The 70,125-nt window shown below is 56.3% G+C and overlaps 1 protein-coding gene across 14 annotated transcripts; it reads right to left on the bottom strand.

The window, feature by feature from the left end:
- Nucleotides 1–16,263: 16,263 nt before the first annotated feature.
- Nucleotides 16,264–53,462, bottom strand: CXXC5 (CXXC finger protein 5). 14 transcript variants are annotated; one of them, XM_025388816.1, is made up of 5 exons: nucleotides 40,815–40,901; nucleotides 34,640–34,863; nucleotides 20,565–20,659; nucleotides 19,046–20,135; nucleotides 16,264–17,295 (listed from the first exon to the last, which is right to left on the bottom strand). In XM_025388816.1, exons 4-5 carry the CDS (start codon nucleotides 19,973–19,975, stop codon nucleotides 17,251–17,253), a joined length of 975 nt encoding a protein of 324 aa, XP_025244601.1. In that variant the 5' UTR covers nucleotides 19,976–20,135; nucleotides 20,565–20,659; nucleotides 34,640–34,863; nucleotides 40,815–40,901; the 3' UTR covers nucleotides 16,264–17,250. The 14 variants fall into 14 exon arrangements, with proteins under 14 accessions (XP_025244601.1, XP_025244596.1, XP_025244604.1 ...); XM_025388811.1 differs by lacking the exons at nucleotides 34,640–34,863; nucleotides 40,815–40,901 and adding an exon at nucleotides 51,578–52,135; XM_025388819.1 differs by lacking the exons at nucleotides 20,565–20,659; nucleotides 40,815–40,901 and adding an exon at nucleotides 51,415–51,499.
- Nucleotides 53,463–70,125: the final 16,663 nt, after the last annotated feature.

Raw genomic sequence — 70,125 nt, 5'->3', positions numbered from 1 at the left:
AAGACTACGGCCAGGTGCCAGGAAGGACTGCCACAGGGAGAGCCTTCCACCCTATAGCCAGGAATGGGTATGGCTCTCAGTCTTATGAAGCAGTCAGCAGCCAGGCCAGCCTCCAGGTTAGGGTGAGCACTGCAGCAGCCCATCCTGGAACCAATGACCCTGGAAATAATGAGTTGGGTTCACTTGCCAGAAGCAGGAGACACCAGACTTCTGGCAGCCATGCTCATGTGTTTGGAGCATGAACTTGGAAGTCATACTGATAGAGACTTGAATTCTAGGTCAGCTGAGTGATATTGGACTTGCCTTGGTCTTCTCATCAGGAAAATGAGGATAATGCAAGGAAGGCCTGACCTCAAGGAATGGCAAAGTTCCAAAGAGATATTGCACACCAGGTGTTGGCACCACTCTTGGCACAAGAGATTCTTCCATGAAAGGGCAACTGTTACTACTAGTATTCTTCTAGCTTTGACTGGCCCTTAGCCTGGAGCTCAAGGCAGCCCTTTCTGGACCTCAGTTTCTCCATTTGGACTTCCAGCCCTCTCACTCCCAGAGTGGGTGACTTGCACGATCTCAATGAGGGGAGGACCCCTCCCACATTGGTCAGTCCGTGGGGGCGTGGGGGGGGGGTGGGAAGGCCGTCTTGCCCAACCAACATTTTCACCAGGCTGGGCGGGCAGCGCCAGGCAGGCGGGAGCTGGTCAGGTTTTTAATTGAACACGATGCAAATGAAATGTAAATACCATGCAAATAAGCTCTTGCCAGGAGGCGCAGAGCTGGGAGCAGAGGGAGCAGGGAGGGGACTGCTGAACAGGGCTCCTCCCCGGCCCCCACTTTTCTGTCTCCTGTGACTGCCCACGCCCACCCCCTGGTGCTGCCCACCCAGCTAAGCCATTCCATTTGGGGAATAGCAGGCGCTTCACCTCCCGAGTCTCCTCCCAGACGCCTGTGGCTCCTGGTGATGGTGGGGTGCTTGAGGAGGAGGCAGGGACCCCATAGAAGGGGCCAGGCTGACACAAACACAGTCACACAGAAAGACCACACGTAGATATAGAAGGAATAAACAGATATAGACGCAGAAACGCACATTCCCTGTCAAGCCCCCTGCAACACTGAGACCCACTCAGAGACAGCCAGTCACACATAAATATACACAATTGTACATTCAGTCATAAATACACACAGCGGCACAAATAGACCCAGCCGCAGAGGCACATGTGTGTACACACACACACTCACACACACACATACACTCACTGCCTGCCCTGCCATGAGGACTTTAGACTGAGGTCCTTGTGCTGGCCGGAGGTCAGAGAGAGTGGGACTTTGGGGAGTGGGGGAACAGGCACCCTGTGTGGTCAGAGCCTGGTGGCCTGAGCAAAGCCAGGTAGGCAGTAGGGTGGGGGGAATCTTCATGGTGGCCTGGGCCCTTTGCCCACCCACATCCCAAGACCCATAACCACACCCCAGGGCTCACGGCCACTAGAGACCCCAGGTGTTGGTCCATCCCCTAAGTCTTCAGGGTGCGCTGGGCCTATCCTGGGATTTAGAGTCTCCTGTGGTCCCACAGCACCCACTCCTGAGGCAGCCAGCCATTTAAGTGAGGCTGGTCCAGGGTGACAGAGCCTGGTCAGCAAGGTCAGAACTCATGCCCCACTCTGCCAAGGGTAGGGGATGACACACAGCAGAGTAGGGAAAAGGCTGAGCGTCTGGACCCACATCTGGGGGTGGTCCCAGCCCCCTCAGAGGTGACTCATGTCCTACATTTAACTCTCATTAGCGCCTCTGAGCCCAGCTGGGAAGGACAGCGGCCAACCTCTCCCAGCACAGGGAGCTCTGGGTGGGCCGCCCTCTCAGCAGCCTCAGTTTCCCCCCTCTCCGGGGCCTGGCCTGGGGACAGGGGCTGCGTGGGAGAGCGGCGCTCCTAGTTCCCTTCGCCTTACCAAGGGCTGGCCTCCACCTCACGGAGGGAGGGACTGGGTGTGGCCTCTTCCAGGAACCACCCCACTAGGCCCTCGCCGGATGCAGCGGCAGCGGCACAGTCCCCACCTCCCCGTCCCCCGCCAGCCAGGCCCAGAGGTCGGGAAGGAGGAGAGGGCCAGAAGGCGTAGGATCGGAGGCGGCTGGAGTTGCTGCTGCTCTGCCGCTTGTCCCTATCCGGCCGCGGCCCTCCGACAGCCGCTGCGCGAGGGAAAGCCGGACCCAGGGCGGGGGTGGGTGAATGGGGGCCAGGGAAGCAGAGACGTGGCCAAGGACCCATGGCGGTTCCCGGCCTCCTTCCTTCCCCGCTTCACAAGCGCGGCCCTGCTCTCACGGTGACTGCAGCTGCCCTGTGAGTCGCTCATCGCGTGCCGACACCGTGGGCGCAGGCCCCAGGGAGGCCATGCCAGAGACCCCCACCCCGCCCCAGGAGGGGCCAGTTCCGCCAGCCTCCACCACACTCCCTCCCCCTTCCCTGCTCTGTGGGAAGGAGGCAGCTGGGGCGGGGGTGGCCGCGGGAGCGTCTTGCCCGTGTGATCGTGCCGAGCGGGGAATTCGGGGCCATGTGGGAAAGACATTAGTGCCGGCCGCCCTGCCAGCCAGGAATGCGCCCCCCGCTCTGCAGCCGCCGCCTGCCTGGCCCAGAAACGGTGACTCACCCGCTCCGTGTTCCCACCCCCTCATCATGCACCCTCCCCTGCCCACCACAGGCCTGGCCCCAGGCTTTCCAGCCTCCCTGTTCTGCTCCTGCGGGTCCTGCTACCTGCCTTGCCCATCCTCCATTCTCTGTTTCTTAGAACACTGAACCAGCTCGCACCTCGGCGCAGTCCAACAGTCACAGCTCCCTCCCCCAAGGAGGCCCGTCTATCCTTGACAAGTGGTTAGAACACTCCTTTGGGACTTAGTTCCCCGGGGCTGTCTTCTTCTCTCCAGAATGATCGCCCCCGTCCCGCTACGGGACCAGGCCAGGAGCACAGGGCAGGTGCAGAAAAAAGGAGTCAATGAAACCTCGTCAGCGTGAGAAGCAGAGCACCGTGTGGGAATGCTGTTCCTAGGGCTCTTCCTCTAGGAAACTGAAATACAGCAAGGCCACCTACCTCAACAGCTGTGTGACCCTGGACCCTTATTCCCCTGGCCTGAGTCTTGCTTTCTGTACAATGGGACGACAGTATCTACTCCATGTGCTAATGGGGACAGATATCTCTAAAGCCCTCAGCTCTGGGCCAGCTGCTGGAAGGGACTCAGTCATGATGATGGTGTTGATGATATCCCTGGTAATCAAGGCTATTTAATGAACACCTACTATGTACCAGGCCCTAGGTTGGGTACTTTCTTGTTTTTTGTTGAGACTGAGTCTCACTCTGTTACCCAGGCTAGAGTGCAATGATGCGATCTCGGCTCACTGCAACCTCTGCCTCCCAGGTTCAAGCGATTCTCCTGTCTCAGCCTCCTGAGTAGCTGGGATTACACGCACGTGCTACCACACCTGGCTAATTTTTGTAGAGATGGGGTTTCACCATGTTGGCCAGGCTGGTCTTGAACTCCTGACCTCAGATGATCTACTAGGCTGGGTACTTTCTACATATCATCTCATCTAGTCTCTGCCTCAGTCCTATGAGGTAGGTTCTGTTACTATCCTTCCTGTACAGATAAGGAAATACTGAGGTTTGGCAAGGGGAAGGCACTGACCCAGGCACCCACAAGAGACAACAGGGCTGTGACCCCAGCACACCCAGAGCTCTCCAGAGCCCATACCAGAGTAGCTTCTAGGTCTGTCTGCCTCTTTCAAAGATCACACTGGGCTCCAACAGCCAGCCCCTTGCTGCCCCCACCCTCACTGGAACCCTGCAACCAGCCTCCACCCAGGGCCACCTCTCATAACTTTTAATAAGAGGTAATAGCACCAAGCAGCGGGCATCAGCTTCGTTTTTAATTATCTAATTTACATTTAATTTTCCCCAACAACGTGATGCAGTTTATTAATGTTTTACCTAAGAGCATCCATTCATGGACTGAAAACACATTCACAAAACTAATGGGCATTGCTTCTGTTTTGGAGGCCCCTAGTTCAGAGTGGAGGATCCCAGCTGGGGTTTTAGGCCCTGAGACCCAGCAACCAACACAACTCCCTGCACTGCACTAATTAATAAACAAATGCCCAGTCGTGGTGGCTCATGCTTATAATCCCAGCACTTATGGAGGCAGAAGCGGAAGAATCACTTGAGCCCAGGAATTCAAGACCAACTTGAGCATCATAGCAAGACTCCATATCTACAGAAATTTAAAAATTGGCTGGGCATGGTGGCACGTGCCTGAAGTCCCAGCTACTCAGGAAGCTGAGGTGGGAAGATTGCTTGAGCCTGAGAGGTCTAGGCTGCAGTGAGCATGCTACTTGCACTCCAGCCTGAGCAAGACCCTGCCTCTGAAAAAAAAAAAAAAACCAACCAACCACATGTCCCAGAATTCTTTTGGAGCATGTCCCTTCCCTGCTAGCCTCCAGAAATAATTATTACTCTGCCAGACACTTTATGGGACTATCTCATTTAATCCTTTTCCCAACCTTTACAAACAGGTAAGGTATAAACACCTGTTTTAGAGATGGAAACACTGAGAACCAGGAGAATGAAGTGTCTTGCCCAGGGTCACACATGACAGCTGAAGGGAAGAGCTGGCATTGCAAAACTAGGGTGTGGGACACAAAGTCCACTGTCTGCACTCCAGTATTGGTTGGCCCCCTCAGAAAATCCAGACTCTGGTCCTGCAGATACTGGCTTCAAACTGTGAGGCCTTGGGTCCGTGGGAGAAGTATGCCTTGCTGTTCTCAAGATGTCAGTGTTACTGGGTGACAGGGCTAGTGGGGAGAAGTATAAGAACTCAGTGACTCAGATCAAACAGCAGTGGATCTCTCAGGCATCCCAGAGGCCAGCGTCCAGCTTTCCAGGCTTCTCAGTGCCCAGTGGCTGTGATTTCTATAATGGATTTTCCCTGGTTCCTCCTGGAGGGTCCCAGGAATGGCAAGGGGCTCCCATCTTTCTCCCATTGGCCCCTAGATGAAACTAGGCCTCCTCTAAATCAGAAATAATAAGCAGAGAAGATGATTCTAAATTTCCAGGAAAGAAGAGAGAATATGAAACCCAAAATGAAATCCTGAGCCCAGAACTGGTGGAAAGAAGACTTAGGCCCAGGGCAAATGGACGGTGTGTTTAATCATCTTGACCTTAGCTCCAACAGAGCAGTGTAAACACTCAACCCGGCCCCAGCCAGGCTGGGCAGGCAGGTAGCATGGACACTCACCCCAGTCTTGGTCAAGCCCAGATAGATGAACAATATGGGTCTCACACAGAGCCAGGCCTTGGCCAAATGGACAGTGTGGATACTCCTCTGTATCTCAACCACACCCATCCTGGATGGGCAGTGTGGACCTTCACCCTGGCCTTGGCCAAGCACTTAGCAGACAGGTATTGTCAACACTCACTTCAAGTTTCTTTTTTTTTTTTTTTTTTGAGATGGAGTCTGGCTCTGTCGCCCAGGCTGGAGTGCAGTGGCCGGATCTCAGCTCACTGCAAGCTCCGCCTCCCGGGTTTACGCCATTCTCCCGCCTCAGCCTCCCGAGTAGCTGGGACTACAGGCGCCCGCCACCTCGCCCGGCTAGTTTTTTTGTATGTTTTAGTAGAGACGGGGTTTCACCGTGTTAGCCAGGATGGTCTCGATCTCCTGACCTCGTGATCCGCCCGTCTCGGCCTCCCAAAGTGCTGGGATTACAGGCTTGAGCCACCGTGCCTGGCCTCACTTCAAGTTTCACCCAGACCCTGGGCAGAGGGCAGTATGGCCTCCCCACCCCATTCTCAGTCACGCTCACAGAACCGGGAACTTCTCTGAGATTTGATGCCACTAACGTGCTGCCCCACTGTGGGGCACAGATCTATTTTTCAACAAATGCCTGGAGGTCTCAGTAGCTCAGTTGGCCACCGCAAGGCAGGAGAGGGCCACCTGGAACTCAAAGGCCTGCAGTAGCATCCCTTGAGCCACCGTCTCTGGCCTCAGTGTACTCATCTAGAAAAAGCAGATTCTGACTCAATACATCCTTCAAGGAGTTGTCAGGACTGCTCCAGTAACTAAATGAGATGGGGCAGCTAAGGCCCTGACCCTCTACTCCATTCCTGAGCCTCCCGTCTCCCATGTAGCTCCCTTAGTACACCAAAGGGGAAACCAGGCCCAGAGAATCCAGAGGACTACCCCACAATCACATGGCAAATTGGGGTCAGAGGTGGAAGTCGACCCCACATCTGGGTCTCACATAGGGCCAGGACTTTGGGAACCTCCATGGACCACAGCACATTATGGTTAAGCAGCACCTTGATGTGTGGTCCAGGCTGGGCTTGGTGTGTGTGTGTGTGTGTGTGAGTTGTGTGTGTCTATTACTGGGAGTGGGGCGGCAGTGGACAGTGTGCTGGGGGAGCTGCTGCTGCTGTCTCCCTGGTATTTTTAGCCTTGAGAATGAGCTGAGCTCAGGGCTCTGAGCTCCCATCGACAGTGAGGGAAATGGGAAGGTCCCCACCACCCCTCCCTCCCACCAGCAGCCTGGAGCCGGGTTGGGTGGGGGTGGGCCTGAAAAGGAGCAGGCACCCCAATGACTGGGGGCAGTCAGGCCCTGACCCCCTGCACCCCTGCCCACACCCATCCAGGCCGTCCTTCCAATGCCCCATTCCCTTGGGGGTGTGTCAGCACCCAGCTAAGCTGGCAGGGACAGGTGCCCCCATCTGCCCCCTGCTAACCTCAGCTTCCCTTGCTAGGAGCTCTGGGCCAGCTCTCGCCTGCATCAGGTCAGCGCTGCAAGGTTCCCATGACAACGGATGACAGCAGCAGAGGCTGCTGGCCGCAGGGTCAGGGGTGAGAGGAGTATGGGTGGAAGAGCAGGAGAAGGGAAGGGGCCCAGCATGGGGGTGGGGGAGGGGATAGACTGAAGGACCCCCAAATTGCAGTTCCCTCCTGAGTCTTGAACCCCCAGAAAAGGTCTAGAACCATGCCTGATTGATACTGGAAGGTCCATTGCACTAATTGGGAAAGCTAGGTTCAGGAAGGGCTGGCTATACCTTTGGTCATGTGATCATGAATCCAGTTATGGGTAGGGCTTGGATGGAAATCCTATCCCCATGCCTCCCAGCCCGGGACTCTGCTGCTTCTAGGCTAGGCATGAGGTCAGATGTCCCCTTATCCCCACCTCCAGGAAAGGTGTGGGTCCTGAAGCTCTCTGACTGGCCTGGCCATTCTGTGACTTGGATTCCCCATCCTGTAATGAGTATTCAAGGTCCTCACACTAACAGATTACTTGTGATCAAGCCTAGCCCCTCACTTTATTTTTTGAGACAGAGTCTTGCTCTGTCACCCAGGCTGGAGTGCAGTGGCATGATCTCGGCTCACTGCAACCTCCACCTCTCGGGTTCAAGAGATTCTCTTGCCTCAGCCTCCTGAGTAGCTGTGATTACAGGCGTGCACTAGCACACCTAGCTAAGTTTTGTATTTTCAGTAGATATGGGGTTTCACCATGTTGGCCAGGCTGGTCAAGAACTCCTGACATCAGGTGATCTGCCCACCTTGGCCTCCCAAAGTGCTGGGATACACGCGTGAGCCACGGCGCCTGGCCCAGCCCTGCACTTTTTAACATGGGATATGTTTTCGTTCCTCTGGAAGGAGATATGTGAGAGATCAGCCTCTGGCTTACTTCCTACCTCAGTCTCAGGGACCCAGAGTGGGGTTGGGAAGTTGCCCCACATACCCAGATTGACTAAAGGCTTCACTCCAGATACATGTTAGCCCCTCCAAAGCCTAAAGGCCAAAGGTTCCAGAACCATCATTGGCTCCCACTGTCCCCAAGACAATATATACCCATTTGTCTTGGATCTCGAGATAGGCCCATCGTCCCTTGGGCTCTCTCCAGTGTGGTCTCCTCACTGCCCCAGAAGTACCAGGCTCCAAGCCTCCTAGGTAGACAGCATGGTCCTTTGAGCCTCAGCTTCACTCACCTCCTCCAAGAAGCCTTCTTGGCTCTTCCCATGCATTCAAATCTCTTGCTTACCAAGGGGTACAAGGCTAGAGAGTTCACAGGGACCTCACACAGGATTTCTCATTCCACCTTCATAGGATATCTCAAAGCAATGTTTTTTTTTGTTTTTTTTTTGTTTTTTTTTTTTGAGACGGAGTCTCGCTCTGCCGTCCAGGCTGGAGTGCAGTGGCCAGATCTCAGCTCACTGCAAGCTCCGCCTCCCGGGTTCACGCCATTCTCCTGCCTCAGCCTCCCGAGTAGCTGGGACTACAGGCGCCCGCCACCTCGCCTGGCTAGTTTTTTGTATTTTTTAGTAGAGATGGGGTTTCACCGTGTTAGCCAGGATGGTCTCGATCTCCTGACCTCGTGATCCGCCCGTCTCGGCCTCCCAAAGTGCTGGGATTACAGGCTTGAGCCACCGTGCCCGGCGAAAAGCAATGTTACTTGCTGATGAGTAAACTGAGGCCCAGAAAGGAGACTTTATAGGTCACATAGCCTGTGAATGTCCACTTGGTGCCTGGATCCAGACCCCCTTTTCTCTTGGAACTTCTTGGGGCCCCCTCTTAGCATTTGCCAGCCTGTGGCCCTGCAGCTGGGCTCCCCAAGCTCAGACCTAACAGTTCTTTCCCCAGCCCCTCATATACAACAGGCTGACCCATGTCCTCCTCCAATTCATCCATTGATTCAACATTATTGAGCATTTGGCATTTGCCAGGCAGACAAGCCCCTCCCTCCCGGAGTGCTCCTTCTAGTTCAGAATATCAGCAAGTGAACAGGTGAGTTCATCCAGTGTCATGCCAGCAGGGTTGTGATGGGAGCACTTAGGGCAGTGGGTGCATAGAAGAGGATACTCCAGCTGTGACTTACAGAGTAAAGGCCAACTCTGACCTTAGGAGTCTTCTATGCAAAACAGCTTAACCTCTCTTAGGTCCCACCTGCCTGGGGAACCTTATTCCATGTCTAAGCTCAATTCCACTTGCTGCAACCCCTCAAAGACTTTCTAAGTGAGTGACTAGCTGACAAAGGCCAGTACCCAGGTACTGACCCCAGTGCTTTATCACCCAGTAGCCTCACTCTGTACCTGCCCAGGATCTTCTCTCTCCACCACCTCCACAAGCCCCCCAGGACAGTTCAAGAGGGCTGGCTGGATAGCAGGCCCAGAGCCATCGGATCCCTCACACATCTCTTTGAGTCCCCCAAATAAATACGGCAGGTCCAGGGACCTCTTTCAGTGCCCCCCACCTCTAGCTCTATGTTAGGGAACTGGCAGGCTGGGAGAGCCATGGGAGCAGGGCCAGTAGGGCCAGCAAGAGGTAGGGCTGCTGAGCCAGGCCAGAAACTGGGGGAGGGAACGAGACCACAGGATTGCTGCTCAGTCCTCAGGGTCCCTGAGGGCCACCAAAATGGGAAGAGAAGGAAACTCAGCTCCCAAAATCCTCCCACGAGTTGGACTGAGGGCCATGAGGGCTGCGGGAGGCAGAGCAGGCTCCTGACACGGGACCCAGCACCCCTCCTCGGGGTGGGGGCCCGGAGCTCTGGGCGCCCTCGTGATGAGGCCCGCTGCAGGGCGATTAATCTTGCGAGGTCTGTGCGTCAGACCCCCACCCCCAAGCCTCCCATGGCCAACCCCGCCCGCGCTGCCCTGGGAGTTAATCTCCGCTCTGGGGGACTTCTCAGCCGCTGTCACTGCTGCATTAATTCTAGGCAGAGGGAGGCAGGAAGGAGGGGACGCAGCTGGGGGCTGGTGGGCAGCTTCCTTGGGAGGGTTTTGTGATTAAGTGGCTGGTGAGGAAGGGTCTCAAAGGATGGGGCCTGGGTCTCCTTCAAGGCCCAGCCCTGGATGAGGGGTGGGGGCATCCCTATTTTTCCCCCAGACCATCAGAGCTCTTGTACCCCTGGCCTCTAGCCCTCATCGTTCACCAGCTGAGCCCCAAATGCAGTTTGCAGTTTTGACAGCAGATGTCTCTGCTATTATGATTTATCAAAATGCTTAAGGTAAATAATGCACACATATTTATAGGAAAGGAGGAGGTGGCAGAAGGGGAGGGATTGATCAGGGTAAGGGGGCTTTGGGGCCTGAGAACTCAGAGCACTCCTGCCTCTGTCCTCAGCCCTCCCTACTTAGACCCAGGGTTGACCCCAGCCTGGCCCTGGGGAGATGGCTGGGTGACACCAAGCCAGCCCAGTCAGCAGCCCAGACTTGGCCCCCAAGAGGGCAGGGAGCGAGGCAGCCAGTGGCAGGACCTGTCTCGAAGGACCCTGCCAGGCCTGGGAGGCGGCCACCTGGGGGAAGCTGCTGAGCCAGCCTCACACCTCAGCCATGTTTCCATGGCTTCATTGCGTCCTTGCTCCTGAGGGTTCCGTCGCCTTATCAACGGCAGCGGCCACTGCTCACCCTCACTCCCAGCAGTCGCCTATGGACCCACTGCTGCAGAGCCAAACCTCAGCCACACAGGGTGCCCCTCCCGGGCAGGCCTCAAAGCTGGAAGAGGGACTAGGGACTGGGAGCCTGGTGGGAAGACACCAGGGAGAGCGGCAGGCAGGAGCCTTTGTGGATTCAGGCTGTACCCGCTTCAGGCCCCCGAAATACGCACACCCTGTCATTGCAGGGGAGGAAGCGGTGATCCTAGGTTACCCCCTAATCCCCTATCCTTGCTCCAGACTGTGACCTTTCTGAGCTTGAGAACATTTGGTTAAATAACTTAAATAAATTTATTAATAAATTAGGTATTCCAATTTGAATAGCAAAGGTATAAAAAAAAAAAAAAAAGAAGTGCAGACAAGTTTAAGTAAGTAATATTCGACCCTAATCCCACATCTGGGCACAATCACAGGCAGCGTGTGGGATGACGGAGGAGGTCCTTCCAGCCAAAGCCTGCAGCATGGCCAGGTGCTTAAGGGCTAGCTTCCGAAAGCAGACAGACCTGGCTATGTGACCATGTATGTCTCGCTACCTCTCTGAGCCTTAACTTTCTCATCTGTCAAATGGAGAGAACTGCCTAAAGCCCCCATCATAGGTTGCTGTGAGCCTGTCAGTGCAATGGAATGGCCCAGTCCCTGGCACACAGGCCACAGGCTCTATACCTTGAGGCAGGAGGATCTTGTTTAAGGCCTCTAGCCAAAGGGTACGGAGGCTCCAGGGGCTGGAGAAAGGAGGCTCTTTGTAGTAAGCTTCCCTCACCTGTGGACAGACCCCCAATTAGGCTGGAAATGCGTGACAGAAAAATAATGTCCAGAAAGAGGAGAGAATGTGTTACTCAGCCCACAGATGTTTCCTACCCCTTCCATGCGTCGGGTGCCAGCGCTGCCCTTGCTGAGCTGCAGACCACAGCCCTGAGACCAGGCGATGTCACCAAGAATGACCCGTGTTGTGATGAGCTGGGGGTGGGGGGCAGGGGGCAAGGGACACTTGACCCCGTTTGCAAGGGACAAGAAAGCTCCGAAGGCGGGAGGAAGGCATCATACAGGTGGGAGATGGCAACAGGAAACGAAGCAGCATCTGACGAAGCATTGGGAGGCTGCAGTAGGCAGCCACCTGAACCCCTCAGCTGTGCCCTGAGAGTCCAGCCGCTTTGCACCCAAGCCTGGAGCCCTGGAGGACCCGGCTCACCTCCTCTGGGACTGCCCTATCTTCACACCCTGCTGCTTGGAATCTGAGGCAGCCCTTGTTCTCTGGCAGGAGGGGAATTTAATGCCGCTGAGAGTTGGCACGTCGACAGGCAGAAAGAGATGAAAGTGTCTGCACTGGCAGCCTGGCCGGCAGCCTTGGGGGACCCTCTTGCACCTCCACCACCCTCCCCAGCCATTCTCTACTCCTGTGTGGCAGGAACAGCCCTCAAGGGAGATGTGGGCCTTTGGGGACAGGACTCCCTGCAGGGCTCTGTGACCCTAGGGGACAGCTGGGCCTCTCTGTGCCATGCCTGCAGGGTGTTAGGGCCAAGGTATGGGTTATTACCATGCTGGTGGCTGCCTATCCCTCCCCTAACCCTGGCTGGCTGTCTTCAGCAGTCCCTGGTTAGCCCAGGGCTGTGGGTGGGCAGTGGGGGGCTGGGGCCAGGCTGTGCAGTGACCTCCATCCATCCATCTCTGGCACCTGGGAGCGGGTGGGAGCCTGTGCTGCAATCAGGTCAGACCCAAGTGGCCTTGACTACAGCCGAGCCATGTAGCCATCACTGCCTCCTTTTTTGTGGCAGCACAGAGCTGGGCTGAGCCTGGGGCCCCGAGCCAGAATCTATCCCTGTTGGAGATGGTGTGGGTCTTGGCACTAACTATGAGGTGACCTTGTTGCTCTGCAAAGCACCCTGTCAAGCTCACCACCCCACAACCCCTGGCTATGTTGTCCTTCTTTCTTGGAACACAGAGAGGTAAGGGCACTTGGCCAAGGTCATTCAGCAAGGACACACACATACACACACAAACACAAACATGGCTTTGACACATGGTGACCAAAAAATAAGCAGGAACCCATGTGTCCAGACTCCCAGGCCCCCTCTCCATTCTTTTGGAAGCACCTGGTCTTTCTCCCAAGGTAGCCAGGAACCTGGGTTCTAATCAGGTCCCTGCTACCATCTTGTTCTTGTTCTTGGGGAAGTCATATACCCTCTCTAGGCTTCAGTTTCTTACCAGTAAAATGGGTAATAGTCCTGTCCTGATGACCTCCGGGGACTAAAGAAGTAAACTTACTGGACAAACTGAAACCACCCCTGGGCCTCCAACCAGCCTTGGGCCAAGGGGAAGTACCCATACAGACATCCCAGCTCCTGGCCCACAATCACCCAGTATAGCCGCAGGACCTATCCTGCTTCCTTCTTCCTGCACAGCACAACCACAGCAAGCTCAGAGCAGAGGGTCAAAGGCCCCGTCTGGAGTCCTGAGTCAAGTCCAGGGCATGGGACAGGGGCCTCAGTCTGGGTGGGGGATAAAGGCGGCTAGAGACTAGGTCAGGCTGACTGGCTGCTGTCGGGGGAGGGGGCGCCTGGCAGGCGCTGGGCAGGCTGGGGTAGGGGGAGGCCTTTGGCGGCCTCAGAGAACAAAGAGGCCGGGGTTGCCAGGATATTCTGTGGAGCTGAAGCCGGTGGTGATGGGGCTGGGAGAGGGGCCGCAGCAGCCGTGGGAACTGCGCCTGCTGCCCCCATGCCAGCTCCCCCATCCAGAGTGGGCCTCAGGGCCATGCGAGGGCGCAGGCTGCGGGTGAGAGGGGCTGTCAGATCCCCCACTCTCTCCCCAGAGATGCACGGCTTTCAGGGTGGAGACCCAGGAAATGCTGGAGGCAGACACACAAGGCAATAGTGTCAGCATCACTGAGAGGATCACAGGTCCACACTGACACAAAGCCATGACCACACACCCAGGGTGATGTAGGCAGTATCACAGGGTCACACCATAGTCACACAGAGACATCACACACACACAATCCCTGGTCAGTCCCAGCCCACATCCATGATGGCCACACAGACACAAAGTCACACACTTATTGAATCACCCAGTTTTGCCACAGGGTCACACAATGCCATGTGTATTGTAAACCCAAAGTTATACACTCACATAGAATCACCCAATGTCACACACTCATATAGAATCACCCAAAGTCACACATTCAGTTGTACAAGCCGGTATCACACCAGGTCTGTTACAGAACTGTACAATGTCACAAGATCACACATGCAATGTCACAGAACATTCCAAAGTGTGGCCACTGACATACACCAACCCATAGCCACAGGTCTCACATCTGAGTCTCCAATACACTGTCACAAACCCATCTGCATATCATACCCAATGTCACACATAGCCACATTACTGCACAAAGCCTCACGCAATTGTGAGGCCCTTAAAGCATCTCTCACACACACACACACACACACACACACACACACACACACACACTCTCCATGCAGGGCTACCTGGAGGCTGGACTTGTCTCCAGCCCAGTGTGTGCACGCAGCCTCTCAAACCCCCACCGTTCTATGTCCAGAGCTGGCTCTGAATGCCAGATCACCCAGAGGAAAGGCTCCTGGGTCACCAGGAAGTCAGTTTCCCAACTGTAGCAGAGGAGAGGTGAGGGCACCTGAGGCGAGGGGAATTGGGTACACAACCCTGCCAGGGAGCCTGCCTCTAAGGATGTCTCCATCAGCCAGGGAACAGCAGGGGTGAGCCTACAACAGACAGAGGACAAGATATAGAGATGGAGAGACAGGAGGGGCAGAGACACAGAGAGGCTTAGAGATCAGGAAAGATGGAGACCCAAAGACACAGGAGCGTCAGGGACTGAAAGAGACCTTCAGGACATGCAGAGAGTGAGCCAGAGACAGACAAAGCTGGTGCAGGCTGGGGTCGGCCTGCACCCAGATAGGGGAAGGGCCAGAGGCTTGGCCACTCTATGGAGGTGGGGGTGGCCAGGGCTTCAGGGAGGACACACAGCCGGGCAGAAGGTGAGGGACATCTTGGTGAGATTTAGGTGAATAATAGTTTAAAAATAGCAACACCAGCTGCCATTGACAGAGCTTACTACAAGCCAGGTCCTTCCCAAGTGTGATCGCATTTCATCCTCAGGCAACTTTATGGGGGAAACAATTATTGTCCCGTTTCCCAGATGAGGTAACTGAGTCCTCAGCATGTTTTCAGCCAGCCTCACAGCTGTCCCCACCCCTGGCCTCCAAACACAGAGGGGCTGGCTTACCATTTCCACAAAGCAGCGTGAAACTGGAACAGGTGAGGAGCTCTGAGCTTCGGCTGTGTGCTGGGGAGTGGGCTCAGGAGACGCGTTGGGCTGTGGGTTGGCACACTGAAAGGTACAGGCCGGCTGAGTCACAGCACCCCCTCGGGGCTGGCACCAGAGCCATCCACCCCACACCTGTAGGTGTGCCAACGAGGGCCGGCTGAGGCCATCTGCAGCCTGTGTGCTGCCAGCAGCGGGCGGGGGCAGGAAGGGGCCTCCTGCCCAGTGCCCCCTGCTGGCCAGGCTCCCCCCACTCCCCACGGGAGGACTCTCCCCACCCTCCTCGAGGTTCTGGAGGTGCCGCCGTTTGCCTTGTGCTGGGGGTGAGGGTGCCCCCCAGCTGCAACGCCTCCCCCTACTCCCTGCTGGACACCCCCCTTCGGCAGAGCCGCCTGGAGAGATCACAGGCGGCCACATGAAAGGGAATTTTTCCCAGGCAGAGCTGAAGTTGAAAGCTGCCTCCCACCGCCCCTGCCTGCCCCCGCTGTGCCAGGCCGGGCTGCTGAGGCCCTGGTGCTCGAAGGGAGCTTGTGACACCTGGGAAGGGGTTGGGGGTCAGCGCCACCCCCACCCAACATCGCTGCTTTCTCCTCTCAGGACAATGGCAGAGATAGCCCATCTCCCCCACCTCACTGCTCACTCAGCCTCAGAAATCGCTCCAGCTCTCACCCACCTGAAGCCAGGGCCCAACACTGTCAGGAAGTCCTTCCTCAAGTCTAGCCTCCATCTCAGCCAGGCTCAAAGCAGCTGGATGACAAGAACGCTCCCCCAGAGGATGGCTAAGCCTCCTCCTTCAGGTTGGCCTCTGTGATGTACAGGGAGGGGCATGCCACTGCCACCCCTTCCTGTTCAGGCTGCCCTGGCCCAGACCATGTGGCTGTGTGGTGACTTCCCCAGACATTTGACCTCTGAGGTCCCCGACAACCTTGTACCACAAACTCTCTGAGAGTGGGGACAGTCAAAGCCAAGGACACCCCTATAACTCAGTCTAGCAGCCCTCAGGCCTAAAGAGAAATGGGCGTGTATGCACAGCCAGGTCCCCACGAAGCTGAGCTGAAACTATTCCCTGGAGAATGACATTGGTGGCTTCGGGAACACCAGATCCCTGCCAGGTAAGAAGAAAGAAAGAAGACGCTGAACAGGCGGCTCAGCCTTACCCCCACCCACCTTATGCTGCTGGTTGCTTTACTCATCGGGCCCTGATGAACTTTGGTAAACAGAGGTGGCCCCAGGTGAGTGAAGGTCCCTGGAGGTCCAGGTTCTGGGGCATGGGGTGCAACCAGGCAGATGAGGTACTCTGGTACCAGTGACTTCCAGATTAAGAGCCTTTCCCTCCTGTCTGCTGGGCTGGTTGCTCCTGCTCTTGCCCATTCTGGATCCAGAGGCCTCTATTCCCCAAGAAATTCCCTTTCTAAATGTCCCTGGGCCATCCTTCTTCCTCCTCCAGGTGGTCCCAGACAACCCCTGCTCAAGAACGGCCCCCAAGTCAGCCCCCCAAAACCGGAGAGCAAGAAGCCAGCGGTGCTTCGTGACACAAACATGCATTCGTTTTATTCACAAAACAGCCTGGTTTCCTAAAACAATACAAACAGCATGTTCATCAGCAGGAAGCTGGCCGTGGGCAGGGGGGCCCAGGCCGCAGGGGGCCCCCTGGGCACCCACCCCCACCGGCAGGGGACCACGCAAAGAAGCCCTTTCTTCTGTTGCCATTAGAGAGGCCAGAAAAAAAGGACTTATTTTCTCTAAGAAAAGTAGCCAGGATTGGAAATATCGAGACGGGGCTCCCCAGATCGCAAAGGATAAACGAACAGAACTTTCATTTTTTTTTTTTCCAAAATCATCACTGTTGGGGTAGGGGATCCCAGTCTGGGGACTGTGGGTGCAGCTCAGCCGGCCTGGTGCTCCCTCCCCTTCTGCGAGCTCCCTGCTGGCAGCTCTGCACGCGTGGATGGATACAGAGGGGCTTCTACACGGCGCCATCAACATTCTCTTTATGAACGTGAGTGGATTCTCCAGGCAAACTATGCACTATTTCATGGTCGGAAAGAATCAAAGGAAGTTTAAATGAGGGTGGAGTTAAACTGTGCTAAATTACAGTAGTGCTTATTAGTAACTAGATTTCAAAAGGTTACAGAAAATTTACATTCTCTACACAAAAACTGCATCTCCTGCACAGACAACATCGACATCGACACAGGAAGGAAACTGATTGTCCATTCTTTGCCCAGGAAGTCTCGGTACTTTATAGATTCGTCTTTACCTCTTTTTTGTTGTTGTTCTTCCGAAAAAGCAGTTAAAAATTTTTTTCTTTTCTTTTTCTTTTTATACTAGGGACGTGGAGATGTTAAAACGACAACAAAAAATATATATATAAAAACAGGAATGAAATCTGTGAGAGAATATTTTTGGTTCTAAAGACGGGTGCATCCGTTTGTCTTCGCCCGAATCCCTTGCTGGAGACCACACGAGCAGTGACATTGCACGGAGAGGGCAGCTTTGGGTTCCGCCGCCGTCACTGAAACCACCGGAAGGCGGCTCCTGTCGGAAGCATCACCTTCTGGCGGGGGCAGGAGACAAAAACAAGGAGAGAGTTCAGTCAGGGTCCGGGTAGGCCTGGAGCAAAGACGTTCCCCCGTGGATGGCCTCATGGCGGAGGGACAGGCATGGAGGAAGAGCAGCCACCCCTCGGAGCTCCTGCCACCCCAGCCAGGCCAAAGGAGGAGCTCGACCTGCTGGGCTGCTGGAAGGCCCGGAGGACTCTGAGGCCTCCTGAGCCACTGTGCCCAGGAACCCTCCTTCCAGAGAGGAAGACCCTTCCCCTGGCCCAAAGGCAACAGCACCAGGTGGCTGTGGCATGTTTCCGTAAATGAGCGTGCAAGCACGTGCGGCGGATGTGCATATGGGTGTGTGCCTCGTGCTATGCTGAGCTGTGCGGTATGGAGCTGTGGGAGGTGGGTATTTGGGCTATTTCTCAAGCAGCCGTGTCTACGTGTGTGTGCATGTGTGTCTACACTGGACTAAAGTGGGTGCCTTTGTGTGTACATAGGAGAGCAGAAAGGGAAGGGCTGGGGCTGGGGCTGGGGCTGGGGCTGGGGCTGGGGTTGGGGTTGGCGTTGGGTTGGGGAGGGTAACCAGGAGGCCATGGCTGGGATACACCACTGTTGTTTTCCAACCATTCTGGACATTTGCGTCAAGCCCACTCGTAGAGGGGCGGGGATAGGGGCAGGGACTGCAGGCTGAAAAGATGCTTTTGTACCCAGGCCTGGCACTCCAGCTAGGTTGCTGCATCCAGGGGCACAGGGACGGGCCCTGCCACAGGGATGCAGAGATAGCAGCATGGGAACCCCTTGCCTTCTCCAAGCCAATCCCACAGTGGCTAGGTCCTTGACCACCTGGGCTCATGGTCACCTTCCCTTACCCCGGCCCCAAAAATCTGTCAAGTAGGTGCCCAGACCAAGGGTTCTTCCAGGCCTCAGAGCAGGGCACCCAGCACTGGAGCAGCTCTATCCTTGGGTGGCCTTGGGGGAAAAATGGCCCTGGAGGGGCAAATGAAGGGCTTAAGGGCACAGAGCCTGTGAAACAGAATCCCTTAAACAGGGCAGGGGAGAGACGCAGAGTTCTAAGTCATGGACTGGATGCTTTAGGCCATGTCTGAGCATCAGAAACTTAGGACCTGGCCGGGCGCAGTGGCTCAAGCCTGTAATCCCAGCACTTTGGGAGGCCGAGACGGGCGGATCACGAGGTCAGGAGATCGAGACCATCCTGGCTAACACGGTGAAACCCCGTCTCTACTAAAAAATACAAAAAACTAGCCGGGCGAGGTGGCGGGCGCCTGTAGTCCCAGCTACTCGGGAGGCTGAGGCAGGAGAATGGCGTGAACCCGGAAGGCGGAGCTTGCAGTGAGCTGAGATTCGGCCACTGCACTCCAGCCTGGGCGACACAGCAAGACTCCGTATCAAAAAAAAAAAAAAAGAAATGAAACTTAGGACCTGTATGGAAATATCAATACCTGACCCAGAACCCCAGGAGAGGAATCAGAATTCCAGGGCCTGGCTGAGAATGCTAGGTCCTTACCTGGAATTTCAAGCTTGCCTTGCAAATTATGGCCTGATGGAATTCTCAGAATGTGGTTCTGACTTTTGGGGCAGTAAACTGGTGTCTCGAAGCCAGACCCCCAGACCCCAAGGATGGGGGGGCATCCCCCAGACACTTGCCCAGGTAGGAAAGGTGGGGTCAGGGGATGGGGGTGGGTTTGGACTGCCAGACAGACACAAGAGCCCACACACCTCCCTCTAAGGCGCCGTTACCTCCAGAGCAGCGGAAGGCTTCTTTTTGAGTTCCTCACATTTTCTGAATTTGCAAATCTGATGGCCAGTCTTTCGGTTCCTACAACTGCTGCACTGCTCGCAGTTGATGCGCCGCCGGCAGGGCGCGCACATGCCGCAGCGTTTCCGCTTCTTCTTGCCGGAGCTGATGGCAGAAGCCAGCTCTCCCTGCATGGGGTACTCGGCCAGGCCCGCCATGTGCAGCGCGCTCTCGGCCAGGAACACACCTGCCGGGGTCATAATGAAGAGGCCTGGGTTGATGGGGAAAGCGCCCAGGTAGGGGAAGTCGGACTGGCCATTGAGGGCTTCGGCACCTGCCACAGCCTCCATGTCAGGCAGGCCAGCACCCGCCTCGCTCATCAACGGGAGGTGCTCCTGCACCACGCGCTTCAGCATCTCCGTGGACTGCGCAAACTGCTGCAGCGTCAGCTGTCCCTCGGCTGCCAGCTCCGTGGCCCGCTCTGCCTTGCTCAGCAGGCTGGCCACAGCACCACTTTTGTGCTTTGAGGTAGGGTTGCTTTTGTCCACTGCCATGGCCGCTGCCAGGTCATGCCCATTGGCCAACAGGGAGGCAGCAGCTGCAGCTGCAGTGGCCTTGTCAGCAGACTCCCCGCCCATCATGCTGCCACTGCCACTGCCACTGCCACCACTGCTGCCAAAAGAAGAGTAGTGGGAGAGCGGGCGGGAGCGGCGCAGGCTCTTGTTGAGGGGCTCGCTGATGATACCACTCTTGTTTCGACGCTCGGGGGGTGGTGCATCATCTGCCACGGAGGCTGGTGCAGCGGCAGCCACTGCTGCACTCTTGTCTGCTGCTCCTGCCTTTGGGCCACTGCTGCCACTGCCACCGCTGGCATTGGTGTTGCTGCTGCTACTGCCGCCGGTGTCCTGGGAGCCACCGCCGAGGCTCGACATGGTGGGGCCGAGGCCCAGACCCTGCTGAAGAGGGAGCCTGCCAACTGCCAAGGGTCCACAGACCAGGACCTGGCCCTGCTGCCCACAACAGAGATGCCTGGTGGGCCTCGCTGCTCAGGGCAGGCACATGGTCAGGTGTCCAGGTGGAAATGTCTTCACTCTGTCACAACAAGAGGATATAGGGTCAGGGCAGCAGTGAACACCTCCCTCTTCAACATCGCCACCACCGCCACTATCAACTGTCCTGTCATCCTGACCACCATGAGCTTGACCAGGCATTTATTAAGCATGAGATCCACCCTGGTGAGAAATTTCTTATTTGTACTATCTCAGTTAAGATCCACAAGAACTCTAGAAGCAGTGGCTGGTAATTCTCTACTTTATAGATGATGGAAACAAGATTTAGGAGAACTACCACTCTATGAACACACAGACACCAAGTGGCATGGTGGAGGCCCTAGTCCAGGCCTCCGCAGCCCAAATCTGCCCTGCTAGAGTCTAGGAAAACCTGCCGGACGCAGGCAGTCCTTCTCGTGCTGGGGTGGGAGAGTGTGGGAGATGCTTATTAGCTGGGTGCAGTGGCTCACGCCTGTAATCTCAGCACTTTGGGAGGCAGAGGCAGGCAGATCGCTTGAGCTCAGGAGTTTTGAGGCCACCCTGGACAACATGGTGAAGCTCTTATCTCTGCAAAAAATACAAAAGTTAACCAGGTGTGGTGGTACATGCCTGTAGTCCCAGCTACTCAGGAGACTGAGATGGGATGACTGCTTGAGCCCAGGAGGTTGAGGATGCAATGAGTTATAATCATGCCACTGCATTCCAGCTTGGGGACAGTGAAGCCCTGTCAAAAACAAAAAACAAAAAACAAAAAACAAAAACAAAAACAAAAAAACTACCTCCACATCCTAATCTTCATTCTCTGTCCGAGGGGAAGAGTGCTTAATGGTACAGATCATACAGTCTGGAAGGCGGCCCCTGAATCCTCATCTGGGGATTCCTAATACACATCAGTTATTTCAAGGCTCTGACATGTCCTGCAGGCAAAGGAACCTGGTTGCCTTTGTGTAACCCAGAGCTTGCTAATGAGTGCAGAACACTTATTTCAGGGATCTTCTCCCCTCCTACAGGGCGAGCAGCACAGGGCCAGAGGACAAACCGTCCCCTGCCACAGTGAGAGGACATGCTTGTGCACACCCTGGCACACGCTTCCTCCTCAACCCCCGAACCACAATCATTATCGTCTCAGACCCCATTCTTGTCTCTACTCAGGCCTCACTGTGGTGCTCTGGCCTCGCTCCCAGATTCGGGGGGGCGGAGGCCTCACAAGGCCTGCAGAGTAGGGCCTGGGTGGAGGCCTCAGTGAGAACCCAGAGAGCCGGGGTGGGCTGTTGCCAGGAGGGGCCTCTGGCTGGGGCAGGCTGGCACTGAGGAGTAGGCATGACCCTCAAGGGAGTGGAGCCCAGCAGGAACCTGTCCTCTGGCCACCTCCATGTCTCCGAGGCAGCCCTTCATGGGACAGGGCCTGCTCTACTCAGGTCTCAAGGTTAAGGCGTCTGAGCTGCCTCCTCAGCTGAAGGAACTGGGCCAGATGGAGCAGGGCGGCAGTTTCCTCATCAGTCCTGGCTCTCCAGCCTCCCTTCCGTCTGCCTGCTGTGGCCTAGCATCCCCCAGGAGAGGGGTGGGAGGACAGGGCCCAGCCCCAGAGCAGCTGGCGGCTCAAGGGGGAGGCGCACATCTGGCGGGCCCCATTGCGCCCTGGGCTTGAGGGCAGCACACACTGGATCTTTGTCCCCAGGCAACCCCACCACCCCCCTAGTCACAGGACTCAAGCCTGTCCCAAGAGAGCATCTAGTCCAACCCTCTGCATTTACAGAGGGGGAAACTGAGGCCCCCAAGTAGGGGAGAGGGAGGCTTCCCCAGGACTAAGGAGTGGCCAAAGAGGACTGCGTGTGGGGAAAGGAAAAGCTCTGTCTCTAGGGTAAGAAGAGTAGCTGGCATCAACAGCCAGGTACTCCCTCTCCCTCCCCAGTGGGCACCGAACCACCTAGGGCTCCTTCCTTGCAGGGGGAAATGGGTGGGGAGGAAGAGCTGGGCAAGCTGGCAGATTCCACCAGGACAGAGCCGGGGGGCCCTGGCAGAAAATCCATGCTGGGCTGGGAGGCATCAGAGGTCAGAGCTGAAGCAAGAAGACCATGTGTGTCCAAAGATAGCTGTGTTCCTTCCCACTTAATAAGGGCCAAGACCAGGATGGTCTTTTCAGCCCCTCTCCTCAGAGATTGGTGACCCCTACAGGAATTAGTGACCCTGGCTAGGTGTTGGGGACCAGGGTCAGTGAGATCAGAGACAGAAACCATCAAGTCAGCTCATCCAGCTCCTGCTCAACTAAGCACATCTGCCCTGCCCCGGATGACAACGCCGGCAGCCCAGATACTGGGTGAGGGGAGAAGGCAGAAGGCAGGTGTCTTGTGGGCTGGCGTGATGGGGAGGAGGGCAGGCTGTGCCCCAGACCCTGTGTGCATCCCCCGCCTCTGCGGCCTGCTGGCTGGTGGCAGAAATCGATAGCTGCATTAACGCTGCTCCTGCTCTGCTCGCTCGCCCCCTCCCTCCTCCCAGCTCCAGGATCTGGCTCTGCGTGCGGGGTGGGCAGGTCAATTAGAAGTCAGCTCCCTCCAACACAGCCAGCCTGCGCTCAGGGCTGGCGCTCTGGCTGAGTGTCTCGGCTTTTGTCTCTGTCCTGAGTCTCTCCTGGTGGGGACCAAACCTCATGTTCTGTTCCTCTCTTGGAATTTCTCTGATCTTCCACTATTCTGTCCTTCCTCAGGGCCCACCCACCCCCACCCTCTGAGGTCCTGGGACATGCTAAGCTTGGGACCAGAGGATGTGATATGTCACCAAACAGGTGCTGCAGGCAGAACACTATGGTTTTTCAGTCACAGAAGTAGGAGGGAGGTGGGCACACAGGGGGACTGGCTCACAGGGACAACTCTGTTTTCAAATCCAGAGTGGACAGACATGAACATCTGGTCCTCAAGCTTGTTCCAAATCGACCCTGGTACCTGGCTCATCTTCTCCTTCAGATCTTAGGAAAAACTGATGCCCTGGTCCCAGTGGACCACTGACCAAAAATCCCATTTGCCCTACTCATGGAAGGGGGGGACATAGAGGGGACGTTCTCCCAGGTCCCAGCCTTCTACTCTAGGGTGCACAGCCACCCCCTTCCAGGCCAGGAAGGGCCTGGCAGTGCCCAGGCAGCAGGGGAGGAGTCAGGGCTGTGTTGAAGCAGAGCGGGAATAAGCGGGAGGGAAAGCTGGCGGGCAGGCGGGCGGCGGCGGGCGCATCCATCATCGGCCCTGCCAGGAACGCATCCAGCCCCCAAAAAGAAATACTGCGCCTGAGGAGGGACAACAAAGGGCTCCGTTTCATCAGCAATGCGGAGCCAGCGCCCCGCCGCCCCGCCAGCCGCGGTCAGCCCACAAAGGACCCCTTTGTCCATGCAGGAGCCGGCCAGCCGGGCGCTGGGACCAGGGGCTGACGGGCGGGGACAGAGCACGGGGGGCTGAGGGGGGGACAAGTTACGGAAAGCTGGGGGGCAGAGGGGCATGTGGGGGCAGAACAGAGACAGGTGGTGGGGACAGAATCTTGAGACAGAGAACTAGAGGGGTGGGTCAGAGAAAAGGAGAGCTCGAGAGGAGGGGGCAGAGGGTCAAGGTTAGTGGAGACAGTGTCATGGGAAGCAGTGTCTGGGGCAACAGGGTTCAGAGACCCAGGGACCCAGGACACCTTGTCTAGGCTCAGGGACTTAAGGGTCTAAAAGACAAGTAAACAGCCTTGAGGAGGGAGTCCCAGAAGGCAGCTGGGCATGCCCATAGGAGAGGGACGCAGAGGGAAGGGTAGAGGAGAAGTGCCGAGGACACCAGATCAGACCCACTGTGTAGCCCAAGGCCTGAGAAGAGAAGGTGGGGAGGAGATGGGGAGGAGAGTGGGGAGAAGGACTAGGGGGGAGGTGGGGAGGAGGGCTTGGGGGAAGGTGGGGAGGAGGCTGGGGAGGAGGGCTGAGGAGGAGGTGGGGCAATGGGTTCTTGACCCCAGAGCATGGCTGCAGGGCCCAATGCCTCCTGTAGGCTCCAGCTCACTGGCTGAGCTGGAAAGAGAGGGAGAGTCATACCTGGGGCCACCCTCCTGGCAGTAGAGGCCACCCCGTGCCTCTACCCTAAGGCTCTGGCCAGCCCCAGAAGGCAGGGAGCCTGCCCCCTTCTAGCCAGCCCCCACCACCTGTGTTGCCACTCCGGTTTCCTTAACCAATGGATCCTATCAACTAGCATTTACTGAGTATCCACTGTGTCCCATGCCCTGTGTTTTTATGCTTTACAAGTCTTAGCTCCTGAATGCCTCCCTAGAACCTGGGGAAACAAAAACTAATTGCCAATTTCAGACATGAGGAAATTTAGGCTCAGAGAGGTTCAAGCTGTCAGTCTGAGGTCAAACAGCTGGTGCCTAGCAGGGGTAGAGCTTGAACCCAGAGCCCAAGTGTTAGTCACCCTGCTCTGTGGCCACCTTGGCAACTGACAAAGTGGCCCACGGCAGGTGACCTAGGTACCCCTAAGGCTGCTCTTACTCCCCAGGATTGTTACCGTGCCTGTCACCTCTCCGTGGTTGGGGGCAAGCTGTCACAGACCCCAGGAGAGTGCCCCCACCTGGGGGACTTGGAGATGCCCAGGGCCCGGAATGCTAAGCCAGTGACATCATAATGCCAGCTGGCAGTGAGGTCACTGGAGGTGGTGGCAGTGCCCTTATTCAACCCTCAGCCCTAGAAGAGCCTCACTTCACCCCCTGCAGGGTTCAATCTTGAACTTTTGGGCCAGAAAGCACTGGGAAGGAGGGGACATCCTGGGATGAGATGGTGCCATCTGCATACAGACATGTACACAGGTGGCCCACAGCTGGATGTTCTAGATATTCATTTGCACACATCTTCCCTGCACGTACCCGGAGAGCAGCCCTGTACCTTATGATACCGGAGAGACAGCAGAGCACAGACTCAGACTCCAGCACTGTCTTCCAGGAGCACACAGGAGCTGGGCCCATAGTCACATGAACCAGTGTGAAACAAGAGCCGGAAGGGGACACAGTGAACTATCTGGGGCCTTCCTGGAGGAAGGGACTGCTAGGCTGAGAGTTAAGGAGAAGGAGAAGCAACGAGAGGGGACAAAGGCATGAAAGAGAGCCTAGGCAGGCGGGGAAGTGGGCGTGAGGTATGTCTGTGAGGCTGACAGGGTCCCAACTGTGCAGAGCCTTGAGACCAAGGGCAGGATTTTTATTATTATTATTTTTTAAATTTTTTAGTAGGGATGAGGTCTTCCTATGAGGATCACGCAATCCTCTTACCTGGGCCTCCCAAACTGCTGGGATTATAGGCGTGAGCCACTGCGCCTGGCTGGCAGGATTCTTAAAAAATGGTTTTATCGAGGTATAGTTTACATACTATAAAATTCTACCACATTAAAGTATACATATAATTTAATGACTTTTAGTAAATCTACAGAGTTATGCAACCATCACCACTATCAAGGGCAGGGTTTGACCAAGGTACCATCCCCCCTCTATTCCTTGCTGGCTGACCAGCCTTGCAGCCATCCTGCCTACCCAGGGAGGCTTGTGGAAGAGGCTGTGTTTCAGGACCACCAACACCAGCCCAGCCGAGCTGCACATCCTGGCTCAATGCACCACTTTCCACGCTTCCATGCAGCACTTGACACCCCCGACTTGCCCCCTCCCCACCACCTTGGTGGGCTGGTCTCCTTGGCCTCCAAGTGAGGCAAAATAGGCAGACAGGCTGATGGTGCGCAAAGCAGACCACAGGCTATGGTGGTTGAACCAAGCCGGGCAGCGGGGTGGAAGGGAGGGTGTTCCGTCTCTGATTTCCATGATTCAGCCTGGGGAGTTTCCAGAGGGAAAAAAAGAAGTCCTGCTCAAGCCCAGGGAGACTGGTCTTGGAGGCAGGGAGAAATGCAGCCCCAGGCGGAGAGCACAGGGCACACATCCAGCTATGGATGGACACACACACCCCCACACACTGGCCACTGTGAGCACCCAGTGGGTTGACTGGGGTGAGACATGGCCTCAACCCCACCAGAGTCACCCCAAGACTGACTGCCAAAGACAGAACAAGGGACAGCATTTCTATGTCCCTGACTCCACACCCCTGACCCTCTTACACCGCTCCTCCCGGGGCAGGTACCAACCATGCCTTGGCCCGAGGACTAAAGGGTTTGTGCTGGGACACAAGGGTCTGAGCAAACCTGGAGTACGTACAGCTCTGTTTTCTCCCTCTTTTTTTTTTTTTTTTTTTTTGTTGACGGAGTCTTGCTCTGTCACCCAGGCTGGAGTGCAAAGGCCTGATCTCGGCTCACTATAACCTCCACCTCCCGGGTTCAAGCAATTCTCCTGCCTCAGCCTCCAGAGTGGCTTGGATTACGGGCGCACACCACCACACCTGGCTAATTTTTGTATTTTTAGTAGAGATGGGGTTTCATCATGTTGGCCAGGCTGGTCTTTAACTCCTGACCTCAGGTGATCCACCTACCTCAGCCTCCCAAAGTACTGGGATTACAGGTGTGAGCCACCGCACCCAGCCAGACTCTGTTCTGTTTTACAGGGCTCCCCAACACAGCTGGAGGAGGGGATCAGCCCATTCATGAACAGCAACACTGAGGCCCTGGGCAGGATGTATGTTCTTTTTTTTTTTTTTTTTTTTTGAGACAGAGTCTCGCTCTGTCGCCCAGGCTGGAGTGCAGTGGTGCGATCTCGGCTCACTGCAAGCTCCGCCTCCAGGGTTCACGCCATTCTCCTGCCTCAGCCTCCCAAGTAGCTGGGACTACAGGCGCCCGCCGCCACGCCCGGCTAATTTTTTGCATTTTTAGTAGAGACGGGGTTTCACCGTGTTAGCCAGGATGGTCTCGATCTCTTGACCTTGTGATCCACCCGCCTCAGCCTCCCAAAGTGCTGGGATTACAGGCGTGAGGCACCGCGCCCGGCCAGGATGTATGTTCTGACCTGGGGCTCTAGGGAGTGAGATGCCTGGTATGCCTCTGATAAAGACAGGCCCTTTCCTCAATAGGCACCTCTCTCAGGCCAGGTTCCTTTCCTGGAAGAGTCAAAGTTCAGGAAGACCCTTCCTCATTTTTTGACCGTGGGAAAAAACTGGCCTCCGAGACAGTTTTCCCATTTGTCACATAGGACCAACCACAGCTAACAGGTACGGGGCTCTTCCTACGTGCCACACTGTCCATGCTTTATCTCACGTTATCCTCATACCTCATCTCTAAAGGAAGTCCTATTATTGCCCCATTTAGAGCAGGCAATTTTATTAAGCAGGTGTGATGACGCCCTGCCTATCTGGGATCCCCTGAATCTTGTAGTAAACATTTCCCAATGTGGTGATCTCTGAGCTGACACCAATCAGAAATTAGGGCCCATGTACCCCCTCAGGACCTCCCTCCTGATGGGCCTCACCATGGGACAAGCCAGGGAAGGCTAGCCCAGGGATACATGAGCCAAGAAATCAGAGATGGGGCACTGTTCTTCTGGGGCTCCTATGTGAGGTGTGTTTGCGTGTCTGGGGTTTGGGGAGGCATATGTGCATAGGACTGGCTAGGGAACTGGAGTCCTGAGGTCTAGGTTTGTGGCTCCACCCTGTCGCTCCCTGACTAGTGACTTTTACCAAGCTCTTTCCCCTACTAAGCCTATCTCCCATTTGTAAAATGGAAACAAATGGCTCTTGCTCCTCACCCCAAACTACTGGAGGAGTCACGATCCCAGGGCATACTATGGGGAAGGAGGCAGAGATACAGAGGGAATAAAAAAAGGATTCCAGACAGTGATCCCCTCCACCCTCCAGACCTCAGGAGGAAGGCCCCAGAGGCCCCGATCAGTCACTGATATGATCTGCAGGTAGGAAACTGATTTGAGAGAAAGGTTTTGAGCAGGACGCAGGGCTGAGACTGAACCCTAGAAGAGGTGAGACCCACTGGGGCAAGGAGCATCCAGTCCCTTCTACTCTTAAGTTCCCCAGAGGACATTAAAATAAACAGCAGGTCCTGGCCAGGTGCAGTGGCTCACGCCTGTAATCCCAGCGCTTTGGGAAGCCGAGGCGGGTGGATCATCTGAGGTCGGGAGTTTGAGACCAGCCTGACCAACATAGAGAAACCCCATCTTTACTAATAACACAAAAATTAGTCGGGCACGGTGGCGCATGCCTGTAATCCCAGCTACTCGGGAGGCTGAGGCAGGAGAATTGCTGGAACCTGGGAGGCAGAGGTTGCAGTGAGCCAAGATCACACCACTGCACTCCAGCCTGGGCAGCAAGAGCAAAACTCCACCTTGAATGAATGAATAAACAAACAAATAAATAAATAAATAAATAAAAATAAACAGCAGGTCCTAATAGCGCACACTCACTGTTTGCCAGGCACTGTGCTAAGCATTTCACATGCATTTTCTCACCAGATTCTACTACCATTATTATTATCCTCATTTTACAGATGAGGCAACTGAGGTTCAGGGACATAAAGTCACCTGCCTAAGGTCACAATGTCAGTAAGTGGCAGAGCCAGGATTTAAATCCAGGTCTGTACGACTCCAGGGCCTGGTGCTCCAACCCTGGCTGAGGGCTCCACAGCATATGGAGGGAAGACTTCAGCTAAAGGGTGAGGTTCAGTTCAGCTCTCAGCTTGGGGAAATCCCCTAGGTTTCCCTTGGGTCCTGGAGGGTGGCTCTCAGGGCCCTGTTGCAGAGAAGTCTGCAGCTGTACCCCATGGCCCAGGAAAAGATGGGGAAGGGGCTGCGGGTGGGCCAGACGGGCCAGGCTGGGCCAGAGCTCCGGGCATTCCGGCGGCCTCCGCAGGAAGCAGAACGGGACGGAAACCGGCTCCTGCCTCCTCCCCCAGAATCCTGTGGGCAGCCCAGCCGGCCGCACAGAGGCCCTCTTTGTGCCTGCCCCAACCCGCCACCCGCGCTGGCCCAGGGTTTTGAGTTTCCTGGGGGGTGGGGGCCCAGCCACTGCTAAGCCTCCATCTAGCTCCCCTCCTGGGGGCAGCCACAGCAGTCCACAGCTGGAGGAGGAAGAGAGGGGATGGCCAGGGCCACTCTAGAGACCCTGGGGGCCTGGAGTCTGCCCACACCCCATTCCTCCAACATTTACACACCCAAATCAGGGGCTGAAGGTGGGAAGAGGGACCCAGAGACAGAGTTGAGGTCACCCCCCAGAGTCTGCCTCTGCCAGCAGCCACCAAGCCTGTCACGACACACCTGGAACCCCCCCCATCCCACGCCATCCTGGCGCTCTTGGGCCTAGAGTGGTGCACACAGTGAAGCTGGGTAGTGGGCCAGGCAGTCCATGTCAAACCATTTCCCACTCTCCGAGGCTCCCCGGACACACAAGGCTCAGCAAGCTGAGGCCTCAAGCTCACTTCCCAGTATTTTGGGGGACAAAAGCCCCCGGGTGGCATAACTGCCCAAGGATGCTGGGCACCTGAGAGTGAGCTCAGGGGGCTGGAGTGTGTATGGTGACAAAAGCACTGCATACAGTGTGTTTTCGCGTGTCTACCCGGGAGGTGTGCTGCACAACTGTGTGTGAGTGCGTCCAGTGGACTCTGAATGTGCCCAGTTGAGTGTGTAGTCTCAGATGTCGCCCTCTACAGACCACAGCATTAAAGCATATACGGGGATCATGTACCAGTGCTGGGGGAGATCTTTGACTCTGTGACCTCTGAGGGTAAAGTGGAGGCATGTGTGTGCCACCCACGTCTGTGAATGTATATGGATGTCCAAGTGCACGCGTGTGCAAATAGGGTGGTTTATGTGGTGAGAGTATGTTTGTGGGTTCTTCTGGTCTGTACATGTCAACATTATCTTTGCCGCATGAATGTCAGTGTGTGTGTGTTCACATGCACTGTGAGTTGTGTCAGGAGCTCTGGGCTGTATGAGAGTCTGGGGCCCTAATGGAACGGGGATGGTGTAGACAGGAACTGGTGCCAGCTGCTAGGGCCCCTATGGAAACAGGAAGCTGCCCACAGGTGCACCTGGGCTGTGGTGGGGGCTGGGTTCCATCCAGGTTCAGTTTGTGCCTCTATGAAACCAACCCAGGGTTCCACTAGCCGAGAATCTGTCCCAGCTGTAAGGGGGACACCTGCCTTGTCTGCTGTTCAAGGTCCAACAGCTCTGGCCAGTGTCTACCGCCTGCCTGGCCTGAGCGTGGAAAAAACTGGAAAACAAAAGCCCCCAGACCGCAGGCCCTCCCTGCAGAGGCGTCGGGGAGGCAGGCAAGAGGCGGGAGGCTGAGGAGGAGGGAGGGAGGTGTCGCCGCAGCCCCGGAACACAAAAATAATGAGGCGAGAGGGGCCATGGGGCCAAGCCGGCTAGTTCCGGAGTCGCTATCTGACCTTGACAGATGCCACAGCTGGGCGCCTGGAGAGGAGCTGCGCCACAGTGCTGCAGAACCCCCCCAGCACCTCCCCCAGGCCAGGGTCGATGGAGGCTCAAGCTGGCCCCAGCCAGAGGCAGCCACCCCATGAGGTGGGAGCCAGAAGGACTCGGAGCACCTCCCAGTAGGGGGGATGGGGTAGGGGTGTCTGGAGGCAAGGGAGTGGGAGCAGGGCCACTGCAGGGCACAAAAGGCAGCAGTGGGGTCTTCTGAGGGTGCCCTCAGGTAAGGCTACATGTGTGAGAAGCACGCAGAGCCTGCCATTGTGTGTGTGTAGCTTGGCTGTGGGGCTGTGTGTGTGGAGAAGGGAAGTAAAGCGTGAGTGTTGGTGTGACAAAAATTGTACTTGTGTGCATGTGTCCTCGGGGTCACACAAGGCTGGGAAGACAGGCTCATGTCCCTGAAATGGGTGTGGCCACATCACTCGGTGTTGGCACTGATCACTCCCCAAACTCATTTAGAGTCACAGCTGTCCTGGCGGGTGCGAGCTGTGCTGGGTCTAGGGGTAGGATGGGAGACAAAGAGAGCCACAAGTCCTGTCACTTGCAGATGGGGGAGAGGCGCCCCTCCGGCCCTTCCTGCCCTACCCTCTCTCCCGCTATAGCGGTTGTCCCAGGCACTCAGTGATGGGCACGGGGCTGCGCACCACCACTCTAGGGACATCAGCCAGGGGCTGGGGTGAGTTGCAGGAGGGGATGCTGGGCTGGAGGTGGATTAGCAATTCCGAGCACTGGCTGCATAATTAAAAAATCATTACGGCAGGCGGGCAGAGCTGAGTGTGAGCTCACGCTCAGAGCGGGCGGGGACACTGCCATGGCACTCCCCCTCCCACTGCTTCCCCGAGGAAAAATCCCACCTGCTAATATAATTATGGAAAAACACAAGCACGGAAATTTGGTTTCAGCAAACAACGTGCCTGAGTGCCCAGGGCCTGCCTGGCCCTCAGCACAGCGAGCAGGCTGGCCAGTGGCACCCAGGACTCACGGAAGTAAGGCAGGCCCTCCTGGGTCCAGACATTACCTCCACTCCCTCAGCAGCCCCCCAAGAGAGAAGACTGGCCGGGGGATACAAAGCCCAGCTCCCTAAATCCCAAATTCAGGAGAAAATGGGCTGGTGCTGATGGTTTACAAACGGGGAAACTGAGGCTAAGGAATCTACATAAGGTCACTGTGTTTGTGGCAAAGCCAAGAGGAACTAGATCTGTGCTCAGTGCAACACCTCAGGGCTCAACACCGCCTCGTGACTCCCCCTATCATCAGTCATCCCCCAGCCTTCTCCGCTCCGCCTGGGATAAGCGTATCTCTCCTGGAGACTGAAGAGAGCCTCCAACCCAGGTACCCCGGCATGGCCCAGAGCCTACTCAGACCTGCACGCCACGATGGGGTTCAGGGACAGGGCGTCCTGGGCTCGTCTGGGTTAAGCCAGGCGAGCAGACCTGGCTCCCGCCCCAAGAAACGCGGCCAGCTCTGGGGCACAGGCCCCAGAACGGCAGGAACAGCCGCCATCACCTCGGGCCTGGAGCGGGCAGCGGGCCTGGAGCGGGCAGTGGGCGGCGCGGGAGGGAGCCGGGCCTAATTAGTCGGCCTGGGACCCAGGCGGGCGCCGGGGCGGCAGACGCGGCCGCCAGAGCCGCGCAGGCACGTCCGCGTCCGGCTGGGAGGCGGCAGGGAGCCGAGAGGCGCCCTGAGCCGCGGCGGGACGGGCAGCCTGGGAAGGCCTGGGCCAAGGAGATTCCGCACCGAGAAGGCCGGCCTCCCCTCATTCCTCGGTGCCACCAGGCGCAGCAATTAGAGGCTTTCAAAGTTTGTCCTTAATTGGTTTCATTTTTGCCTCATAAATGATTCATGGCCCCAGAGGTCTGGGAGGCAGAGGGAGTGGCAGGGGAAATTTGGGGAGGCTTTTGCCTGGGGCCAGGCTCCCTACCTGAGGTTGGGGAGGGTGCCGCAGCCCCAGCCCAGGAAGGGATGAGAGGGGCTGGGAAGCCTCGGGCAGGTGGGACCCTGCAGCAAAAATTAAAACCCAGGCCCTCTCCTTGGAGCGCCGACTAATTAGGAACTGCAACTTCTTTTCAGCACACCAGAGCTCTGCATCCAGGCCTGAAGCCACCGCAGCTGCTGGGGCCCTGGGAGCATGAATAATAATGTGATGATAACAAAATAACAGTGTCAGTAGTAATAATAAGGATGGCGAGAACAACATATACGTGATCTCTTTCAGCCACCCCTGCTCCCCCAAACACTAGTGTCTGTTTTACAGATGAAGAAACTGAGGCTCAAAGGCCTGCCCTCTGACCCTCAGTCTGATGCCACAATCCCTTAGCCCCCAACCCCCCAAGCTCTCAAGAGCACGGGACTGACTATTCACCCTCCAGGAATAGTGCCTGCCAGGAGGGTCAGGAGCTGCAGGGCCTAAGGAAGCCTGGGAATGGTCCTGAGGCCTGAAAAAAGACCCCAGTCGGTACCAAGTGGCCCCACACCCACCTGAGCCAGGCTGGCTCTGCCCCTCAACAGGCTGTGCGACCTCGCAGGGCCTTAACTGACCCTTCTGTAAAATAGGAGCACATGAGCCCTATGCCCCCACATTGAGTGCTAACCCAGTGCCAGGCACTCGGATAGACAGGAGATACCATGGACCCCATGGTTTAACAACGTCTGTGCAGAGAACCCTGAGCGCTCAGTCAATGGGTAAAGTGCTGGGGAGCAGTACCCGGAGGGCTTCTTGGAGGAGGTGAGGTGGGAGGAGGAAATGCCTCTCCTCTGACCCCATAACCAGCCCACACAGGATGCTCAGGAGTGGGTGTAGTCCACTTAAACCCAAGACTGGGGTTGGACCTTGAAGAAACCCAGAACTATAGACCACATCGGAGTGACAGGGATGCAAAGTGCCCAGCTCAGCCTGCCCATGATGCTCCCTTTGATCCTGAACAGCTATGGGAGGTGAGGCATACTAAACTGAGCAGGGCCCACCTGGCCCCTGGAAATCCTGAAGGTGAGGGAACACATGAAACAAGTCGGAAGGTAAATGCTGGGTGGCCTGACTCCCTTGGAGCAGGGCTCAGGGTCTCACAAATACCATCTCTTGTATCCTTCAGTTCCTCTGACACATGCACCAGGCTCCCCTCTCAAAACCTGGTCCTCAGGCCCCAGCCACAGCACAGTCCCAGTCAGCTCGCTGCTCTCCCACCCAGCCTGCCTCCAGTGGGCAGTGAAACAGCCCGTGCCAGGGCCAGCACCACTTCAAGTGGTTATGCATCCCTGCACCTCTCCGCAGCTCTCTGAATGGCATCTATGATCATCCCCATTTCCCGGATGAGCAAAATGAGGCTTAGAGAAGCTAAGGGACCTGCCCAACACCACATAGCTCAGGAGGGCCCACGTTCCTCATCTTGCTGGCCTCTTTGTGGCTCAGTATCCTTGACCTGTCCCAGGCCTGGCCATTCTTGCCCCAACCCTGACCCTTCTCCTGTCTAGACAAAGACCACACCAAAGCCCACGCTCCTCCAGAAACTAGGACTTGATCCGGCCGAGGCTTGTGGTCAGAAGACCCACAGGAGGTCCAGGAGGTAGTGGGGGTGTCTGTGTACCCTGAGACCCCTGGGGCATGAGGGTCTTCTGAGGCTTGGATGGGGTAGTAGGGGAAGCTCCCACAGGCACACACAGGGATGGGGGTGATGGGGGTGAGGGGGCTGGCCATATTCTGTGGCTTCCTTCCTGGGAAGAGTCAACTTCAAGGCCCCTATTACCCATACTTGGGAGGAGGCCGCCCATGGGATTCTGAAGCTGGGGCACACATCCTCTGGAAATGAGACCAAGTTCTACCTGCCCCTGCTCCACCGTGCTGGAGGACACTGCTGAGGAGCCGGGCAAGGCTCACCCTCTCCGAGCCTCAGTGGCTTCATCTGCACACTGGCCCGATAATGTCCTTTGAGCGCTTTGAAAAAGTTTTTGAGAATAGGTTTAGAGGTTTTCCTTGAGAAAAGGAGTTTGGAAGAACTGGTCTATTTTCGGCTGGGGGCACTTTGGACACTGGGGTCAGTGTACCATAGCAGCCTGAAAATGGCTTGTTGAACACACAAACAAGTGGCCAAGTTCTTATCCTCAGCAGGTCTGGTCAACAAACCCTTCCCAGGTGCCGACTCTGGGCCAGGACACTGGTCTGCCCTTTGCTCCTCGCTGTCCATCTACCTGTCTCAGGGCTGCCCAGCCAGGTCACTGGGGTCCCTCTCCCCAGCCTGCCCGGAAGCTGTACACCTCCAGTGGGTCAGCACTGACGTCAGCAAGACTGGCCGGGCGTGGAGCCCGCCACCTCCGGAACCGCCAATTAATTAACTTTTTCAAATTAATTTCCCAAGCAAAATTCCATAATTACATCTGTCTCCATCAGTCCAAGCTGGGCAGGCAAGAGGACCCTGCAATGAGATGGAATGTGGTGTAAGGGGGTGGCCATACCAGCCCTGGGGCCAGGTCAGAGAGGCCACTGGGGGTTAGGTTTCACTACAGTCGGGCACTGGCCTGGCATCCTTATGGATCCTATCTGGGAAGGGAGGGGGCTGAGAGATTAGAGCATTCCAGCAAGAAGGTGGGGGCTCAGGGAGACCCATGGTCAGCCCAGCTCATCGGGATGCCCCATCCCCCACCCCATTGCCCCTAAACCACAGCGGGTCTTGGCATGGCCCAGTAGCAGCACAGGCACCGCGAGGCTGAGAAGGCCGCGGCTGCGGCGTTCTAATTTCCCAAAGGGGCTGAGATTAATTAGCTCACACACAGGCGCAGAGAGGGAGAGGAGAGTGGGAGCAGGAGCGGGCAGCGTCAGGCGAGGAGCTGGCTGGCACTCCCCCCTGCCCGCCCGGCAGGCAGTCGGCGGCCTTGACAGCCTGGGTGCTCTGAAGGTCAGTGGCCAAGCTGGCTGAGCCAGCAGATTGGCACTGTCTCCTTCCCAGAATCCTCAAGACCAAGGCTGGGATACAGTGACCAGGAGGATAGTCTGGGGGGGAGGCGCTCCGCTGTCACCACCCTCTGTCGGTTCTGTGCCAGGTGCTCTGTCCACATCATCTTGATTGATGCTCACAGCAACCCACAGAAGTAGGCAACATCATTCTCCCGTTTCGCAGATGAGGGCACTGAGGCTCAGAGCTGAGTGGGGCACTGGTGTGGGTCAAGGTCAAGCAAGTGTGGACAGTGGAGGTGACGCTGAAATGCAGGCTGGCCCAACTCTACAGCCCACCCTTCTTCCCCTGGACCCCTGTGCAGGTGTGAGGGCTACAGGAGCTCTGGGCCTGGGGAACTGGAACACCAGTCACAAAGCTCCTAAGTGTGTCTGTCTGCAGGGAATGGACTTACCCCTGCTTCAGAGAATGTGCAGGGCAGACTTGCACAGTCATTTCACAGATGAAGAAACTGAGACCAGAAAGGGGAAATGACCTGAGGCTGGGACCAGCCTGTAGTAAAGTCAACCCAACGAAGTGAACTTTAGTGAGCCCTGACCCAGGGCCATGCAGCGCCTGGTGCTAAGTGACACACGGACCACGGGATAGGGGGTCATTGTGGCTATGTCCCTGTATACCAAAGAGGAAGTGCCAGCTCAAGGGCACTTGCTCAACTCCTCCCTGAAGGGTGCCCAGGAGAGGGAAATGGAGCCCCTGGGGAGGGGGTGGAGAAGGTAAGCAACCCTGACCAGGCCCTGAGGCAGCTTCCCCGGACCTAACCATGGAGTTTCCCAGAACGTGTCTACAGAAGAACCCAGAAACCCCAAGGGGCATCCATCTGCTCCCCAGGGGGTCCCCCGCCCACCCACCCACCCTCTCCCCTGGAGTTAAGGGGTTAGGTTAGCAGTTCCAAGGCTCTTAGGTTCAAACCGGAAAGTGCCTTGAGATACCAGAGGGTCCTAGGAGAGTTAAGGCGCTGGGCATGGGGGAGGGGGCTGGCTCAACTAGAACACTACGCATCTTGTGTGTAATGGGGCAAGGGGAGCCCCTCATCTCAGAGACACAGGCTCAGGCCATGCCAGGGTCCAAGTAGGCTTTGGAGTAGGGATTCCTGTCCTAGCTCTGCTGTCTCCAGCCTAGGTGACCTTAGACAGGTTGCTGACCCTCGCTGAGCCCAACCCCTAGCCACTGAAATGCAGCTGCTGACAGCCCCCACCTCGTCAGGTCCTGGAGAGAACCTATGTGAAGGGGTCAGTGTAGGGTCCACATGCAGTAGGTGCTCAACTAAGGATAGCTGTGTTGTTGTTTTTACTGTCATCATCTGCCAGCATAAGCGTGAACGTCACGGACAAGTCAGGCCAGGCATGTTGGGTAAGCCAGGTCATGGCCCCGGTTCTCTCACCGTTTGCTTTTGAGCTCTGAGGCAATCCTTCATGCCTCAGTTTCCCCAGCCCCAAATACAGAGCATTCCCCCTCTAGCCTGCAGGACCATGGGGAGATGGACATGTGGTAGAAGCCTGAAGGTTACAATGAGGGTAGCACCCCACTGGTCAGGCTTGCATCTCCTCTTCTGCCCAAAGGAAGAAGGCCTACCTACACTTCTGGACAGCCTTTCCTCCTACCTCCCTGGCCCTCAGCCCTGCCTGCTCATGTTGGCTCTTCTTAATCTCCCACAGCCCTGTCAGCCCTCACAAAGGCACATCCCAAGCCTCTCGCTACCCTGCAAAGGCTCCATTTGCCACCTGGAAGTCCCTGCTCAAGTCTAACTTGTAGACTTGCTGTGTGAGTGTAGGGGGTGGGAGACAGAGAAATCCTTGAAACTAGTCGGCTCTCTGTTCCCTCTGATATTAGGAAGCCTCCAGGATTTTCCACCCAAGGACCATGGGTTCCTCTGCCCTAGGTCCAACCCATTCCCATCCCTCCCCGCAACCCCTGGCCCCCAGCTCAGCCTCTTCACTCGGGTACCTCATCATCCCCATCTGAGAACAGCCCTAGAGAAGGCTAAAGCCAAGACCTAATTAAGGAGCCCTTGTTATGGGATGCCACCCCCAGAAAAATGCCAGCTCTAGTGGAGCAGGTGGAGGGGCACAATCGCTTGGAGATCCACGTGTGACATAATGAGAACTGATGACAACACACCCCACCCTCTACTTCAGGTCCTGCAGCTTTGAGACAGAGATGAGAGTCATTCCGATCTCACAGGTGACAAACATGAGGTCAGAGAGGTGAGCAGACTTGCCCATGATTACACAGCAGGCAGTGACCAATCCAGGTGTGGAGCCCAGGCCTGTCCAACTCCAGAGTCCGCGGCACAGGGGCATCCAGTTTCCTGACTGGCCACTGCTATTTGTGTCCCTCAGGATGCTTGGGTCCCTCTCTCCTCCTCAACCACGGCCCAGTCCTTTATGGAGACCTGTGTGGCCAGGAGGAGGGAGCCCAACTGGGCCTGAGTCCTTATAGTCATATGCCCTTTGACCACTGCTAGGCTGTCTCAGTACTGTAGGCCCAGAATGACCTGTAGTCTGGGTGTTAGGAGACTGTGTCCAAAGCCCTTCATGACTATGAAGCCATTCCCATCAGACTCACTTCTGTCACCTGAAAAGTCGCTTTTTTGGCAGCATATGGAAAATGGGTATACCCTTATTTCTGCCCAGTTCGAGGAAGGTAGGTCCCAACCCCAAAGTGGGGCAGAGGCTTAAAAAGGCTCCCTGAGGGCATATCCTCAGCTCTCAGCACCCCAGGACTCCCTTATACACAAGCCAGCTCTCTACCCATTTTGCAGGGCTGTAGACTTAAGAACCAGGGCCATGGCCAAAATCTAAGTGGGGACACTGGATAATGAGGGCCTTGGCAACTAAGGGAACAGAGAGAAGCAGGTGTGCGGTAAGCAGGGAAGGTGGGCAGAAAGACTCCTGGGTCCATTTGATCAGAGGTATCATTCTTCCCCCATCTCTGGCACACCCCTGCCACCTCCCAAGGACCCCATGCCCTGGGTCTGGGAACCAGCCGGCCACTTAGTGGTCCTGGGGAAATCGACTTTCCCTGGCACTCCCTCTCCAGCCTTTCCTTTTCCCAGCTCCCCTATATCCCTCCCCCACGTACCCAACCCACTCTGCCTGAGGGCAGGTGGGTTTAACACTCTCATGCCTGATACTTGGGCCTCCTCCCCAGAGAGGGCAGAGCCAGGTTTGCTATGGGAAAAAACCATCTCCACCTCCCGACCCACACCTTGTAGAACCCGGTGGACACAACATGGCTGAAGGCCAGGCCTCTTCTGTGTAAGCCTAAACACAGGGCGTCTGGGGGAGCAGAGCCCTGACCACAGCAGGTGTGCCTGTGTGTGCCAGTGCCCTGGCCCACCCAATGGCATCATCTGGGGGTAAGCTATGGCCTGAGAATGATCAGACCCCAGCGTGTGGGGCCAATGGGGTGAGAGTGGCCTCCTCGCAGGGGGCACACCTGTGTGTGCCTGTGTATGTGCATTCGCCTAGGTATGTGCTGGTGTGTGTGTGCGCCAGAGGCTGGGCTGTGGCTGGAACCATGAGTGTGCTTCTGGAGCGCCACATGGGAGCTCTGTGTGCATGGTGCATGTGACCGAGTCTGTACCATGCGTGTCGGCTGGGTGTGCTGAGTCGTGTGGAACTACGTGTGCTGCAAGTGACTGTGTCTGTCCTAAGTGTGTGCCCGGGTGTGCCGCGTGTGGGGTGCGTGAGTGTGCACTCTCCCTGCCAGGCCGCAGGGCCTCTTGGGGCTGCTGGGGATGGGGTGACTCACGTCTCCTGAGCTAATCCTGCCGCCCGCCCGCCCAGCTTACCCACCCTGCTCTGCTGGGCTGATGGCCGCCAGCACAAGAGGTGGGGGGGTGGCGCGGGCAGCCGCGGCGGGGAGGCTGGCTTGATAAATAACCTGCTGCTTCCCCAGGCCTCTGAGAAGGGGAGGCTGCAGCATGGGGAGGAGCATGAGGGCGGAGGTGGGGGAGGCTGTCCTGGCCCCCTAGGCTCCGGCTGCCCTGGCCCCCTCGGCCCAGGCTGCGGCTCCGGGGTTCCTGTTTCATCGAAACCTGAGCTGGGAAAAGCCTATCGGGTCATCTTGCCTGTCCCGCCGGCCACCAGGCCCAGGCAAGCTGCCCCTCAGGGGACAGGCCCGCAGCCTGGCCTCCCAGCCAGTGGGTGGTTGGGTGGGGGGAGGATATTTCTGTCCAGACTAAATGCAGCTCTAGGCCTCTGTCTGTGTACCCCCCCCCACCCCAGCAGCTGCTCCCAGAGGCGCCCTGGCTCTGCAGGGCTGACTAAATATAGGCCCCCCACCCCAGCAAACCCCCCATGTTCACCAATTCCCAGCGGCCCCACCCACATGAGGCTCCACCCACATACCCCCCCCCTACCCCAACCAGAGGGGAAGGCTGAGGAGCCCACTGTGTGAGCTTGGGGCAGCGGATCCCCCTCTCTGGGCTCTCAAGCTACAAAAAAACAAGCATTTCTCAGCTCTGGGCCCTGCCCTACCTAATGGGTGCTTTTGGAGTATAGACCACAAAGGTGACTGGGTTGGGGTCTTCGCATAGGAGATAAGGGCTGAGGTCCCCTCCCCAAAGAACCCCAAGCGCCTTTAGGCTTATAAACACAGCCCCTCCATCCTGCCCATTCTTTGCCCAGGCCGGGCAATACCAGGCTCCTCCAATCTGCCCTGGCCGGATCCTGGCCAGGAAACAAGTTGTGCCAGGCTTGGGGTGGAGGGGCGGGAGCATGACAGCTGCTATTTCCTGGAGGCCACGGTCGGGCACAACCCGGATTCCTGCCTGGCTCCACACTCCACCAGAGCCTCTTCCAGGCTGCAGGCCCTCCACAAGGCACCCCTTCCCCGTGTCAGAGCTATTATCAGACCCCACAGGATCATCCCACTCCCCTCACTGCACTGGCACAGGCAGGAGGAAGGTGCGTGAATGCAGCTCGCCTCTAGGACTGGGGAGAGGTGGTCTCTGCAGGGTTCCACAGACTGAGAGGCAGCCCCAGCTTCCCTCCTCCTGCCTGCCTGCCCACCCGGCTGCTTCCCCCAGCCCCACACGCACCAAATTCCCCACATGCCTGTCTGTCTCTGACAGCTCGCGCAAATACTTGGCTGCGCGGGCACCCGCTGTTCTGAGCCTGCTGCGCCTCCTCCCTGCCTTCCCTGCCTTCCCGGGGGGCTCTGCAGACGCAGCCAGAGATGGGAGGGGGCCAGAGCCAAGAAGCTCAGTGGGCAGTGGGAGAAAGCAAGGGCAGGAGGGACCAGCCTCAATGCAGCAGCACCAACCCCATCCCCCGGGGCCTGAGGGACCTGGGAGGCCACAGAGAGCCAGCCCAGGCGGGGCAGCAGCTGCCGACACCCCCGCTGCCCCCCGACACCCCTGTTGCCCCCCGGAACTTCCCAGGAGGACCTTCCGGAGGCCTCCCACTTGCCTCGGCTGATGAAACAGCATCTGCCACCCCCGCGGCGGCAGCTCAGGACAGGGCGGAGGGCACCACAAGGCCCCTAGGGAAGGCTTTGAAATCTGGACCAGGGCCCAGCCCCTCTTGGCAGTCCCAGCCCCCCTGCATAGGCCCAGCCTCAGAGCATGAGGGGTGCATTCCAGCCCTCCTGCAGTGTGCAGGGCACACCCGCCCAGCTGCCAAGCTTGGGATGTCTCCACTTGGACTGGCTGGGGGCCTTATTTGTCCCCACTGCCCTCCTTCCTGCTAGCCTCGTCTCCCTCCCAGGAAACCAGTGGAGGAAACACTTCCTGACAACAGCTGGGATTCTCTGCTGGACACTACGCCTCACTGGCTGGCTCCTTACCTCCCCCCACCTCAGTCCTTCCCTGGGAGTCACCAAATCACACCCCCACCCCACGTCTACAGCAGAGGAATCCTCCCCTCCCGGCCAATCTGCCACTAGCCCCAGCATGGGCACTGAATGAATGACCTCATGGGTAACAACCTCCATTCTGCAGATGGGCAAACCAAGGTCAGGGGAGAGCCCAGAGAGCCAGGCCTCCCACACTGTGCTCTTCCTGAAAGGGGCTCACTGCAGGTCCCCTCACTATTCCTTTGCCTCCCAACACACTTTCTGCCTCGGGAGCCAATTGAGCCCTCCCAGGCTTCTGGAGGCATTAGGATGACTCCAAACAGAACCTCTCAGTGTTCTGGGTTCAAATGCCCAGTTAGGCTGCTCTAGATGACGATCCCAACTCTCCCACAGCTCAGCAGTGGTCCTGAAAACAATCCCAAGGTATTGTCATGGTGACGTTAGACCTTGAATAAAGCCTCCTCTCCCCATTGCACAGATGGGGCTGCTGAGGACCCCAAGGGAGGGGGAGCTGCAGGCGGCCATGAGTCAGAGGGGGAGCTGGGAAGCCGCCCGGCCCTGCCGGCTGTTGCTGGAAGCAACAGCCTGCATTTCCTCCTCACGCTGGTGCCTCGGGAAGCGTGGGCAGCGGGCGGCGGGCACCGCCGAGAGGACCCCTCCTGTGCCTGTGGGCCAGCCACATCCCCTCACTGCCTGACTGCGCCCACAGCCCACTCTCCACGCCGGCTAGAGTTCCAGAGAGGGGCTGGCTAGGGGCAGAACAGGCATTTCTGTCCCAGGTATGGGCTCATGTCACCTGAGGGCACCAGGCCCTGTGACCTCAGGGCAGCCTGACCCCTAGAGCTTTAATGTCCCCTGGCATCAAACAAGGAGACTGAAACATGACCATTTACACTTCCTTCTAGCAGCAAAATCCATGGTTCTGTGACTCCAGAATCCCAACAAGAATCCTGACTTGAAAAATGCCTCCATTCCAAGCATTCTATAATTCTAGACTCCCATGACTAAGAAGTTCTAGGTCACCAAGATCTGACACCCCCAGGAAGAAAGAGGGCCAGGTCCACTTCTGCCTACTGCTATGAGCCCAGTTAACTAATTTCCCATCTAGCTCTGGGGGAGGTGGGCCAGGCAGGAGAGGGGCTGGGTCTCTCTCATCAGAGTCAGCAGGAACTGGCATGAAGCTGTGTGGGGCCCCTGGCCCGGAGAGAAACTGGTCTAGTCCTAGGGGACAGGCCACCTCCTCCTGGCACACACAGCCACTAATGCCACAGATGTCAGGAAGTCAGCCCGCACCAGAGAGAGTGAGAGAGTGGGTGGCGGGGGGTTTGCATGCCTGCACCCCATCCTGCGGCTAGGAGGGAGGGAGGGCGGGCGTCAGGTCAGGGCTGGTCTCTCTGCTTCTCAGGTTCCAAGCCAAGCTCCACGCTTTATCTTCCTGTCTTCACCACCCACTGCTTCCTCCTTCCCGCCACAGTCCCCTCACCTCCCAGGCCAGTTCCAGCCCAGGCCAGCTGGCAGCCAGCCAGGGCAAAGGCTCCCAAGCCCATCTGACAGATGGAAAAATTGTGGTCCATGAAGAAGATAGGACCTGCCCCACTGGCTTGGCTCAGCAGCCTGTTGCTCTCTGGCCACATCTCTCCGCCTTGCCCCCACCTTGCTTCCCAGAATCCTCCACAGGGCCAGTGGGTCTCCACATGCCAGCCTGTCCACCAGCACACCCCCATCCCAGTGTCCCCTGACAGTACTCATCCTCACCACCAGTCACCCAGTCATTCATTCATCCACTTTTATCCACCCAACTAGCCTATCAGCCCATCTCCCCACCACATCTGGCCCATTGCCAAGGGTTATGGGGGCCTCAAAGAGGAAAGAGCAAGGCCTGTGCCCAGCAAGCATTTAAGGAGTCCCTTCTGTGTGCCAGGTAGTGTGGAAGGTTCAGGAAGCAGCATACAAAGGCCAACAGCCTGTCAAGGGCTCTGCCAGGACTCCATCCCACTAGGCAGTGGCAAGCCACAAACTCCCAAGGCCTCAGTTTCCTCATCTGTATATGGGGATGCTAACAACACACATCTGCCCCAGGTACGGGCTCATGTCACCCGAGGCTACTATGGGTATGAAAAAAGGTGAAAGTCAGAAAGCTGTTAACATGGTGCCTGCCACAGACAGAACTTTTGTTGGGCTACTCATTATCACTGACTTTGTTACAATCTATTCTAACAATAGCAGTTGGCCGGTGCAGTGGCTCACGCCTGTAATCCCAGCACTTCGGGAGGCCGAGGCAGGTAAATCACTTGAGGTCAGGAGTTCGAGACCAGCCTGGCCAACGTGGAGAAACCCCGTGTCTACTAAAAATACAAAAATTAGGCGGGTGTGGTGGCGCGCGCCTGTAATCCCAGCTACTCCGGAGGCTGAGGCAGGAGAACTGCCTGAACCCAGGAAGCAGGGGTTGCAGTGAGCCGAGATGGTGCCATTGTACTCCAGCCTGGGTGACAGAGTGAGACTCCATCTCAAGAAAAAAAAAAAAAAAAACGACAAAAAAAATAGCAGTTAACAGTTGGGGGCCACAACTGATTACAGCAGCAGCTAAAGTTCTTCAAACACTTATTTGGTGCCAGGCACTGGGGGTACAAGAAGAATCACTGCCATATCCCATTGCAAGGCTGGCAAGGAGCAGGCTCAAAAAGCCCCAATAAGCATCTGATGAATGAGGGGATCAATGACAGGAGGCATAGCCGTGCCTCCAAGGAAGGTATAAGCCAGCATGTTTTCATGGGTGAGTGTGTCTTTCTGCACACACGTGTGTGTGTATAAGCAGGTGTGTTACACATATGTATGTATGCCTGTGTGAGAGACCTGGGGATCCAGTGATGCCAGGAGCACAGCCACTCAAGCCCACTCAGGCCCCCACCTGACATCACCCCTGCCAGTGATCACAGCAGAGCTGAAGGGACTGTGGCAAGAGCAGGGGCCAGGTCCATGGACAGAGGCCTGGAAAGATGCTTTGCATAGTTCTGGCCATCGGATTACAGGCCCAGCCTAGGCCCCTACTTGGGGGTATAGGGGCCACTAGGTGTTGCCCCACAGGAACCCAGGCCCCCAGTGCCCAAACATTACGCCCGTACTGGCATGGCACACAAGTGTTCCTGCTGGCAGGCTGGGCACGTCTGAGGAGGTCAGAAAAGGTCACAGGTGAGGGAGGGAGTGCTGGGTCCAAGGGCGATGTGGGGTCTGCCAGACAGGGGAAGGTGGGTACAGGGCTCCCCGGGGGCCACCAGGCAGGCCTGGCTCTGCCCTGCTGGGGCCGGCAGCTGGAGGGGAGTAAATATAGCTGGGGCGTCCCGGCCACATTCCTGGGAGGCCAGTGAGGCCCGCCTGCCCGCTGCTCTAAGCAGAGCGCAGCAGCCAGGGCCCAGAGCCGCCACTGCCCTCTTCCCAAACAAACAGAAAAATAAATAAAACCAGCTCTCACGGCCAGCCGGCACAGCCGGTGGGGGAGGGGGCAGGAAGGGATGGACAGGGGTTGGGGGGGTGGACAGGCAGGCGGACCAGTTGCCGCGGTTTCTGTTCCACTGGGAAGGAGGAGGCCAACAAAAGAGGAAAATGGAGGAAAAGGGCAGGGAGATGGTCAGAGATGTCAGCGAAGGGGAGAGAATCCCGAAGAGATGAAGGGTGTCACAAGGAGAGGTGTGGGGGAGGTAGGTCAGGAGGGACAGGGAAAGTGTCAGGGGCGGGCACAGTGGGGGACAGTTAGGGCAGAGGCAGCCTCTGGGTCAGTAATTCAGCAGCAGGGATGCCCCAGGGGGCGGGTGGCAGGCAGAGACAAAGGGGGCTGTGTGGGCTGGGGCAGGGGGCCGGCTTGAAGGGCCATGAAATATTAAAGAGCTAGGCCAGTGAGTGACAGAGGTCACAGGAAGCAGGAGACTAGCCGAGGAGCGATGGGGGACCCTGAGGCGGAGGGCTGCCCCACCTCTGGCCTGTCTCTCCACCACCTCCATCATAGCCAGTCTCCTGCGATGGAGGGACAGGCTGAGGGTGGGAGGGGCTGTGGGGATTAGTGATGGCAGGGAGACCTCTGCGGTTCCCTCTTCCCTCAGGCTGATCTGGGCACAGCCGGCCTTCCAGAGCTGCCAGCCACCCTATCAAGAAAGCCAGGAGGCCTGTCAACACAGCCGCTGCCATGGCACCTCCTGGGGAAGGAGCGGGAGACATCCAGCTTCTCCTTCCCAGGAAAAATCAGCCAAGCCACCACTTTCCACAGAGACCTGCGGGGAGGGACGACTGGGCCTCACAGCTCAGCTGAGCCAGCAGGTCACCCCCCAGCCCTCCCACCCTTCCCCAGCCTGGCGTCATTACTAGCTTCATGACCTTGGTCAGTCCCCTTGTCCTGAGCCTGTGTCTTCACCAGCTCCACTCCACCCTAGGCTTGGTGTGAGGAAAGAAAGAAGGCAAATAACACCTTGAAAACATACTGAGGCCAAGAATCTGCACGCATCATCCCAGAGAAGGGTACCATGTGCCCCATGGGGTCTGTCCTATTATCAGTCCCATTTTACAGATGGGGAAGAGAAAGTCAGACAAAGTGATGCACCCACGGTCACACACCTGGTAATCAGCAGAATGGAGACAGAAGTGCTAGGTGTGAGCCACATGTTATTTTCTTAGGATTCACGGGGGATGTGCATTCCTTGTCTCTATAAAAGCCGGTGTTTACTGAATACAGATTGTAGGTGAGCACCTCCCCCTGCCAGGCACTATGCAACCATCTGTGTCCATCTGAAAATGACCTTGTGAGGCAGGCATTCTCTTACTGTCCAATTTCAGAGATTAGGAAACTGAGGTTTGTAGAGATAACACAACTGGCCCAAATGTCATACATCCAGCTAGGCCGTGACATGGCCAGGATTTGGAGTCAGATCTGATGGACTCTAGAGCCACTGCTCATACACACTTGTCTGGGTGGGGGTTAGGAGGACCTGGTAGGAGTGGAGCTCAGTGGTTCAATTGGCTCCGACAAGGGATACCCAGAAAAGGTCAAAAACAAGGTCACAACTGCTGTGGGGGTTGGGGAAATGGCAACTGTTTTAAGGATGGGAGAGGCACAGAGCCTGTAGGAGCTCCAGGTGAGGGTACAAGCTAGGGTCCTGGCTAGAGTAATCTGCTTGGTCTACCCAGAGCCCCTGAACCAGGTAACACCGGCCCTGCCCCAGTGTGAGGATACTGAGGCTGACCTAAAAAGGGCCAATGGAGCCCTGTGTTGTTGGTCCCCAGGGTTCTAACCTGTGCTCCGGGGCCAGAGTGCCTGGAACTAATCACCTCTTCAGAGCCCCCAGTGCTGTGGAAGACAGGACAGGATCCCCTCCCTCCCTCCTAGGCCCTGTGAGCCCAGAGGGAGGCCAGCATCAGAGGCAGGAAATGAAGAAGAATTTGCGATCTAATTGAGCTGGCGGGGGATTAGGCGGCAGAATGCAATTACAGGGGCTGGAGCGGGGCCAGGGGCACTGACACCCCAAGATGTGGCCTGGCCCAGGTGACTTGGCCCAGCCAGTCTCTGGCCAGAGACACGAGACTTGGAGTTGGGAGTATGGGTACAGGCAAAGGTTGGGACCAGACTGCTTCTCAACGTATAGAGGACCGCAAGGTTCCAGCTCCACGTGATACCCAGAAGCAAGAAGTTTTCCTGGGAATCCTCCCCCAGGGAACAAGTCTATGGCTTCTCATCTGGGGATCTGGCAGCCAGACTCACATGCTCTCACAGGCTCCATTCATACGTGTGCAAGCATGTGCTTACACTCCCAGGTAAGCCCCATATATCCACATTCACCTGCATAGGGGCAGGTTTCCCAGCCTGGAGACACACAGGCCAGCCCTTTGCTGCCACTGGCTCCACCAAATGGTGGGTTGTGGGGGCACAACCCCTCCCTCAAGAAAACCCACCCATGACCTTAAAATCCTTTTATTCCCGTAATCACATGCTACCATTGCCGTGGATATACGCTGTCACCCCGGCCCTGTCTCCCTCTGTGGCTTCCAAAACTCCCAGCAGGCAGGCAGACGGGGAGGCTGCCCAGTTACTGCTGGGGAGGGAAGGGTTGTAGGGATTGCAGGGGAAAGGACTGGGTGTGAGAGGTTCAATTCTACACACACACATTCAGGGCCTCAAACAACCAGAGGGGGAGATTCAGTAAGACAGAGATACAGAAAGAGAAAGGAAAACATAGCCAGCCACCACCACCACAGACAGAGAGAAACCACTGTCCATACAGCACAGACAGGCCCACTCCCACATTCACAATTCAGACACACTCTAATCAGTCAGATCCCCCAGATTTATAAGCATATACAAAGCACACAGATACACACAAATCACAAATCCAAACTCTCCAAAATTCCAAGCACACACAACTCACAGAATATATTCATTCCCAGATTCACAGGGACATAGCCAATCTTCAGAAATACAATCTCAGATTCACAAACACACATGTACACATACACTACAGATCCACATACTTCTAGATCAGGACAGACAGACATGCCCTGATTCATAAATCCATGTATGTTCAGACTCTGAGAAGTCACCCTGAGAAAGACATTCAACACAGAGATTCACAAATACAGACACACGACTTAGAGACACACATGTCCTGAGTCATAAGCACACATCACCCAGATTCCCACATCCCAGAGCAACAGACTAGTGCCACACAGCCTCATCTCTGTCAGCTGACACTGCCTCTGGCTTTAGGGGGCAGGTGGAGGGTTGGAGATTCCTGGGTCTTTGAGGGGGCAGTCCTTTCTCATTGCTCGAATCTAGGAAGGGTGGGCTCAGTGTTGGGGGGAGGTGAGGGGGAGTAAGAGAAAGCAGGAAAAAACTTTAGTGGGATATTCTTGTTGGGCAGTAGCGCGTGAGTAACGGGGGAGGTTTTTTGTGGTCTGGTGAGTTCCAGCTATGAGTGAGTGTTTAACTATTAATACACTTAATCAAGGACACTTCACACACACATACACAGCCACACACACAGCGCCACACACACACACACACACACACACACACACACACACACACACACGCACGCAGCTAGGATGGGACCAGGTGGTGGGGGTAAGAGAGGGAGAGCCCCAGAAAAAAGAAAAGAGGGAAAGCCCCAATCAGGGCCCCAGAGGGCGGGGAAAGGGGGCGGAGCTTCTATCCTGGGCCTGCCTCCAGAGCTGGAGCAGTGATTCATTTGTGCACCACCAGAAGGGTGGGGTTTGATACACAGTAGGTGCTCAATACAAACATATTGGGCCAACAAATGAATAACATATAAAGAGTGGGCAATAATAACAGTAATAACAATGTGTGAACCCCCACCGTTGTTCAATTAGAGCATGCCCCAGAGCATCATGCTTGTTAATTCGGACTAAATCGTCAAGCCACCAGACAGGGGCTCTAGGAACCCAGGCTTGGGTCTGGCTCACCCGTATTCCCTCATTTCTCCACCCTATCCTGCAACCTGGAAAGTCAGCCCAGCCCACATCCCTCTCTCCCTCCTGGCAAGACCCCCTCCATTCCATCCTCCCATAAACAACAAGGTGCAGTCACTCCTAAAGAAGGCAGGGTATTTAATTGCCCTGGACTTGTTTCTTCACCCAGATACAAGCCTGCCCCCACACTCCTATGGGTCTCAGTTTCACGTGTGCCAAATGGGTAGAAGGCAGGCAGAGCTGGAAAGGGGCAGCAAGAGTTTAGGGTCACAGTGGGAACCCTTGGAACATGGGCCTTTGCTGGCCGGGGCCCTGGATGTAGAATCCTCCCCTCCCCTTCCCCCACCCACCCCAGCCCAGCCCAGCCCAGCCCAGCCCAGCCGGGTGGACATTCCAGGCCTCACGTGATAAAGACGAGGCCACTGGCCCTCGGGTAAGTCAACAGGCTCTGTCGCGGGAGAGATAGGAGGCCCTGGCCAGGGTCACCTGCTGAGCGGCGAAAACAGCCAGGACCAGATACACACATAAATAAGGCACCAACCCGACAGCCAGCCTGCCAAGGGTCTGTCTTCTGCAGAGGCTCACCTTGGAAAGGGAGGTGGCATGGAGAGGGAGGCCAAGGCTGACTAGGGACGTCCCTGGGAGAGACCCAGCTCCTGCGAGGATGAGGGGTAGGGGGGTTCTACCCAAGTTCCGGGGGCTGGCTGGGAACTCAGAGGCCAACCTCCCTCAGCTGTTCCCATCTCTTCCCAGGGCAAAAATCAAACCGTCACCCCCTCTCCCTCCTCCCCAAGGAGAGGACAATTTCCGTTCTGGGAGGGGGGTGACAGCTGCAGAGCGAGCCACTCCCCACCCCCCCAAGCTCCAGCCTGACTCTCATCTAGGGAAACTGCTAAATCAACAATACGCAGTTACGGGTAGGTAGCCTGCCGGCCTGAGTCTCCCCGCACGGCTCTCAGAAAGGGGTTTAGAGGGGGCTTCGGTCTCAGGTCCCGGTTTTCTAGTGACGGTTGGAAACCAAGGCACGGGCGTCTTTCAGGAGGGCGACCAGGTGATGCTTAGGCCAGAGGCCCCCCAAAACGTCCAATTTAAATACTCCCAACTGCAAAGGACAGACGCCCCCCACCCCACGGGCTGGGGCAGCTGAGGTGGCGCCGGGCGTTCAAATCGCGCTCCAAACAAGTCCGCAGCGACTGCGCTCGCAGCCCCCGCCAGGCGGCCCCAGCGGAAAACTTGAAAGGGACTCTGTTTGCCGGCGGCCCTGGGGCGGCTCCGGCGGGGGCGAGGGCCGAGCGATCGCACACTCGCCCCCTCCCCAACACTTCCAAAGAAAATGCGGGGGGCGGGGACAGGGCCCACCACAAATCCAAGGGCTCCAAATAGCGCCCGCCGCGCGGGGAAAGGCGGGGGTCAGGAGTCTGGTCCGCCGGCCACCCCCTTAGCTCCCCTCCCCCCAACCCCGATCCGAAGACGCGACTCTCTCAGACCACCCAAGGTCCAGGGGGCAAAGTAGGGCGCGGTTGCCAAACCTTCAGACCCCTGTCGCGGGAGACTTCAGGGAGCGGGTCTTTCCGAATGAGGCACTACAGAATCCCCCAAATTTACTGGTGCTTCCTTGCAGCCGGAGGCACCAGTCCAACTCCGCACACCCCTTCCGATTCCCGGGGGGGAATAAAGAACAAAAAGAGATCTTGCTCCCACTTTGGGCACTTCAGCTCTTCTGACAGGTCCCGAAGGTGGCCCCTCATTTAAAAACCGGGGTCACTCACTTTCCGTCGATCCTACAAATAAACAAAGCCAGGCGCACCCCGCGCTCCCCGCCGGAAAGCAGCCCATTACGGGCGAGGACAACTTCCCCCAGCCAGAAAATTAACACATTCCTCTCGCGGCGGTTCAGCCCCTCACTCCGCTCCGGGGATGCGAAGGGGAGGGGGGCTCAGGCGGAACTTCATGGGTAAATTTGGGGCCGGAGCAGCGTGGCAGGCGCCTGGGACGTACGCCCCCCCACAGTTCCGCAGCTAGAGGAACACCCCCATTCTCCCTCCTAGGCTCTGCACGCTGCTTGGCCCACGCGGGGCTCGGGAGACAGCCCCAAAGACTCCCCAAGGCAGGGAAGGGAGGGAGGGGCCGCGGGGCACCGTGGTGGTGGGGTACTTTGATGGAAAAAAAAGGTCAAACTTCATCAGCCTGCCGGGCACCCCGCGGGCAGCGGGGGCGAGGAGCCGGAGGAGAAATGCAGAAGTAGCCGCCGCCCCTTCCAACTGGTGGGGGAGGCTCAGTCACGCGTGGTCGAGGGCGCCCAGAGCAGTTAACGTCGCCCCTCAACACAGGGCTGCGAGTGGGGTCTGATGAGGGGAGTGCGCGCCAGAGATCTACAAGCAGCCTCCCCCGCAGGCTGAGCGCCCGCCCAACGCCAAGAGGTGAGGACCCCGGGCGCCCGCCGCCCCAGCGCCGGAGAGCTGGAGTAGTGGCGGGGGAGGGGGGGCGGCACCACGCAGGGAGCGTCCCAGCCCCACTCCACGGCGCCCAAGCCGCTGTCCCAGACCCTAAAACCCCTCTTTTTGTCTGAACTCAGTGATCTGCGACCGAGCATACTGCGGCTTAGGGAGGCTTGGGTATAGCAGCGGCCACCGAGCGATCACCGGCGCTAGGTCTCCCAGGCTCCCAAGCACCGCGGCTCATGATGCGGGCGCCCCCACGCCCCTCCCAAACACGGACCCCTCCTTCCCCGTCCCCGGCTCTCCGCACCTGAACTTAGGGGGAACCCGCGCAGCCAAACTTTCCGCCGACTTGCAGCGAACTCCGGCCCCGGCCGCGCACCGAACCCCGGGGGAGGAGAGGGAGGTAGGCGGGGAAGGGGAGGGGGCCGGCCTCCGGGGGGGTCGAGGGAGGGCCGTGGCCCGACACCTACCGGCTCTCCGAGTCGTCCAAGCCGCCACCGCCGCCGTCGCCGCGAGGCCGAGGGGGAGGGGCGGGGCAGGGAGCCGCGCTCCGCTCTGGGCACCGCCGCCGCGGTGCGCTCCGCTCCAGCAGCTAGCAGTGCCCGGGTCCGGAGCCGGAGTCGCGCCGCCGCGGCTGGCCCGAGGCGGGGAGGGGGGGGAGCCTGCAGCACCTGCCCCTCCTCCCCCTCCCCGCGGCCCAAATTAAAAAACAACAAAAAGCAACTAATCACCCCCGAGCGGAGCGCGGCTCGGCGGGCGGAGGGCTCAGCGTGCGGCGCCCGGACTCAGCAGGCGGCGCGCATGGCTGGGCGCGGGCTGGGAAGGACTGGGACGCGGGGCCCGGCTTCAGGGGGTGAGGCTCTGCCGCTCTTCTCGCTCAGCTCGGGCGCCTGCTCTTGCCGCCAGTGCCGCCTCTGCTGCCGCCGCCTCTACATCCCCGCTCAGGCTCAGCCGCCTCTGCCGCCGCCGCCGCCGCGCGCCCGCCCGAGCAGGAGCTATGAACGCTGCCCGGGGGCTGCCGGCAAAACCCGGACCGGACTCGCCGCTCCCTCCCCCCCGCCAACCCGCCTTCCACCTCGGCTCACTTCCCTCCTCCCGCCGCCTCCCTCCCAGCGCAGCTTGGGCCACTTGGACGCCGCGGGCTCTGAGGCCGGAGCTGCAGCCGCTGCGCCTCGAGCTCCCCGCGCCCTGACGCGGTCCACCCAGGCTCAGCTCCCTGGCGCGCCCTGTCTTCGCCTATTTCCCCCAACTTTACAAAAAAAAAAAAAAAAAGGACGACCTCCCCGCTTTGGTGAGGCGGTCTGGGTTTAGAGACGCACCTCCGGGGAAATCTGCTATCTTTCTGTGCCCTCTTCAGCGGGGCCAGAAGCTTCGAGGACCGGGAGGGAGAATTTGGCCGCGCCCCCCAGCTCAGGTGCGCGGCGGGCCAGAGATTCCTAGCCTAGGGCTCTTGGGAAGGAGTCGCGTGTTCCAAGACCCCACCCTTCCAAGAGCACCTTAATGGATTCAGTGGGCACTAGGGCCCCGGGAGAAAAGGGGCGGAGATTCCCGTTCCCATTTCTCAGATGAGGAAACTGATCTGAGAAAGGATAGTTTGGGCCGGGCGCGGTGGCTCAAGCCTGTAATCCCAGCACTTTGGGAGGCCGAGACGGGCGGATCACGAGGTCAGGAGATCGAGACCATCCTGGCTAACACGGTGAAACCCCGTCTCTACAAAAAAAAATACAAAAAAAACTAGCCGGGCGATGTGGCGGGCGCCTGTAGTCCCAGCTACTCGGGAGGCTGAGGCAGGAGAATGGCGTGAACCCGGGAGGCGGAGCTTGCAGTGAGCTGAGATCCGGCCACTGCACTCCAGCCTGGGCGACAGAGCGAGACTCCGTCTCAAAAAAAAAAAAAAAAAAAAAAAAAAAAAGAAAGGATAGTTTGTCTCTTAGACAGGCACCAGCCTCAACTCTTGAGTGCCGGGGCTAAAATGACTACCTATATTTGGTACCTTGAGACCATGGCCTACGCACTCAAGACCCGAAACAATGCTTGGAACAGCAGCGCTCAATAGGTACTGGTTGAAAGACAGAAGGAAAACTCAGCCTTGCCAGAGTCGGCGCCCAGTGGGGACAGAGTTGGACCCACATATCCCGCTTTCACTCCATCATTGACCCCCCTTCATCTGCTCATCTTGGGCTAATCCTGCTGCTGCAGATGTCTTCACCTCACGTACCCATGGTGCAAGCCCCGGGCTCATATAATCCCAACTGCATATAATCCCAAAGTGGAAGTTTTCTCCAATTCTTTGGGATTCGTGGGGGCGTGTTTGTGCAAGGCCGACTTTCATCTGCGAGGCGAAGAAAACGCGGTCCCCAGACCCGAGCAGGGGAGGGAGAGGGGGAGGACAAGTTGGGGAAGTCAGCCTAGGGTTAAACGTTACAGCCTGAGATCGATTGGGGCCCAGATAACAGGGAGTTAACTGAGGCGATCCGGGCGCCTGCAGCCACAGGCGCGGCCTCGGTGGGAGAAGCGAAACTGTCTCCCACCTCACTGCTTCCTCTCCTCTGCTCTGCGCAGCCTGGCTGTCTCCGAGGCTGGCGCGAGGGCTGTGGAGCATGGATCTCCTGGCAGCAGCAGCTGGTGCCCACCTTCCACGCCTTCTATATGTGGCCTTGGGGCCTTGACCCAGCCGGAGTGGTGTGGAGGGGGGAGGTGTCAAAGGGCAGAGCTCATCTGGAATGTGTCGCCTCTCTCCCACTCCTGATATCCAAGACCACACGAAGTGACCCTTCCCCAGACATCGTGGACACCTGCTCCCAACCAGTTCCTTCCGAATGCTGAGAAGTGGTCTCCCTTAACTACTATGCCAAGAAATGGCTCCCTTGGGGAGGTGTTTAGTTTCTCTTCTTCTCACCAGCAGCCCTTTTAATGCCTCCCTCCAAACAAACATGCCATGTGAGTAAAAGTAAGGTGCCTGCTATGGAAACCGTTTTAAGATGCCCATCACCCCCAGAAGATTACTTCTAAACTGCTTAAAGATGGGTATTCTGGGCCTGAGTGTGAGTATCAGGCACTGCGTTGGGCACTGACCGTGCAAGGAAAAAGGAAGCAAAATCCCAGGTGTAGGATCTCCAAGCATTTAACCCACCTCCATCTACCTTTTCTGGGGAAGCTGAGGCACAGACTGTGAGGGAGGACCTGTTCCCTGGGAGTCAGCAGCAGGTCTCAGAGGGTTAGGATCCATGAACTGAAACTCTATGCCACAGATCTCCTGAAGCCTAAGGTCAGTACAGGAGTCAGGTCATGCACACCCCCCAAAAAGCTTTATGCTGGGGTCCATGGGGGAGGGTGGGTAGTAATTCCACTTTAGGGAATTGCTATTACCCACTTTTTTTTGATACTCATGCCCCCACCCCCACCCCCAACTCAGGCAGGCAAAGGTCAAGGAGCCACAGGCTGCAATTGAGGAAGGCCAGGTGGTCCCAGTGGTGATGGCTTCCGCAGGGAAGGGGTGTTGACATGTCTGGCCCAGTTTAGACGGTGGATCTTGGAGTTTTCCCTTGCTGGAAATTAACATCTCAGGAGGGAGACCTAGACTCTCACCTATCCAACCCATGTGGGAGCCACAGAGGAAAAGGGCAGAATTGTCCACACAGAAAGTGTTACAGAAACAGAAAATGTCACGTGCAAGCCATCCACAAAGAACTCTCCACCACAGATGCCAATGAGACAAGTGGGGGACATTCAGGAAGGATGGGATGAGGGTCTCTGCCCTTGGGTGAGACTGTCCCCAACACAGCCCCCTTCTCCAAGAAGAAGGGAAGTCTGGTTCACTATTCTCCCACCTCTCCCTACCTCAAAAAGGAGTATTGAAGTCTCACCTTGCTATTAAACTTTTTGCTGAGTTTTTTGAAACAATCAGCCTTCAAGTCAGGAAGAAGTTCCTTCAGTCTCCAGCACCGCTGGGGGAGATGGCCCCTGCATCGCCGGCCTTGTCTTCTAGGGAGGGGTGTGTCCACCCGGGATCCTGGATTGTGCTCTCCTGGATCCTGCTGATAACACCCATGGCTGGTATTTGTGCAGCCCTTACCCTGAGCAGGGCATTGTGCTAAACAGTTAAGGTTCATTATCTCATTTAGTCCTTATAGCAGCCCCTGCAATAATGTCATCCCCTTTATTCAGATGAGGAAACTGAAATGAAATTGGCATCAGAGCTGTTCTCGAACCCCTGAGGCCATGTGCTGTTCTAGGGAGGCTTTCCACAGCCTCCAGTGAGGCTCATCTGCTTCACATCCTGCAGTGGTTCCTCACAGACTACCCTACTCAGCCTGGCTTCCCTAATTGGCCCTCTTCCCCACCAGGCCCTGCTGACCAATGCCATCGAACACTGGCAGTTCCCTGACACCCTAAGACTCCTCTCCAGGTTCCCAGAGCTTTGCATGTACCATTCCCTCTGCTAAGATAGGCCTCATCAAGCTCAGCTCATGAACTCCTCATGGAAGACCAGGAGCACATATCACCTGGGAAGCATCTCAGACTGCCACTTCCAGCCTGAGTTCGGGCCATACCTACAGGGCCACCACTAGCCTTTGTGCAAATCAGAAAAAGGTACCCACTTTTGGCAGATACAAGAAACCTGAAGGAGGTCACAGACTGCCTTTCAGCTTCCTAGCTCCCTTTGCTAGGTGCCTTTTTGCAGTGCATGTACTGCACAGCTATACTCTGTGGCCTGGCTTTGGGTCCCTCATCTGGCTTTGGGACCTCTCCTATGGCCACAGTGACCACAGTGCACAGAAATAGCTTTTATTTGCTCATCTCACCACTCGTCCCCTTGCCACCACCTCCCGCCATGAAAATCCTTTGAAGGTAAGGAGGAGTCCCCTACCTGCCTTGGGCCCGAAGCTTGGCCTCCAAAGAGATACCAGTAATAACAATTGTAATTGCTTTTTGAACATAGGCTTATTAAATCCACAGGCTTGGACACCTGTGTGAGGTTACAAAGTAGCAAAACCAGGATTTCAATCCATGCCTTTTCTGAGGCATTTTCCATGACTGCCATTTATCTGCTAATATCTGTCATTGATTAAACATCCAGTGACTGGAAATGGCCACATGGAGAACAGTGTGGGAGTTAGGGTCTCCAATAAAGATGGCCAATCTGGAACTCGGTCTAAGGTTTACCCTTCTTTGGGTACCAGTTCTGTCACCTGTATCACAAAGGATGGGAGCAAGGGCATTTGTGGCTCAAGCCTGTAATCCCAGCACTTTGGGAGGCCAAGACGGGCGGATCACGAGGTCAGGAGATCGAGACCATCCTGGCTAACACGGTGAAACCCCGTCTCTACTAAAAAAATACAAAAAAACTAGCCGGGCGAGGTGGCAGGCGCCTGTAGTCCCAGCTACTTGGGAGGCTGAGGCAGGAGAATGGCGTGAACCCAGGAGGCGGAGCTTGCAGTGAGCTGAGATCCGGCCACTGCACTCCAGCCTGGGTGACAGAGCAAGACTCCGTCTCAAAAAAAAAAAAAAAAAAAGGAAACCCTGCCTGCTGGGGCAGGGCACAGGATAGTGTTCAGTGGGGTCATGCTGGACTGTGACCTCAGCCAAAATCCCAGGGCAGGCTTGGGGGTGCACACACGGGCAGAGGCAGGGAGGAGCCTAACCACACCAGGCTGTGGCCCCTGGCCTTTGGGTCTGAGCCCTTATGCACTGACCGCTGGACTTTAGGTCCTCCCCACCCCACCCCCATGACCTCCGAAGGAGCAGAGAGCTGTGAAATGAAAATTCAAAAAGCCAGGTCTCTCAAGTAACCCAGGCTTGCCCACTTCTGAGAATACAGTTTGGTGGCTGATGCCTGGCCGTGACCTGTGTAAACAGAGTGGAAAGGATGAGGACAGAAGGGAGACTCCAGCCCCAGAACAAAATGACTCTGGGGACAGAGGCTGAGAGAGAGCAGGAAGCAAGTCATATTTCCCATTGCCCAGACACAGCTACACGTGTGCCACAGACAACCAAAAACAGCCCTGTTCTCAGGCAGGCACAGGGAACTCAGCCTGTATATGGGATATTGATGGGGAGAGGGACAGTTTGGGGGCTCTCGTGCCCCTGACAATAATCCTTGGCTTCTCTAGGCATAATCATGGTTCAACTCTGTCCTATGGGAGTGGGACTGAGTGCTCCCAGAGGCCAAAGCTGTGGCTCCAGCCTCCCTGCCCCATTTCGGGAAAAGGGAGGGAGAGCATTGCTGAGAGGTGAGGAGGTAACTGAATGGGGCTTTAGGGGAGGGAGGCAGAGGGCACAGTGTCCCAATCTGGAGCCCTACACCTGGAGGAGGGGTGCCCTGGGCAGGAGAAGCCAGCCTGCCCTGAAAGTGCCCTGCCCGACCCAAAGCCTGCAGGCTAGGGTGTGGTGGTGTGGAGGAGGCCTGCTGGAGGAGGCAGGGTGGGGCTCAGCCTCCTCTCTACAAATCTGGTCCTGGAGGGCAGTGCGGGGTCAGAAATGGCCTGCACTGAGACTTCCAAAAATGGCTCAGTCTCTTTCTCTTCAGACCTGGGGCCCCAAGACCCCAGCTATCACCCCCTACTCTGCCCTCCCCTTCAGACTCCAAGGAATGGGGTGCTCAGACAGTGCTTGGGGGTGGGCCCGGGATGAACTGCTCTTTGAACTGGTGAGACTGGTTCTGTGTCTAGCCGCCTGGGCAGTCACGGGTTGCCCGCCAGGCCTGGGAGGAGGGAGGCCTCAAGAAAGGGCCCCTCGTAAATCGTTAACTCCCAGAGCCCAGCCGCCGCTGGATGCCCTGGGCCCCACCCCCAGTCGTGACTCTGGTCCTGAGAAGGCCCATCCCAGCCCAGAAGCCAAAGGTTAGAGGTCAGAGCCAGAGGTCCCAGCACCTGGGCAAGTCCTTCCCCCAGCTAGCAACAGGGAGGGGAGCAGGAGGGCCTTCTTTTGAGATCAACTTTTAATCAAGATTGCAGATTCAGAATCATCCTCGTCTGCCCCCCAGCCTTCCTGCATCCCTGACCTTTGCCTCTCAGGAGAGTCAGGCCTCTGGGTGGGCTTCCTGGGGCAACCCCTGGGCAAGTCCCAATCCCACCAGTCCCTTCTCCTCCTGGAGATAATTATGCCAGTCCCACTCACTCCACCTTAAAGGCGTCACCAGGACTAGAAGGTGAATGAGATGAGGAAAAGAACTACTGTTCAGAATTGGGATAGGACCCTTTGTAGAGGAACTGTGTTAAGTGAACCCTTCACCAGCATGCTAGGTCATCTGTTTAGAAATCTCATTCCCATTTTGCAAATAAGGAAACTGAGGCTTTGAGAGGGGAGTGACTGATTCACCCAGGCTATGGCAGTTGTACAGGAAAGGGCCTGGATTTGGTCCAGTTTTTTGCTATCAAGCTGAGCCTTGAATGGGGTTCAGCCCTCTCCTCAAATTCCTAAGCTACAGGTGTGAGGACACACCCTAAAGGCAGAATGAGCTGGACAACCCCTCTCTCCAACGGAAACACTGTCAGAGGTCCCTGAGATGGGGGCCCATGGGGGAGTGTGTGTGGGCAGGAGACAGTCAATGCCCCCTCCCCCCGCAACCTCTCCAAGCCCCTCCCCGAAGGCAGCCCTCCCCCGGGTCATACCCCCCAGGTGCCACCACAGAGGAGACTTGGTTGCTGTCCCCTACTCCACCCTCAAGAAAAATTCTCCAGACAGACTAATGAGGAGGATTGATGGTGCTACCACCCTTTTCGCTAGGGAGGCATCTCAGAAGCCGAGGAGATGAGAAAAAACAACATCAACTTTTAATCGAGATTGCAGATTCAGAAAAGATTCATAAGTGAAATGATTCCCTAAGGAAATATAAAAAGTTACTTACGGCATTGCTAAATTGGGCATGCTTCAATCAGGGGCTGTTGAGAAATCATTAAGATATACAAGACGATGTTTTAGATACATGTGAGCTCTGTCAGGAGGGCTGGCTATTGCTTCAGCTAGAGAGAGGGGATCTGGCCCTGAGCTGGCTGGCCTCCTGTGTCACCCACTCAATCCAGGGGAAAGAGGAGAAAGTGAAGAGAATCCCTACCTGCCAGGCCCCAGAGACCACTGCCCAGAGACTGCAACTGTGTCCAGGGGCCCAGAGACTATAGCAAGGGAGAGTGAAGCACTGGGGCTGTGGTTAGATGGAACTGTTTATCGTTGGAAGTAACTTTTTTCCTCTTTCAAATGGCATAATGGAGAATGGTAGGGCTATAACTATCTACTTCCCTTGAAACACTAAAGAGGGGACACCCCCTTCATATCCCCTGATCCCTTTCCCTGTTCCTTGAGTTGGCCTGAGGAAGTGGGCACCCTACTTGGAGACAGAATTACCAGAATGCACTCTCAGACCTATGCCTGAGATCTTTGTGGGAGGGGCGAGGGGTAGGGGAGATCACTCTGTTTGGTCACTCCCTCCAGGGAACACTAGGGGAGTGAACCATCCTAGGAAATGTTCTAGGATGATCACTAGCTTTTGAGGACATCTTCCCCTCCCACTGCAGCCATTTTCTCAGGTGGAAGGCTTACCGGAAGCTCCACCTTCCGCTCTTGCTGCAGCCTGGGAGGGTTTTTTTTTTTTCCTGGGGCCTAGGGACTTTCAGAGTGAGTCTGGGACATCAGTGAAACATGGGAGCGACAGGGTCACAATGCAGACTGATCTCTCTCTCCTTCTGTGCACTCCTGGGGCTCAGGAGAGGGATAAGGCCTTACTCATCTCCATGCCGTCCAGAGCCTGGTCCCAGTTGGTGCTAAATGTTTAGGGACGGCATTGGGATGCGGCAGGACCAAGTCTGTCCCATGTCGGGGGGGTAGGGCACAGGAAAAAGAGATGGACCAGGGCCTGCTGTGAGGGCTCTAGTGGCCACACCTGGACTCCTTTCCTTAGATCCATCTGCCTAGGTGAGCCCTCTCCTCCACCGCCAAATCATCCGGGAAGGCAAGAAACCTGAGCCGGATGGTGGTGGCCACGCTGCCTTGCGGGTGACCCGAACCCGATCCTGGCCAGGTCCTGGCCAGGTCCTAGCCAGGCCAAGGCGCTATTTTAAACCCCAGCCCCAAGCTGCCGCCTTAGCCCGCCAGGTCATCTCCGATTACAAAGCCACTGCCCACCTCCCAGTCACTTCTTCCTCCCTGCCCTGGGACCCCCTAGGCTGGTACAGGATTCAGTGTGTCTTGGGGCAGTCTGTCAACTGGCACCAATGCTCCTCTTCATCCCCCAGCCCTGTCCACTGAGGTACCCTCATTCCTCCCCACACACAGGAATCCATCGAGCTGTATTCCGACTGAGATTTCTCCCATGGATGAGTTATATTTCCCAGGAATGAGGGTACACCCTGGCCAGAAAGCCTGCAATGCTGGGCCCAGTTTCTGTTGGGGTCAGAGCTTGCAGGCCATTATAGGGCTGATGCTATAGAAAGAAAGGAAGTAGGTTAGACAGATGCAGGAACTTCCCGGCAGTGAGACTGTGCACTAGAGTGCTTTCCCTCCTGTCTTCCTGGGCAGGAAGAAGAAGAAAATGTCTCCAGAGGGAGCCCCCTCCCCAACCCCCTGGTTTAAAGGCTGTGAGTTAGGGGACTCTGTACCATTTAGCCAACCCATAGTGCCTTCCTCCCTCCCACCTTCCAGGAGGGGGCAGTTGCTCAGTGCTCAGGTGGCCCAGCTGTCAGCTGGCTGGGCCGGCAGGACCTGTGTCCACAATCCTTTCTCTTGCTCGGCAGTAGCAGTAGCCCCCACTAGCTCTGCCAGCCCCAACACCAGCCCAAAACTGACTGAGAGGGAGGAAGCAGAGACACTGCCAGGGTGCCACGGGAAGGGAGAAGGCTGGTCATCTGTGCTGGCTACCCCTATCTCAAGCTGACTAGACAGAAGGACATCTAGGCAGCCCGAGTGCCCACTGACCATGCCTGCTTCCCTGCCCCCATGACTCGTAGCCTCAGCAGTGAGGTGTTGGCACCAGGCCTGGCGCAGCTGAGCAGTGACGCCAACAGCCCTGCCATCTCAGGCAAGCATGGTTTGCTCCAACCTGGCAGTTGGGACCATGGTAGTGGTGGGGGGGCCGCATCTCCCACCCTTCTGGGCCTGAGACAGCAGGGGACAAGGCTGTTTTGGAAGACCTCTCTCCCCCATTATGGCAGATCTTTGGCATCCTCATGGGGGTCCTCGCTACTCCCTCCAGGGGACTGGTCCTGAGGTTAGACTGGTGGTTCTAAACTGGAGAACGTCCCAGGGGATATTTGGCAATGTCTGGAGACATTTTTGGTTGTCACTACCATTACTGACATCCTATAATGCAAAAGATAAAGAATTAAATGGCCCAAAATGTCAATAGTGTGAGGTTGAGAAATCCCAGGTTAAACCCTGGAAGGAATTCCCTGGCTGATCTGGGAATATGGAAGCCACCAGGAGGCATTCTCCATCCCCCACCACACATGCAGGGGCCAGGGATCATCTCCCACCCCCACAGGCAGAGAAGGCCCTTCTGCCATTCTGGCTTCCAAGGCCCTTTGTGGCCCTAGGAATGTGGTAAACTGCCTGCCTGCACCCCCTATCCCCCCTACCCACACACCAGCCTTTGGGCTTATTAGAAAAGGTGTCCACGATGGAGAGCCTGGCAAAGCTCTTCACCTGAGCATGGAGCGGGGCTCACAAGTCCCATCTCTAGGCAAACTCTACAGACCCCTGCCCATATGGGGATTTTAGGGCTATGGAAAAGGGTGGGGGGCCGTCCAGCCCCTCCAGGGGGCTGGTTGGAAGCTCTGGCCTCCTCCTCCTCCTCATCTCCCCACCCCCTTTCATTTCTATTTAAGAGGCAGCCATGGTGGCTCGGCTCCTGTCTCCGGTTTCCTAGGGAGCTCTGCTGAAGCAGCTCAGCCTCCGTGGGTCCATCTGTCAGGGAGGCTGTTCCGCCCCATCGATTGCTGTTCCCAGGGGGCTGTGCTGCTCGAGGGACCCAATGTGGCCGCCAGATAGGAGGGAACCACATGGATTAGAGACGGAGGGGGGGTCAGCTTGGCAGTAAGCAAACCAAGAGGGGCTGACAGCGCAGCAAGAAGGCACAAAGCTAGACAGGCATGAGAAATGCATAGGGCCACGGGCAGTAAGGCAGGAGGCTGGCTGGAATGACCTCTGAAGCTGGCTTGCACCCTCAGGATTCAGTTTTGCATTTAGACACACCAAGTTCTCACTTGCAGAGACAACAACAGTAATAGCAGCTGACATTTATTGAGCAGGAACAGTGTGCCCGGCACTGGGCTGGGCTTTGCACATCTCTACTTTCACTAGAGGATCACACCCACTCAAAGCAGGTGCTGTTATTCTCTAGCAGGAGAGAAAGGGGCTCAGAAAGGCTCTAGCACTTGCAGGTAGCCACACTGAAGAGTTGGAGCTAGACTTGGAAGCAGGTCAGCCTGGCCCATGGCTGTGCCCCAGCCCCAGGCGGGCAGAGCCAGGCCCTAGGGGGAGGAGGCAGTCTCACCAGGCCTGAGGCCCAGCCTGTCCTCCCCGCGGAGCCGCCTCCTCCCCTGGGCTGCGTGACATCTGCCCCGCTTCCCGGCCCCAGACAGCTGCCCAGAGAGCCACGTCAGCACTTCCAACCGGGGAGTCTGGAAACTGGCTCAGGCCCCTGAGCAAGAAGGGGACGAGGGGGCTGCGGCCTCCGACGGGATGGCTCTCAGAGAGGGTGAACCACTCAGCTGAGCAGGGAATGGGTCGGCATGACCTTGGGCCGAGCTTCTGTGAACCTGTTTCCCGTGCTGGGGTGTGTGTGTGGCTTTGGGAAGTGCGCAGAAAGACAGTAGCATCCTGGGTGGAGGTGGCGCAAATAATCCCGCACAGCAAGTTCCAGGACACCCGGGGCAGCCTGTGCACTCCCCGCGACGCCCCTCCAGCCCATCTACTCGGGGCCAAGTGGTTATTAGGTGGGGCTCACGAGAGTGAGGGTGGGGGGCGAGGAGGTGTCTGTGCCGGGGGCCCAGTCCCAGCACACTGGCCGGCTGGGGCCAGAGATAACCGGCGCCTCCCGGAAAATCATTAGCATCTGTTTGGGCCGCGGCAAAGTTAGCCTGCCGGCGCCTCCGCCCGCCGGAAACAGCCCCGCGCCCCCACCAGGGCAGGCGCTGGGCTCACCCGACACAGCGTCCCTCCCCATACCCGGCCCAGCTTAAACTCCTGTGGCGACTACATCCACCCGCGCTGGGAAGAGGGGCCTGGGTGCAGAGGCCCAGGGCTGGCAGGCAGGCAGACGGGGGTCGGGCCACGCCATCGGGGGCTTCCTCGCGCGGTTTGGGCGGTCCGGCCCGAGCTCCGGGCGATCCAGGCCGGCTCTTCCAGGCGCCCGCGCTGGCGGCAGCCCAGGGAGTGTGTGGAAATGACACCGCCAGGGCGGCGGAGATCCCCCCTCCTGACATTGGCTGGAAAGTGGAGCAGCTCGTCAGGGACAATCAATGGCGATCGATCGCCGCGCGGCGCGGGCGGACGGCGCGGGGGAGGGGCGGCGGGGCCGGCAGGGGTAGGGGCACCCGCGGCCGAGGTCAAACAACACAGACCCGCAAAGGGGCACAGCGGCTGGGGGCGTTGTCACACGGACACACAATTTGTACAAGGAGGTACCAAGTACCACCATAGGCCACCCACACCACAAAGGAGGCACGCTCACCACACAGAGTTACACGACAACAGTCTCTGACACAAGTCAGAACAGGACACAACAGGGTCAGACACACCTAATGATATGACATACAGTCACACTATTCACAACCAGTTCACCATACCACAACAGATGTCCCTACATTAGACACCCACAATATCACCGGGACACAAAATGAGTCACACACTAGCTGGTCTCAACCACACAGCAGAAGGGAGTTACATACTTTGGGTGCACAACAGTCAAACAATAAAGCAAAAAAGTAATGTATCATCCATCACCACTACCTCAAAGAACATTGTCAAATTGGGTCTCTACACTACAACACAATGGTGCCCATACTGGCAACACTATGGGACCAGGAGCCCAAGTATAGTATGGCAAATGCTGCCATAAGTTGCACCCCAGTAAGAGAGGGATAAAGCTGTTTTGCCTCCCCCAACATGAATATAATTATACCCACCCAACATGGCACAATAAACAAACACCAGGCAAACCAGCATAAACTTGCAGGGTTCTGACAGGACTAAATGAACCACTACAGGTGACGTGCTTAGCACAGCACCAGGCACATGGTAAGCACTTGACACACAGGTGGTCTTGGTCATTGCTAATGGTTCTATACTACTAAGTCATATCTATATAATCATGACTGCAACTACTTAGCATCATTCTCTCCATGTTAGTCTAGTCCCTCCAGGAACCTGATTCACCCCAGCAGCAGAACTAGTTCTGCCATCACATACACCTGGGAAACACAACTCAAGTGTTACAAACACAATTCACAGCACTGCACTCACCCACAGAGAGGCCACAGTCTCACTTCCCCCAATGTACAACCACACCTACCCCAGAATCCCCTCCACAGGGGCAGCAGGCTGTGCTCAAACAGCTGAAAGCTCTGGCTCAGAGACCTTGGTGGGGAAACCCCCCCTAATCTCTCACCAGGTGCAACCCAACTAGTGTGCACAGCTACCGGCCCCATTTCCTGCCACTCTCACAAAGCTGTAGAACACAAAGCACCTCCCTCCCAAAGGTCACTCACCTAGTTACAAAGGGTCCCAGAACCTCCCAAATAAGCTCCTTAAAGACTATCCCTTGTCAGTCCCCCTCTCCATTCCCCCATTTCCCCCTAGAGAAGCTGAAGCATCAGTTTCACAGTCCCCAGAAAGGCTCTCCCCATTCCAAATCCAAAGCAGGAAGCATGGCTGGCCCCAGAACTCAGCAATCTCCCCACTCCCATTCCCAGCGGTGCATGTGTGTGGGAGCAGGGCCAAGATTCGTCAGTCCTTCAGCACACCCTTAAAGGCCACTCCTGTGGTTCCAGTGTAAGGCCAGCTGGGCTGTAGCCCTCACTTCCTCAGTTCAGGCCTGGGCCCACCCAGGGGCTTCCAGGAAATCTCTTGTAGCCAAGGAGCTCCCCCTAAAGGTCCTGTCTAGAATGACTCCCCGCATTCCCTAGTTCTGCCTGGCTGTGTGACCTTTGTTAATTCCCCAACCTCTCTGTGCCCAGATCCCAAGTTCTGCCTACAGATCCGAGACACCCTTCAACCCCCTCACAGAGGCTCTCTTTGACTAGGGAGAGAGGTGTGGGCCTGTGACCTAGAATGTGAGAGCAAAGATGCTGGCTGTAGGAGGTGCCACAATCACTCCGTCATTTATCCCTCTCCCTTCCCCTTCAAACAGGGCTGGGAAACAGCTGGGGGAGATCTGGCCTCCTTCCACAGCATATCCCCTCCTCCATGGCGGAGGCAAATCCTCCCCCAACTCCAGGGTTTTATTCACCAGGCAGGACAACTGGACTCCCTTTTGTCCCCCAAGGTAAGCAGAAGGACAGACAGATACTGGGCAAGGACACACAGGCTGGCTAGGCATGTCCATCCATCTGCCTGTTCACCCTGTTTGTGGGCACACTGTTGCAGGCCTTAACAAGTGGGCATGTGAGCCATAGGCTGCAAAAGGGCCCAGCCAGTCTGCCCCAAGTCCCTGGTTGTCCCAGGAGCTAGCCCATCTCAAAGAAGGGCGAACCTCTCGCTTGTACAGGAATCCAAGAAAGATGTCTCATTGTCCAGGCCTACCTCCCTGAACCATAAGCACCCACAGTCACAACCTTTTAATTTGATAAGGCCATTTTCCACCAAGCATTGCCTATGAGTCAGGCTGGGGACCAAGTGCCCATTTTCTAGATGAGAAAATCAAGGCAAAAGACAGATAAGTTTATTGCCCAACTGAAAACCCATGGTCTTGTGATTCAAACCCAGACCTGATCCTGCTTTTTCAAAGGCTACAGAGCCTTCGTGTTTATACGTCACACCCTGATGCATAAACACTGAGGAGTGTACATGCTCACAATTCTCACTCTCAAGCTCCTGAACACATGTGCAGTCCCCTTCTGCACACACACATACAAGCTGGCCTAAGCTCTTCCATGCCTCGGGCCTGTCAGCCACATTCTCCGTGGCTCCCTCCTTCTAACAGGGACGGGCAGGCAGGGAATCTAAATTCCCAGGTTTCGGCCCTGACCCTGACCCGCCTCCTTTCCCACTCAGAGAACACATTCCTCCTGCTACAGAACGATAACCAGCCCTAGAGGGAGGCCTGGGGGAGAATAAGCAATTCTGGGGGCCCACTGCCTATGCTCCAGTTCTTTCCCCGGGTTTGACATAATAATAAGTCAGCAGCTTTCCCTGCAGGTAGTTCCCACCCTCTAGAGAGGCTAGACCCAAGGCTTCCCTCCTTATTCCAGGAACTTTCTTAGTTGAGATTCCTTTGGATCCAGCAAAATCCCTCACATGATTAGGCACTACAGCAGGACTCGTGGAGCGCTCAATACACCCCTCTCTTTAGTCTATCAGTGGGCAAAAGCTTGGGTTCTAGGTACCAACAGCACCCAGGCAGCTTTCCCCATCTAGGGGTAGTGATAGTTAATTCTCACAGCCCTGCCTGGGGTGCAGCCACTTGGTGGGCTCAGCAAATCTGGAGATATTTGCATACCCAGATGGCCAAGCCTTGAATTTCAAAGATTTCCCCATGAAGAGGCAGCTGGCTTCTAGGTGGTGGTCCTGGAGGCTCACAGCTGTTGGGCTGGAAGACTGGGGAGACCAGGGCCCCAAAATATTAGATAGATTGAAACAGATGAGAACATTTCCCAGGCCCTATCACTAGCCCCCAACTCTGTTCCTTCTGTCCCCAGGCCTCCATCTTCAAGGTCTAAGGAGCCATGTGCTGGTTGCCCAGGGTAGATGGGCAAGCAAGTGATACTGGACTAGCTGAATGGGAGCACAGGGACTGCTGCCTCTGTGAAATGGTAACAGGTGGGCACCAGAATGCTGCTAGAAATGTGGGATCTTCTTGTTCACGTGAAACAATGGACAGGTCTTTGCCTCCATGTAACCTGGAGCCAGGTGGGCAGAGGTCCTAACCTGGAGCCTGGTTCACCTGTTCACACACAGAGATATGGCTAACGTACCAGCAGGGAGGGCAGACGGGAGCTGGCAGCTTGACACTTCAGGTAGGCTTTGGGCTGAAATACAAGTCACTAGCCTTTTCCTTCACTGCAAGGCTGAGAACCTGACTGAACTTGGCACTGGCCCATCTGGTTCTGGATACACCACGAACAAAGCTTAAGTCCAAAAGAATCTCCCCACTCCAACAAAAGCCCCACTCGGGTTCTGCCCATGCAGATGCACTGACCACACACCTCATGGTTGTCACAGCTATGGGTAACCACTGCCCTCTGCTGGCCACTCAAGGCACTAGCATCCACTCAGACACCAAAGCCATCATCTCACTCCCCATGTAAGCAAACACACTTCAGTCATCACCGTCATCTGTGGGCACTGAAATGCAACTCCACTCAGCTGTCCTCTGAGCTAGGGGGCTGACAGGAGACAGGAAGAACAGGGACCACCTCAGGGACACAATGTATCAAGGGAGAAATCACAAAGGAATTCTGCTCCCTCTAATATACATCTGAAACTTCAAAAGGAAGTGACCCCTCCCCGTCCTTTTTTTTTTGAGTCGGAGTTTCACTCCTGTTGCCCAGACTGGAGTGCAATGGCGTGATCTTGGCTCACTGCAACCTCCACATCCCTGGTTCAAGAGATTCTCCTGCCTCCGACTCCCAAGTAGCTGGGATTACAGGCATGCGCCACCACACCCAGTTAATTTTATATTTTTAGTAGGGTCGGGGTTTGTCCATGTTGCTCAGGCTGGTCTTGAACTCCTGACCTCAGGTGATCCACCTGCCTCAGCCTTCTACAGTGCTGGGATTACAGGCATGAGCCACCACGCCCAGCTGAAAGTGCCCTTTTTTATGCAGCTTGGAGGTTGAATCCAGGAAATAGTACCTGCCCTATAACTTGTTATGCACCACAGCCTCCCCAACTTGCCTTACTTCCTCCAAAGGAGGACTAAGCTGAGGTCACCTGGAACCATCCTTCCAAAAAGCTCAACTTCTCTGGCAAGTTTGGGAAAACCTTGGTTTCCTTTGTTCCTCCTGTCACTCTGCAGCAGGTGACTGAAAGTATCGAGTGCCCTCTCAAACAAGGCCAGCTCCCCTCAACTCTTTGTGCAACAAAGGTAGGTAGCCACACCTTCCAAGATGGCAGTGATGCTGGCTAGAAGGAGAAACTGCCCACAACAACCAAATCAGTATTGCCCCTTAATCAGATGGGGAAAGCTCTAGACAACTGTCGCCACATAGGCAGCTTAGCATTTGCCAACTACCTCAAACATGGAACATTTCTCTTACCCAAGATAGTGCTGGCTCTGCGTCCCAAATGTCAGATTGTATTTGTGGGGTGTTTCTAGAAACCTCCAAGTCAGAGGGCCCAGGAGCTTTGGAGCTTGTAAAGCAATCTCATTTTCTATGGAGAACTTTAAACCCAAGAAAGCTGGCAATTTGAAGACTAGGTTTTAAGTCAAAAAACCAAACGCTCCCCACTTACATTTTCTAGAGGCTCTAAAGTTTACGGAAGGGAAACATCTTTTTAAGATTTAAGATTTTTAAGTACTAAAAAGGAAGTTTAAAAAGAATCAAGAACAGGTGGCTCAGGGCAGGGAGAGGTGTGCCTGGGAAAATGGCAGTTGTCACTCCTTGCATCCTTAGAAGTTGGGAAAGGAACATGGTACATTCACAAAGGCTGCTGCTGCTCTTTCCTGTAGAGCAGTTCACAGGAGGCCTGGGCTGGACACTCAATGGCCTCTTCTTGGCTTTTTCAAATGGGATCAACCATTTGCTTTCAGAGTACAATGTTGGCCAATCAGGCTCCTCGGCTCTGGAAAAAACCCTTCTACCAATAACAACTTACACAGGACGTTAAGAACAAACATACAAACCAACCACCACTCAATCAAAGAAAACTATTAAGCTGCTGTCTTGGCACTAAGGTATTCATATAGTTTTACATCTGCTAAGAGGCAGATTACACTGTGTTTCTGATCAGATAAAGATCCACAAATAATTTAATTTAATGAAAAGTGACTGCTCATCACAAAAATGTCTGCTTCTGCCTTACCCAGACCAGGAGTAGACACAGAATGAGCAAAGCTGGTTGGTGACTGTATTATACATTCAGTCAGAGGACAAAGGCCTTAAAGGCTTACTTAGTCCTAATCATTGAGCTTTTCTCCTTACATTTACTAAGTCAAATATGGCAACAATGAAGGAATTGCTTCATAACCCTGACAATACGATCCCATCTCATTTCCCTATTTCTAAGCCCATCTGAGAAATTGGTCTGGAAATATTCAGAGGGGCCTGAATATCAACCACTTATACCAGTCTTGACTAAAAAAGGTTCTAGTGCCAGGGAAACACTTAAAAAAGGCTTTTGTGGGGTGGAGAAAACTAAGAAAAAGCCAGTTTTCATCTAAGTGCATGCACAATGTAAAAGAAAATGGGCTGGGCGAGGTGGCCTGTAATCCCAGCACTTTGGGAGGTCCAGGTGGGTGGACTGCTTGAGTTCAGGAGTGTGAGGCTGCAGTGAGCCATGTCTGCACCACTGCACTGTAGCCTGGGCAACAAAGTGAGACCCTGTCTCAAAAAAAAAAAAAAAAAGGAAAGAGAGAAAAAGAGAAAGAGAAGGAAAGTAAGGAAAGAAAGAAAAGGGAAAGTGGGGAGGAGGGAGGCAGGCAGGCAGGCAGCCAAAGGGAGGGAAAGGAAGAGAAAGGAAAGGAAGAAAAGGAAAAATAAAGAAGGGACCAACTGGGTGCGGTGGCTCACGCTTGTAATCCCAGCACTTTGGGAGGCCGAGGTGGGTGGATCACGAGGTCAGGAGATCGAGACCATCCTGGCTAACACGGCAAAACCCCATCTCTACTAAAAATATTTAAAAATTAGCGGGGTGTGGTGGCGGGTGC

Source organism: Theropithecus gelada, chromosome 6, assembly GCF_003255815.1.
Source record: "Theropithecus gelada isolate Dixy chromosome 6, Tgel_1.0, whole genome shotgun sequence".
Taxonomy (NCBI): Eukaryota; Metazoa; Chordata; class Mammalia; order Primates; family Cercopithecidae; genus Theropithecus; species Theropithecus gelada.
The sequence above is the reverse complement of the archived record's forward strand: the minus strand, read 5'-3'. Positions and strand labels throughout refer to the sequence as shown.

Excerpts from the sequence above, each read along its gene's own strand:
- CXXC5 (XM_025388818.1), bottom strand. The coding sequence starts at position 19,975 with ATGTCGAGCCTCGGCGGTGGCTCCCAGGACACCGGCGGCAGTAGCAGC. Across the intron at positions 17,296-19,045 it reads AGCCTTCCGCTGCTCTGGAG|AAGGTGATGCTTCCGACAGG; the intron begins GTAACGGCGCCT and ends TGCCCCCGCCAG.